The sequence below is a fragment of the Aegilops tauschii genome, chromosome 6 (genome assembly GCF_002575655.3).
Source record: "Aegilops tauschii subsp. strangulata cultivar AL8/78 chromosome 6, Aet v6.0, whole genome shotgun sequence".
In the NCBI taxonomy this organism is placed as follows: domain Eukaryota; kingdom Viridiplantae; phylum Streptophyta; class Magnoliopsida; order Poales; family Poaceae; genus Aegilops; species Aegilops tauschii.
The window spans coordinates 196,544,998-196,617,086 of NC_053040.3; positions in this window are offsets into that span (position 1 = coordinate 196,544,998).

Consider the following 72,089-nt stretch of genomic DNA (forward strand, 5'->3'; position numbering starts at 1 on the left):
ATCATTTTAAAAAATTCCAAAATGATTTCAAATTTATTTATCTCCAATTTTCTACTGTAGGGAATCATTTTACCCTAATTTCCATATATTTTATTTTTGGAGAAAAATAATTGGAATAAACTCAAATAACTCCAAATTGAAAATAATTTCCAAAAGGACTTTAAATTTAATTCTTTTAAACTTCCAACTCATATTTCATATAATTTGAAGAAGTCATTTTATCTTCTCTCGTGAAAATCATTGAGTTGCTTAAAGTTTCTGAATTTAAAATATTTCCAAATGAAATTCAAATCTTGTCAAAACCCTTTTAATTTAATTAAACGGAAGAAGTCATGTCATCTTCTCTCTAAGGTTTTGTATTTGAAAAGGATTTGAATTCACATAAATCATAAATGCAAAAAATGAAAGTTTGGGAAAGTACTTTTATTCCCTCTCATTTAACTTTCAAAAGTTTCAGAATTCACTCACTTCCAGTCAATCAATCACACAACAATCAAAACTATTTATTTAATATAACATTCCAAAATTTAGAATTTTGGGATGTTACAAACCTACCACCCTTAAAATGAATCTCGTCCTCGAGGTTCGGAGAGGCTAGCAAGAAATAGGTTAGGGTCGGGGTCTTCTCAAAATCCATTGATCATCTCAGGGGGTCTGGGGTGCTACCACCCTTAGAAGCATTGTTACGGTTCCATCAAAACTTCTATACTCCATCCTTATTGTTGACAGGGTCGGTCTTCTCAGATTCTCGGGAAAATTCCTTCTCTGGGCTCTTCAGGTAGTGGCACAACCTTTTCCGAAATTCTTCTGTCCTTTTTATCTTGGTATGGTCCTTCAGTGACTGGGTCTTCTTAGCTGACGGGTCTGGCGCCAATACTAAAAAACTATCGATGTCTCATGGTGGTAAACAATTTATGGTTTCTCCTGCAGGAAATGGGTCTGGGCTTCATTCTCACCATATATCCTACGATTGGCAACAACTGCCTTGTACAAGGGAAAAGTGCTATACCATTCTATGGTTTAAACAAGGTTTTGATCGTCGTCACTCTACTATAGGTAAGTCACTCAGATTTACCATCCCATATAGCAAGGCGGATAATAAGAGTAAGTCGGTATGGTGATCAATCCATCCCGCACCCAAATCATTACCTTGTATATGGTTTAGCGAATCTCGCATTCTAACACTCGGTCATCCTCACAAGCATTGTAGAATTTCTCTTGTCAACGAACTAAGTTCGAATAAATCCATTGATTCTGCAAGCCAAATAAACATCTATCGTTTCTTCAAAACTCTCGGGTTTTGCATAAACTCAGACGGTCAAGTCTTTGTGCTCAGTGTCATCCCTGGATCGGTAATGCTGACACACAAAGTACTTGAAGGATTTATAACAGAGTAGCAATCACACACTTATTACATCGAATGTCTCCAAAAAGAGAACTTATTACAATAAATATGGCTTAAGGCCATCTAAATACGATTACAGCAGAAGGCTTGGAAGATAAGGTGAATCCATCAACTCCAACGGCATAGCTGAGTGCATGACAAACGACCTATGGCACCTTACTCATCGTCTGAAAAGTCTGCAACATGAAATGTTGTAGCCTGAAAACGGGTCAACACATGGAATATGCTGGCAATATAACACAGTAGAGCAATGAACAGATAAATGCTATCACTACATGCATATATGGCTGGTGGAGGCTCTAAGGTTATATTGTTTTTGCGAAAAGCCAATTTTTCCCTACATCAAAGGAATAGATTTTATTTTAACTATCATGGTGGTTGAAACATCATTGAGAAGGTTCCTCCAACTCAATCCCAATTAAAGTAATCATTAACATCCCAAGAAAATTTTATTTAGAGTGATGAGAACAAATCAATAATTCAAGTACCAGATACTCAAGATGTCCATAACCGGGGACACGGCTAACCATGATTAGTTTATACACTTTGCAGAGGTTTGCGCACTTTTCCCCACAAGACTCGATCTCCTCCGTTGGATTTCTCGCACTACATGGTGTTTGAGAAACGGATGACCGAGACACAGTCTTTCAGAAGCACTCACTCTTTACTCTGGGTGGACAGTTACACCTACTTTCCCCTACATCTGCTAGCCCACCACTGAAAGAGGTCATGCAACATACTCAACTATGCTAGAGCCCATAATAGCTTGTGGCTGCACACGGAAGTTTCTAGCATGAATAATCTTATGATCCCTTTGAGCCTGGGTGGCATTCCATAGGGTGATCACAGGGGTCCTCCGGGATCCCCTTGGGCAAGCACTGGGTTCTCCAGGTGCGCGGGCAAACCACTAGGTGCTCCAGGGTGCCCCTACCATTCCACCCAGATGTTTATTAAAGTAGCCACCTTAAGTTAACCATTAATAATAACTCTCACATCTGTCATGAATCACTCAAACCAAACCACGTCTACGAGCATATCATAGCAATATAAGCATAACGTAGAAGTAACTCCCAAGGTTTGAATGCGGGACAACAGGTTCCTACCTCATCAACTACTTCCCAATACCCACATGTTATCAAATCCTAACCATGCAATGTTTGAGGGGTTGAAACTAATGCATAAAAACTGGGTATGAAAGGGATATGATCAAAGCGTGAACTTGCCTTGCTGATGATCTGCAAATCCTAGAGACTCGTAGTAGCACGCTTCGCACTCCGGGAATTCTATCGCAAACAAACAACAGCATACATAAGAAATCAAGAAAATATGCACGGGTAAATCTCAAATAAGAAGATCTAACCAGAAAGTTCAACTGAAGAACTCTGGTTTGCAAAAAGAATCAAATCAAACGGAGCAACGAAACTCAAACTGCGAACGAAACAAGATTCGATTACTAATCTGGGCTAAAGTCAAATTTTACAGTACCAAAATATTGTTCAAGTTGGTTAAACATAAAGAGGGCTCCGAGGCGAAGATCTAGGCGCTTGTTTCACCTGATTTGGATGAACGAGCGAAAAGTTATACTACATCGAAGATTAGGGCAGAAATCGCGATAGAAAATAATCGCGGAAAACCCTGGAAAAAGAAAAATTGATGAACACGCTAACGAACGAACGTTCTCTGTCTGCGGCTAACGGATGAACGGCGTTCGTTAAAACGAACGTACGGACGAACGTCCGCTATTTAACTCAACCGAGAAAAACTGGAACAAAACTGATCTTAAAAAACAAACTAGAGTTCCAAAAAAACCGAGTGGCTTTCTAACGAAAACCGGCGGCGGCGGGCGGCTACCTCGGCGAGGTCCGGCGGGGTCGGCGGCGGCGGCGGTGAGCGGATCCGGCGGCGGAGCGGCACGGAAATCGAGGCGGGGCGCGGCGGCTGGCTAGGGATTCGGCGGGGCTGGCGGGTCGGGTGGGCTGGCGGGGCGCCTTATAAAGGCCGGCCGGGTCGGAGTCCAGGTCGGACACGGCCCGGTTAGGTCGGTTTTTAAACCTGACGTGGAAAAACGACTCCAAAAATCTTGAAATAAATTTTCACGGTCCTCTTAATATTGCGGACAAAGTGAACATTTATTTGAATTTTTTGAAAAACGCATTATTTTTCCTAATTCAAATAAAATTGCGATAAAAATCCAATAAAAATTATTTATTGATTTTAATATTTTTCCTCCAATATTTCCTTATTTTTGAAGAAGTCATATTATCTCCTCTCATATATTTTAATACGAAATATTTTCGGAGAGAAAAATTATTGAAACCAAAATGATCCTTGTTCAATATTTGATAAAATTCAAATATGAAGAACGTGAAATCCCCAACTCTCTCCGTGGGTCCTTGAGTTGCTTAGAATTTCGAGGATCACAAAACGAAATGCAATAAATTATGATATGCATGAATGACCTATGTATAACATTCCAAATTGAAAATTTGGGATGTTACACGAACGACCCGTACCAGTGCGGGCGAGTGGCGAGGCGGCCGCGAACGGGAGCCGAGGCGCGGCCCACGAACACCCGCACCGCTCCGGCAGTCAAAGCCGGGCGAGCGGCGTCGTTCGTGCGCGGGACGATGGTCCGCACACCGCCAAATCCAAAGACGGAGCTGGGCCCCCGCAGGCGGCGCGGGGCTCTCCAAGGGAAACGCCGTGCCGCCCACGGGCGGCGCGGCGACTTCCAAGACGCCCACGCCGGCGCCCACGACGCGCTCTTCCCAGGTTGTGCGCGACAAGCAGCGTCGCTACGCTGGTGACCCAGGGCACCGCCGTGGAAATAGTCGTGTGCCTCATTCGCGGGACGTAGAAGACCAGCATGCACGCCGAGGCATCGACGAAAATGGCGCACAGCCGCAAGGCCGTGATAGAGCTCCTTCTAATATGGTTAGAAGTCAGAGCGCGTCACGGTCCACGCAGCTTTCGCCGCCACCCACGCCAGCAGAAGCCTTGGCGCGCGCAGTTGCTCCTCGGATTTTCCTCCAGCTGCGGAAGAGCTCGAAGAGTGGAGAGCCACCATTCGAAGGCTCGTCGGCGTGGCCAACAAAGATGAGCTGCGGCCAGCGGGGCCCTCGGGCCGGCGCTCCGTCGAGCCACCACATGCCAGTGGTGGAAAGACTGGAGGTGCTGCGGCCACGGTGCACTCTCCTCCCCCACGCCAGCCACTGCGGGTGTCGGTCCGTCGTGATGACGCTGGTGATAATATATCCATAGCGTCGTCCGACCCACGGACCCACCGCGATCAGCGCCAAGTTCTTCGGGAGCGAGCCCATGAAGACGCTCGAACCACCATCAAGCGCCGGCGCGATGCGCGCCACCAGTCAGATAGGCAGGCGGGGCCCACTATGGACAACCCAGCTCTAGGAAGCCCTGGCAGCCTACCTTACGAGGTGGGTTGCCCAGCCTTTACCCGTGAGTTGCGGTAGTTCCAGTGGCCCTCCCACCGCATGTTCAAGCCCGACGTCGGCGAGAAGTACAACGGCAAGACCCATCCGTCGGAGTTCCTCAGCATCTATACCATCGCCATGCAAGCTGCTGGGGCCCGCGATGACAAGGTGCTTGCCAATTACTTCCCGTTGGCACTTAAACCCAATGTTATGTCATGGTTGATGCACTTGCCGGCGAAGTCCATTTCTTCTTGGTCGGATCTGTGTCATGAATTCGTTGGTGCCTTCACTGGAGGCCACCAAGCTCATGACCAGGCAAGCGATTTGCATATCATTCCCCAGAAGGAAGGTGAAAACCTGCGCAAGTACATACAGAGATTCAGCCGGGTGCAGTACAATATCCCACATGTCCAACCCGCCGCCGTGATCAGCGCATTCCATCAGAATGTGCGCAACCGCAAGATGCGTGAAGAGCTGGCGATGAACAAGGTCAAGGATGTGGCCGAACTTTATGTTCTGGCCGATAGATGCGCTCGGGCTGAAGAGGGAAGGAAGTACCCCGGCGAGGATGCCGGCGCGAAAACCGACTCTAGAGACGAGACACCGCTGCCCCGACGAAGAAGGGCCGGCATCACAACAGGAAGCCAAGGGCAAGGCCGTGCTTGCCGTCGAGGTATCCGATGACACAGGCGCTGCCAAGAAGGCCAAGGCAGACGACCCCAGCAAGGAGATTGCCGGGTGAGCCGCTTGCCGGGCCTTGGCAGCTGCCGACAAGCCAGGAAACTCCGACAAGAAGTATTGCAAGATCCACCGCACCAAGGGACAAGACCTCCAGAACTGCCGACAAGTTGAGCTGCTTGTTGAAAAGCAAAAGGCCGAGTATGAGAGGCGGGACAAGGAGAAGGGTCAGGATGGTGCCGAAGGATCCGACAAGAAGCGTGGGGGCCAAGGAGGCCGCCACAACAAGGATAACAAGCAAGAGAGGCCCGCTCAGGGCTGCGACAAGAAGCAGGAAGACAATGATCATGACGAGGACGACGAGTCCGGCGAGCATGAGTTTCAGAAAGCTATGGAGGCCATGTGCGTCGACGGTGGCGCCTCGCTGCATACTTCTCACCGCCAGCTCAAGCAGTGGGCGCGTGAGATCACGGCAGCAGAACCATCGCTCGATGCTCAAAAGCCACTGAAGTGGTCCAGCACGCCCATCATTTTTTATGCCGAGGACCACCCTGGTCGCACAACTGCGGTCGGGTGTTTGCCGTTGTTGGTTTAACTAACGATACGCAACCTCAAGGTGACAAAGATGATAGTTGATGGCGGGGCCGATCTGAACTTGATCTCGCCCATTGTGATCGAAAGGCTGCAGATTCTTGATGGAGACCTCGAGGAGACGGGCACGTTTCAAGGGGTCAACCCGGGAAGTAGTCAGCCAAAGGGTAAAGTCACGCTGCCTATGACGTTCGGAGGCGAGTTGAACTACAGGACAGAGAGGATTGTCTTCGATGTAGCTGAGATCCCCTTGCCTTACAACGGGATCCTCGGCCGCCTGGCACTAGCCAAGTTCATGGCGGCGTCGCATTATGCTTACAACACGCTGAAGATGCCTGGGCCGATGACCATCATCACCGTCCCCTGCGACAAGAAGGATGCGCTGATCTGCGCCGACCAACTCTACCGGGAAGCAGTTGCAGCGACTGCCGCCAAGGCACTTGCTCCTACCGCTGAAGCTCTCGGAGGGAAGAAGACCGGCAAGGCCTCTCACGCCCACTCCGACAAGCGCACCTCTTCGGAGTGTTGTGCTCGCATCGAGGACGTGCCAGAGAGCTCCACCGGCAAGAGAAAGAAATCCAGAGCTGCACCACCAGAGACCAAGAAGGTGTCCGTCAAGGAGGATGGCACGGGAGGGGCCTTCACCATAAGCTCCACCCTCGACAGCAAATATGAAGGCGCGCTCGTCACCTTCCTGCGGGCGAATGTCGATGTGTTTGCATGGCAAGCATCCGACATCCCCGGCGTTCCCAGGGAGGTGATTGAGCACCATCTTGTTGTTTGTCCTCATGCGCGACCCGTCAAGCAGAAGGTCAGGAAGCAAGCTTTGGAAAGTGGAAAGGCAAGAGTTCATCACAGAGGAGATCAGGAAGTTGGAAGCGGCGGGCTTGGTGAGAGGAGTACTTCATCCGACGTGGTTGGCCAATCCGGTAGTGGTGCGCAATGCAAATGGGAAGTGGAGGCTGTGTACTGATTACACAGATATCAATAAGGCTTGTCCAAAGGACCCTTTCCCGTTGCCGCGCATCGACCAGATTGTTGACTCCATGGCCGGGTGTGATCTGTTATCATTCCATGACGCCTACTCGGGATACCACCAGATCTTCATGGCGAAATAAGATGAAGAGAAGACAGCATTCATCACCCCATGTGGTACGTATTGTTTCTTATGAATGCCTTTCGGGTTGAAGAGTGCTGGCTCAACGTTTGCAAAAGCAGTCCAAATTGGTTTTGAGCCCCAGCTACATAGAAATATGGAAGCTTATATGGATGACATAGTGGTCAAAACCAAGGACAGGGCAACACTCATACAAGACTTAGAAGAGACGTTTGCAAACCTGCACAAGATCAACCTCAAGTGGAACCCTGAGAAGTGTGTCTTCGGCGTTCCGTCCGGCAAACTTCTCGGATTCTTTGTGTCACAGCGTGGGATCGAGGCAAACCCAGACAAGATCAAGGCTAGCGAACAAATTGAGGTGCCCAAGCGGATCAAGGATGTGCTTCGGCTCACTGGCTGCGTTGCCGCCATGAGCAGATTCATCTCCAAGTCTGCCGAGCGCGCCCTCCCCCTTTTCAAAATCTTGAAAAAGGCGGGACCAATGGAATGGACCCCAGAGGCCGAAGCAGCGCTACATGATTTGATGAAATACCTCTCCTCTACGCCAATACTAGTTACGCCTAAACCACAAGAGCCATTGCTGCTATATCTAGCGGCAACGAATCAACTGGTCAGCACCGCGCTAGTGGCATAGAGGGAGGTCGAAGAAGAGGCGGTGGCGATGACAGGACTGGCGGATGGCGAGCCAGGACCCCCCGACAGGGCCTGGTGCCGGCAAGGCAAGGCCCCCGGCAGAGTTTGAGGCCATCGGGATGGGGCCCGTGCAACAAGACGAAGTGGTGCAGAAGAAGAAGATGATGCACCACCCGGTTTACTTTGTCAGCTCCCTCTTGCAGGGGGCTAGGTCAAGGTACTCCGGCATGCAGAAGTTTCTCTTCGGCCTCCTTATGGCCTCGAGGAAGCCGCGTCATTACTTCGAAGCCCACGAAATCACCGTCGTCACCCGCCTCCCGTTGCAACGGATACTGCATAACCCAGACGCGACCGGGAGGATCGTGCAGTGGGCCTTGGAACTGTCGAGCTTTGCTTTAAAGTTTGAAAGTACTTCGACAATCCAGAGTAGAGTCTTGGCAGAGTTCATTGCGGAGTGGACCTCAACGCCTGACGAAGAGATCCAGGAGACCACTCTCTCCGGCAAGGAAACAAGTCGCAACTGGATTATGTACTTTGACGGGGCTTTCTCGCTGCAAGGCGACGGTGCTGGTGTACTACTCGTCGCACCCACCGGAGAGCACCTCAAGTATGTAGTCTAGATGCACTTTCCCAGAGAGATGTCGACGAACAACACTGCTGAGTACGAGGGGTTGCTTGCCGGTCTCAGGATCGCGACAGACCTCAGAATCAAGAAGCTCATCGTCAGGGGTGATTCGCAGCTTGTCGTCAAGCAAGTTAACAAAGACTATCGAAGCCCGTTTATGGAGGCCTACGTGAATGAGGTGAGGAAGCTGGGGGAGCGTTTTGACAGTATACTAGCAGAGCATGTTCCCTGAGTGGAGAACGACACCGCCGATTACCTATCAAAGCGCGCTGCACTCAAACTACCTATGGAGCCAGGTACTTTTGTGCTTCAGTTAGCTCAACCATCCGTTGAACCATCAACGGAGTAGAATAAGCGAAGGAAATCAGGCCCTGGCAAGTACTTTCCCACCGAGCCCCCAAGGGCCGCCGGCAAGGATGTTGCCGTGGACCCTGAGCCTGCCGAGGGGCAACCGACTTCGGCAGGGCGTCAAGCCCTGGCCGTAGAGACGGCCGCCCCCATGGTAGAGGAAATGCCTTTATTCCTTGCCGCCGAGCCCCAGGCTCCGGCGTGCGCACAGCATACTGTCCGATTCCTCCAAACATGGGAACTCCCTGAGGAGTAGTAAGAAGCGGAGAAAGTAGCCCGTCGGTCTGCCATGTATCAGTTCGTCGACAACGTCCTATACAGGAAAAGACCGAACGGTGTGAAATTGAAGTGCATCCCCCGGGAGGAAGGACTGGAGCTGTTGGCAGAGGTACATGGAGGCATGTGTGGTTCCCACATAGGGTCGAGGGCCCTTGCCGGCAAGGCATTCCGGCAAGGTTTCTTCTGGCCCACTGCCCTCCAGGATGCAACGGCACTAGTAACTAAGTGTGAAGCGTGTCAGTTCCATTCGAAGAAGCTTCATCAACCAGCTCAAGCCCTTCAAACAATTCCTCTCTCCTGGCCATCTTCGGTCTGGGGGCTCGACATACTGGGCCTTTTCCACGCGCTGTTGGGGGCTTTGAGTACTTGTACGTCACAATCGACAAGTTCACAATGTGGCCGGAGGTGGAAGCGGTTAGGAAGGTGACCGCGCAGTCAGCCGTCAAGTTCTTCAAGGGGCTAGTCTGCCGTTTTGGTGTGCCAAATAGAGTCATCACCGACAATGGCACGCAGTTCACAAGCTACACCTTCATGCAATACATCCAAGATCTCGGCAGCAAGGTCTGTTTTGCTTCCGTGGCACACCCACGGAGCAACAGCCAGGCAGAGAGGGCAAATGCTAAAGTACTGCGAGGCCTAAGGACAAAGACTTTTGACAGACTACACAAGAGCGGAAGGCACTGGATTGATGAGTTTCCTGCGGTTCTTTGGTCAATCAGAATGACGCCAAATCGAGCCACCGGCCAGACACCCTTTGCCCTGGTATACGGGGCAGAAGCAGTTCTCCCCACGGAACTCACATACGGGTCACCTCGAGTGCTCGCTTATGACGAGCTTGAGCAAGAGCAATTGCGGCAAGATGACACAACGCTCCTTGAGGAAGATCGTCTTCGGGCGGCTGTGAGAGCAGCGCGCTACCAGCAAGCTTTGCGCCACTACCATAGCCGCAAGGTTCATGCCCGAAGCTTTGAGGAAGGCGACCTTGTTCTTCAGCATGTTCAATCGGCCAAGAATTCCAACAAGTTGACGCTGAAGTGGGAAGGCCCTTATTGGGTAATACGAGTCACCAGGCCTAGCGCAGTCCGCCTAGACAGCGAAGATGCTATTCCAGTGAGCAACTCCTGGAACATCGAACATCTTCGCAAGTTTTACCCATAAGGCGTGGTTGCCGGGCCCCCCGGCAAACCACCTATTGTACAAGCCTTGCCGGCGAGGCATCTAACCCTCTGTACAAAGCCAGGCGCAGACCCTGAGCATAAATAAATGAAGCACTGGCGCCCTAAGTTTTAGCATGCATGCTAGGTTAAGTCTCTCCCTCGGTTAGGGTTGATAGTGCTTAGCATAGAGGTCGAGTGTGCGTCTCTCTGTTCCTTCCCGTCCTCTTTGGTTCGCAGGGTGCATGGACGATTCTGCTGATCTGTTTGGAAGGAAGAGAACAGGTCGACATTCCGGTCCCGGCAAGCCAAGGTTGCCGGGGCTGCAGACGCAAGAATTCAACCACGGCAAGCCGAGGCTGCCGGGGGCTGCAGACCCAGATAGGTCTTTCATCCCCAATTGTGCACTTCCGTATGAAGTTGGGACATATGAAACCTCGTTTTATTCCTAGGCCGCCGTGCTCCCCCTTCTTTCTGTACCCAAGGACTATCCCCTGGGTCGGAACTGGGTCGTAGTCGCGGTGACAAGGAAATAAATGAAGGGCCCGACTCTACTTCGCCCTGCCTCTGCCAAGAGCGTGAGAATGGTCGAAATGAAGTAAGGGGACGGCAAGGCCTGTTGCCGGGCGGCGATGTTTATATTAAAAATAACAAGGATTCACTCCTTGGCATGGGCCTCGCTCACGCACAAAGAACCCGTCAAGCACCCTTTTTCATCAAAAACATCCCGTACAGGTATAGTTAATACGTAATGAAAAACATGAGCAAGGGGATTACAAGTTTTAAATCTAACAAGTGCCCGCAGGCTTACAAACTAAAAAGAGATAAGATGCCCATAATCCCTTTCTTTTCCCTCTCCTCAGAAGGTAGAACAAGATAGCAGGAGGGCAAAAAGAGCGCCTAGGTGAGGTACGAGCAGCAGAAGATGCCAGGAGAGCATCCCGGTGCCGGGAGAGGAGCCGGAAGATGAGGCAGCGGGCCGACAATACGCGATGAAGGCGTCAGTGCCCGCGTACTCCGACTTGACGGCCCACCTTCTTCGTCTTCTCCGGTCGTCCTACGCCAGCCGCCCAAGGAGGCGGTGGGGAACGCGCCAATGGAGAGCTTGACGGGGAAGGCCCTCGGCAGGGCGCGTGGCCGAGGGAGGGACGACGCGGTCAGTTGGAGTCGAGGTCGGCATCGCCCCGCTCGTCGCCCTCGTGTCGCTGTCGCTGTCCTCCTCGTCACTCCCGCTTGAGGAAGAGTCTTCATCATTGGAGGAGCTCTCCACGTAGCACTTCAGGCGAGATCCAAGGTCCCCGAGGACCTTGACGGAGAGCAGGCCGTTCTCCATTAATTTAAAGTAGAAAACGAGCCCTGCCGTCAAGCTGTGGACACGAGCAAAAGTCTTCCATCCACGACGAAGGTACATGACATGAGGAGCGGGAAAGTCGACGTCGACCCGTGTGCCGCCATTCCCGCAGCCCCTCATGTGCAACCTAAGGGTCTGTGGTGAGTCGAGCTCCATCTCCCGAGTAAATGGTGTGGGGAGATGAAGACGACGACGCGGTGGCTGGCGCAGCCTGATGAAGAACTCACGGGGCTGGTCCCCGACATGGCCCTCCATTGGGAGAGGCATCGACGGCGGAGGCAAGGCCGGTGCACCGGCCCGTCCCCCTCGTCCCCGAGCGCCACGGCGACCTCGGCCGCGCCCCCACCCCCTTCCTCTCATGGCCGGCTCCGCCGCCGCAAGCTCTTGGGAAGGAGGGATGCGCCGTCAAGCAGAGACCCTCGTCGCCACTGTCGAAGGGTCGGCGCCTCCTCTCGCCATTGCACATGGAAGGAAGGAGGCGAAGTGGAAGGAGATGGATGGTGAGAGAATGCGGGATGCTATTCCCCCCTTCTTATAAAGGGGCGGGGTCGGGGCTCGGCCGGCCCACTCATCCAATCCGACCGTCGGGGCCGCAGGGAATCGAGACCGACCCGCTGCCCCAATCAGCGACGGCCCGGTTTCCCGCCTCCACCGCCTGCCACCGTGGGGGCATGGGGAACACGTGGCGAGCAAGCAGAAATTGAGGGGACGGGTGAGGCGACCGTTCCCCACCCCGTGATCATGGGGCGCTGACACCTTGAAGACCGTGACCCGAGTCCGCTCAATAAATGAGCCGCGCCTCTGCATTTTCCCCTTTTTATGGGGAAGGCGCGAGCTGCCTCTTTACTGTGATGTGACGCATGCGTGCGGGAACCGCCCCACGCATGACCCCCACGTCACACACGACCCTCCACGACGCGCGTTCAATGCGGGTCATGGGGAAGCGCAAGCGAGCGAAAAAGTTACTGCAGTAAAAATCCGCCCCGCCTACCCGCGCACCGTTGTGGGCCTGGCCCAACAATGTGTCGCGCTTATGTGTGGCCCAGGCCCGGGGGCTCCTGTCGGTGTACAAAAGTAGGGGCACTCCTTTTTTACCCCTTTACTTGTGCACGGGCAGTCGGAGCCACGCCCACGGCCACACTAAGCAGGGCAGAAGAGGGAAGCTGGAGCACAAGGCGATCAGAGCAACGCCAAGACCTGAAACACAAAGAGCAAGAGGGCGAGGTGGACTCCCCCGGCAAGATCCTTGCCGGGGCAGCCTCCGCAGTCCCGGCAAGAGCCTTGCCGGGGCAACTTGCCCGACGCCAGCAAAGCGTGCCACCCTTGAGCCCACGGGTTCCAACACCACCAACCAACCACATTGGAACCAAGGCTTGGGAGGCACCTCTGTGGTGGCATGCAGATCTTCGTCAAGATCATAAACACACAAGATCAGTTGAGGACCAGAAGACGATGATCCTTGGCAAGATCCTTGCCGAGGAGATCCACGAGACCCCCGGCAAGACCCTTGCCGGGGACGACCACGATGCCGCAGCAAGACCCTTGCCAGGGCCCCAGCAAGGCCCTTGTTGAAGACACTTACGGGCCACAGTCAGGCCCACGTCTGCCAAGACTACGCCGCCGCTCCCATGCAGCTGCTGGCTCAACCAGCTGGGCAGGCACCTGCGTGGCAGCATGCGGCCTCTACGCCGACTCAGCTAGCACCTGCGTGGTGGCATGCAGATCTTCGTGAAGATTCTGCCACCAGGCCAGCCCAGTAGCCAGCCAACGTGGCGCTACAACGCCTCGTCAGCTCGGACGCACGTCGCAGCTAGGCGAGGTGGCGATAGCTGGTACGAGCTTCCTTGCCGTCCCCGATAAAGCAAGAGGGGCACGTCGGTAGCGCATTAAATGTGTTTGTCCGACGGTGGCATAGGATAGACTCATCCACTGTACACCTTTCCACCTCCTGTGTGCCACTGTGGCAACCCCTTTTGTCTATAAAAGGAGGCCCGAGGCGACCAGGAAAAGGATTCGGATCTTTTGGACTAGGGACACACCGTAGCTAGTTCAAGAACTCAAGAACACTCAAATACATACACCAAAGCAGGACTAGGGTTTTACACATCCTCGCGGCCCGAACCTGGGTAAACGATCCTTGTGCTGGCTCTTGGACCTGCTCTTTCCACAACCCCGCGCCCGCCAACCGTAGAAGGGATCCCAGTGATCCCATAGGTGTCGTTTCCACCGACAATCAGAGAAGTATTAATATGCATAAAGGATCTGAACATATGACCTTCCACCAAATAAACCAACTAGCACCAACTACAAGGAGTAATCAACACTACTAGCAACCCACAGGTACCAATCTGAGGTTTTGAGACAAAGATTGGATACAAGAGATGAACTAGGGTTTGAGAGGAGATGGTGCTGGTGAAGATGTTGATGGAGATTGACCCCCTCACGATGAGAGGATCGATGGTGATGACGATGGTGATGATTTCCCCCTCCTGGAGGGATGTTTCCCCGGCAGAACAGCTCTGCAGGAGCCCTAGATTGGTTTCGCCAGGTTTCGCCTCGAGACGGCGGCGCTTCGTCCCGAAAGGTTCCTTCTGATTTTTTCCAGGGAGAAAGACTTCATATAGAAAAAGATGGGCACCGGAGGCCTGCCAGGGGGCCCACAAGGCAGGGGGCGCGCCCCCACCCTCGTGGACAGGGTGTGGCCCCCCTATGGTGCTTTCTTCGCCCAATATTTTTAATATATTCCAAAACTGACTTTCGTGGAGTTTCATGACTTTTGGAGTTGTGCAGAATAGGTCTCTAATATTTGCTCCTTTTCCCGCCCAGAATTCTATCTGCCGGCGTTCTCCCTCTTCATGTAAACCTTGTAAAATAAGAGAGAATATGCATAAGTATTGTGACATAATGTGTAATAACCGATATAAAAGCATGGTGCAAAATGGATGAACTTTGCTGCATCACCCGTTCCATTCAAATCATGCAAGAAGAATTTTTTCTGGAGGAAGACGAAGTGAGTGGGTGCAGGAATAAGTTGAGGGGTTCTTTGTGGGGCCCACGAGGTAGGGGGCGTGCCCTGGACCCTCGTGGCCAGATGGTGGGTCCCCCTGGTGTGTTCTCAGTGCCAGATATTCTTAAATATTCTACAAAAAACTCATATTTCATTTCAGGACATTTGGAGAACTTTTATTTCCAGGGTATTTTTTTATTGCAAGGATAATTCAGAAAACAGATAGAAAATACTAATTTTGCTTTATTTAATCTAAATAACAGAAAGTAAAAGGAGGGTACAGAGAGTCATGTTTTCTAACTTCATCCATCTCATGCTCATCAAAAGGAATCCACTAACATGGTTGATGAAGTCTTGTTAACAAACTCTTTTCGAAACGCATGAAACCGGAGAATTTTCGAATAACACTAGGTTACCTCAACGGGGATATGCACGTTCCCAATAATAAGAATATCATATTTCTTCTTGACAGTAGGAAGAGGAATTCAAAACCTCCACTAGTAATCGTTGAAATTTTCCAATAGAATTGATACCGTGGACTTGAGATTGTTTCCTCGGAAAGTGTACCGTATGCTCATTACCATTAACATGAAAAGTGACATTGCCTTTGTTGCAATCAATAACAGCCCCTGCAGTATTCGAAAAGGGTCTACCAAGAATAATAGACATACTATCGTCCTCGGGAATATCAAGAATAACAAAGTCCGTTAAAATAGTAACGTTTGCAACCACAACAGGCACATCCTCACAAATATTGACAGGTATAGCAGTTGATTTATCGGCCATTTGCAGAGATATTTCAGTAGGTGTCAACTTATTCAAATCAAGTCTATGATATAAAGAGAGAGGCATAACACTAACACCGGCTCCAAGATCACATAAAGCAGTTTTAACATAGTTTCTTTTAATGGAGCATGGTATAGTTGGTACTCCTGGATCTCGTAGTTTCTTAGGTATTCCATCTTTAAGAGTATAATTGGCAAGCATGGTGGAAATTTTAGCTTCCGGTATCTTTCTTTTATTTGTAACAATACCTTTCATATACTTAGCATAAGGATTCATTTTAAGCATATCAGTCAAACGCATATGCAAAAAGATATGTCTAATCATTTCAGCAAAGCGCTCAAAATCCTCATCATCCTTTTTCTTGGATGATTTGGGAGGAAAAGGCATGGGTTTCTGAACCCATGGTTCACTTTCTTTACCGTGCTACCTAGCAACGAAGTCTCTCTTATCATAACGTTGATTCTTTGATTGTGGGTTATCAACATCAACAACATGTTCAATCTCTACATCATTGCTATTGCTAGGTTGAGCATCAACATGAACATCATCACTAGTATTATCACTAGGTTCATGTTCATTACCAGATTGTGTTTCAACATCAGAAATAGAAATATCATTGGGGTTCTCAGGTGTGTCAACAACAGGTTCACTAGAAGCATGCAAAGTCATATCATTTTTCTTTTTCTTCCTCTTAGAAGGACGAGGTGCATCAATATTAGTTCTCTGAGAATCTTGCTCAATTCTCCTAGGGTGGCCCTCAGGATACAAAGGTTCCTGATTCATTCTACCCCCTCTAATCACAACTCTAACAACATTATCATTTTTCTTATTATTTAATTCATTGAGCAAATCATTCTAAGCTTTAAGCACTTGTTCTACTTGAGTGGTAACCATAGAAGCATGTTTACTAATAAGTTTAAGTTCACCTTTAACTCTAGACATATAATCACTCAAGTGTTCAATCATATAAGCATTTCGTTTCAATTGTCTACCAACATAAGCATTGAAGTTTTCTTGTTTATCAATAAAATTATCAAACTCATCTAAGCATTGGCTAGCAGACTTATAACGAGGATTATCACCTTCATCAAATCTATAGAGGGAATTTACCTTTACTACCTGTGTCGGGTTATCAAGACCATGTATTTCTTCAATAGGTGGTAAATTCTTAACATCTTTAGCTTTAATACCCTTTTCTTTCATAGATTTCTTTGCCTCTTGCATATCTTCAAGACTGAGAAATAGAATACCCCTTTTCTTCGGAGTTGGCTCAGGAGTTGGTTCAGGAAGTGTCCAATCATAATCATTACGCAATATATTATTCAATAGCAATTCAGCTTGATCAACAGTTCTTTCCCTGAAAACACAACCAACACAACTATCCAGGTGGTCTCTGGAAGCATCAGTTAGTCCATTATAAAAAATATCAAGTATTTCATTTTTCTTGAGAGGATGATCAGGAAAAGCATTAAGTAACCGGAGAAACCTCCCCCAAGCTTGTGGGAGACTCTCTTCTTCAATTTGCACAAAATTATATATTCCCCTTAAGGCAGCTTGTTTCTTATGAGCGGGGAAATATTTAGCAGAGAAGTAATAAATCATATCTTGGGGCCTACGCACACAACCAGGAGTAAGAGAATTAAACCATGTTTTAGCATCACCCTTTAATGAGAACGGAAATAACTTAAGGATATAGTAGTAACGAATTTTTTCCTCATGAGTAAATAGGGTGGCTATATCATTTAATTTAGTAAGATGTGCCACAAAAGTTTCAGATTCATAGCCATAAAAGGATCAGATTAAACCAAAGTAATTAACTCAGGGTCGACAGACAAATCATAATCCTTATCAGAAATACAGATAGGTGAAGTAGCAAAAGCAGGGTCATGTTTCATTCTAGCATTCAAAGATTTTTCTTTCAGCTTAGCTAACAGATTCTTAGGATCATATCTATCTTAGCAAGCAAAAAAGTCTCTAGCAGTTTCTTCATCCCTAACATAACCCTCAGGTATATCAGGAAATAAATATCTAGGGGGAGAATCTTCATCATCACTTTCATCAATATTATCAGTTTCAATAATTTCATTCTCTCTTACCCTACCAAGTTGTTCATCAAGAAATTCACCTAATAGCACAGTATTATCAAGCATCGAAGTAGTCTCATCATAAGTATCATGCAAAGCAGAAGTGGCATCATCAATAACATGCGACATATCAGAATCAATAGCAGGAGTAGGTTTAGGTGTCGCAAATTTACTCAAAACAGAAGGTGAATCAAGTGCAGAGCTAACAGTTCCTTACCTCCCCTCGTAGTTAAGGGATAAATCTTGGTTTTTTCGTCTTTCAGGTTCCTCATAGTGATCAACAGATATAAATCCCAAGTGACTCAAAGAATAGCGCTATGCTCCCCGGCAACGGCGCCAGAAAAGAGTCTTGATAATCCACAAGTATAGGGGGTCGCAATAGTTTTCGAGGGTAGAGTATTCAACCCAAATTTATTGATTCGACACAAGGGGAGCCAAAGAATATTCTCAAGTATTAGCAGCTGAGTTGTCAATTCAACCACACCTGAAAGACTTAATATCTGTAGCAAAGTATTTAGTAGCAAACTAGTATGGAAGTAACGGTAGCAGTGGCAAAAGTAACAATAGCAGCTTTGTAGTAATTGTAATAGTGGGAACTGATATCTACTACACACCCTTCTTCTTGTAGACGTTATTGGACCTCTAAGTGCAGAGGTTTGTAGGATAGTAGCAAATTTCCCTCAATTGGATGACCTAAGGTTTATCAATCCGTGGGAGGTGTAGGATGAAGATGGTCTCTCTCAAGCAACCCTGCAACCAAATAACAAAGCATCTCTTGTGTCCCCAACACACCCAATACAATGGTAAATTGTATAGGTGCACTAGTTCGGCGAAGAGATGGTGATACAAGTGCAATATGGATGGTAGATATGGGTATTTGTAATCTGAAAATATAAAAACAGCAAGGTAGCAAGCGATAAAAGTGAGCATAAACGGTATTGCAATGCGTTGAAACAAGGCATAGGGTTCATACTCTCACTAGTGCAAGTTCTCTCAACAATAATAACATAATTGGATCATATAACTAACCCTCAACATGCAACAAAGAGTCACTCCAAAGTCACTAATAGCGGATAACGAATGAAGAGATTATTGTAGGGTACGCAACCACCTCAAAGTTATTCTTTCTGATCGATCTATTCAAGAGTCCGTAGTAAAATAACACGAAGCTATTCTTTCCGTTCGATCTATCTTAGGGTTTGTACTAGAATAATACCTTAGGATACAAATCAAACGAAACCCTAATGTCACCTACAGACTTCAATGTCACCTCAAGTATCCGCGGGTATAATTATACGATATACATCGCACAATCTCAGATTCATCTATTCAACCAACACAAAGAACTTCAAAGAGTGCCCCAAAGTTTCTACCGGAGAGTCAAGATGAAAAGGTGTGCCAACCCCTATGCATAGATTCCCAAGGTCATGGAACCCGCAAGTTGATCACCAAAACATAGATCAAGTGAATCAATAGAACACCCCATTGTCACCACGGGAATCCCATGCAAAACATACATCAAGTGTTCTCAAATCATTAAAGACTCAATCTGATAAGATAACTTCGAAGGGAAAACTCAATCCATTACAAGAGAGTAGAGGGGGAGAAGCATCATAAGATCCAACTATAATAGCAAAGCTCACGATACATCAAGATCGTGCCAAATCAAAAAAACGGGAAAGAGAGATCAAACACATAGCTACTGGTACGTACCCTCAGCCCCGAGGGTGAACTACTCCCTCCTCATCATGGAGAGTGCCGGGATGATGGAGATGGCCACCGGTGAGGGATTCACCCTCCGGCGGGGTGCCGGAACAGGGTCCCGATTGGTTTTTGGTGGCTACATAGGCTTGCGGCGGTGGAACTCCCGATCTAGGTTTCTTTTCGGGGATTTCTATATTTATAAGGATTTTTGGCATCGGGAACAAGTCAGGGGGGGTCTCCGAGGTAGCCACGAGGTAGGGGGCCGTGCCCAGGGGGTAGTGCGCGCCCCCACCCTCGTGGGTGCCTCGGGACTCTTCTTACCCATCTCCGATACTCCGTGGACTTCTTCCGGTCCAAAAATAATCTCCGTGAAATTTCAGGTCAATTGGACTCCGTTGGTATTCATTTTCTGCGATACTCAAAAACAAGGAAAAAATTGAAACTGACACTGGGCTCTGAGTTAATAGGTTAGTCCCAAAAATCATATAAAATAGCATATAAATGCATATAAAATATCCTAGATGGATAATATAATAGCATGGAACAATCAAAAATTATAGATACGTTGGAGACGTATCAGGCATACCCAAGCTTAATTCCTGCTCGTCCTCGAGTTAGTAAATGATAAAAACAGAATTTTTGATGTGGAATGCTACCTATCATAATTTTCAATGTAATTCTCTTTATTGTGGCATGAATTCTTAGATCCAAAAGATCCTAGACAAAAGTTTAATATTGACATAAAAATAATAATACTTCAAGCATGCTAACCAAGCAATTATGTCTTATCAAAATAACATAGCAAAAGAAAGCTTATCCCTACAAAATCATATAGTTTGGCCATGCTTCATTTTTGTCACACAAAATGCTCCCATCATGCACAACCCCGATGACAAGCCAAGCAATTGTTTCATACTTAGACTTTTCAAACTCTTTCAACTTTTACGCAATATATGAGCGCAAGCCATGGACATAGCACTATGGGTGGAATAGCATATGATGATGGGGGTTATGTGAGAAGACAAAAAAAGAGAAAGTCTCACATTGACGCGGCTAATCAACAGGCTGTGGAGATGCCCATCAATTGATGTCAATGCAAGGAGTAGGGACTACCATGCAACGGATGCACTAGAGCTATAAATATATGAAAGCTCATCAAAAGAAACTAAGTGGGTGTGCATCCAACTTGCTTGCTCACGAAGACCTAGGGCATTTTGAGGAAGCCCATCATTGGAATATACAAGCCAAGTTCTATAATGAAAAATTCCCACTAGTATATGAAAGTGACAAAATAAGAGACTCTCTATCATGAAGATCATGGTGCTACTTTGAAGCACAAGTGTGGAAAAAGGATATAGTAACATTGCCCCTTCTCTCTTTTTATCTCATTTTTTGGGCCTTATCTTTCGTGGCCTTTCTTCTCTATTTTTTTATTTTTATTTGGCTTTCTTTTTTTATTTGGCCGTTCTCTTTTTTTCCTCACACGGGACAATGCTCTAATAATGATGATCATCACACTTCTATTTATTTACAACTCAAGGATTACAACTCGATACTAGAACAAAATATGACTCTATATGAGTGCCTCCGGCGGTGTACCGGGATGGGCAATGAATCAAGTGTGACATGTATGAAAAATTATGCATGGTGGCCTTGCCACAAATGCGATGTCAACTACATGATCATGCAAGGCAATATGACAATGATGAAGCGTGTCATAATAAACGGAACGGTGGAAAGTTGCATGGCAATATTTCTCGGAATGGCTATGGAAATGCCATGATAGGTAGGTATGGTGGCTGTTTTGAGGAAGATATAAGAAGGCTTATGTGTGATAGAGCGTATCATATTACGGGGTTTGGATGCACCGGCGAAGTTGCACCAACTCTCGAGGTGAGAAAGGGCAATGCACGATACCGAAGAGTCTAGCAACGATGGAAGGGTGAGAGTGCGTATAATCCATGGACTCAACATTATTCATAAAGAACTCACATACTTATTGCAAAAATCTACAAGTCATCAAAACCAAGCACTACGCATGCTTCTAGGGGGATAGATTGGTAGGAAAAGACCATCGCTCGTCCCCGACCACCACTCATAAGGAAAGCAATCAAAGAACACCTCATGCTTCAAATTTGTCACACAACGTTTACCATACGTGCATGCTGCGGGACATGCAAACCTCAACACAAGTATTTCTCAATTCCACAATTACTCAACTAGCACGACTCTAATATTACCATCTTTATATCTCAAAACAACTATCAAGTATCAAACTTCTCATAGTATTTAATGCACTCTATATGAAAGTTTTTATTATACCCATCTTGGATGCCTATCATATTAGGACTAATTTCATAGCCAAAGAAAATTACCATACTGTTCTTAAAGACTCTCAAAATAATATAAGTGAAACATGAGAGATCAATAATTTCTATAAAATAAAACCACCACCGTGCTCTAAAAAGGTATAAGTGAAGCACTAGAGCAAAATTATCTAGCTCAAAAGATATAAGTGAAGCACATAGAGTATTCTAATAAATTCCGATTCATGTGTGTCTCTCCAAAAGGTGTGTACAGCAAGGATGATTGTGGTAAACTAAAAAGCAAAGACTCAAATCATACAATATGCTCCAAGCAAAATACATATCATGTGGTGAATAAAAATATAGCCTCAAGTAAAGTTACCGATAGACGAAGACGAAAGAGGGGATGCCTTCCGGGGGATCCCAAGCTTAGGCTCTTGGTTGTCCTTGAATATTACCTTGGGGTGCCTTGGGAATCCCCAAGATTAGGCTCTTTCCACTCCTTATTCCATAGTCCATCGAATCTTTACTCAAAACTTGAAAACCTCACAACACAAAACTCAACAGAAAACTCGTAATCTCCGTTAGTATAAGAAAATAAATCACCACTTAGGTACTGTTGTGAACTAATTATAATTTCATATTGGTGTAATATCTGCTGTATTCAAACTTATCTATGGTTCATACCCTCCGATACTACTCATAGATTCATCAAAATAAGCAAACAACACATAGAAAACAGAATCTGTCAAAAACAGAACAGTCTGTAGTAATCTGTATCATTCGAATACTTCTGTAACTCCAAAAATTCTGAAATAAATTGGGGGACCTTAGGAATTTGTCTATTAATCATATGCAAAACGAATCAACCTAAAATCACTCTCCAGTAAAAAAATGGCAGCTAATCTCGTGAGCGCGAAAGTTTCTGTTTTTTACAGCAAGATCGCAAAGACTTCACCCAAGTCTTCCCAAAGGTTCTACTTGGCACAAACACTAATTAAAAAAATAAAACCACATCTAAACAGAGGCTATATGAATTATTTATTACTAAACAGGAGAAAAAGGAAAAGAACAAAAATAAGTTTGTGTTGCCTCCCAACAAGCGCTAACGTTTAAGGCCCCTAGCCAGGCATGATGATTTCAATGATGCTCACATAAAAGATAAGAATTCAAACATAAAGAGAGCATCATGAAGAATATGACTAGCACATTTAAGTCTAACCCACTTCCTATGCATAGGGATTTTGTGAGAAAACAACTTATGGGAACAATAATCAACGAGCATAGGAAGGCAAAACAAGCATAACTTCAAAACTTTAAGCACATAGAGAGGAAACTTGATGTTATTGCAATTCCTACAAGCATATGTTCCTCCCTCATAATAATTTTCAGTAGAATCATGAATGAATTCAACAATATAACCATCACATAAGGCATTATTTTCATGATCTACAAGCATAGAAAATTTACTACTCTCTACATAAGCAAAATTCTTCTCAATCGGAATAGTGGGAGTATCATAAGAAACTCGAATACTATAAATTGTTTCCACATTAAAAGAGTAAGAGTAATGTTCATAAAAAGGTAATCATAATCATGACAAGTTTTGTAAATATAATCATCACTACTTTTTATAACATAAGTATCATCACAATAATCATCATAAGTAGCAACTTTGTTCTCATCATAATCAATTGCAACCTCTTCCAAGATAGTGGAATCATGACTAAATAAAGTCGTGACCTCTCCAAATCCACTTTCATAATTATCACAATAATATTCAACATACTCCAATATAGTGGGATCATTACTTCCTAAAGTTGACACTCTTCCAAAGCCACTTTCATCAATATAATCATCATAAATAGGAGGCATGCTATCATCATAATAAATTTGCTCATAAAAACTTGGGGGACAAAAAATATCATCTTCATCAAACATAGCATCCCCAAGCTTGTGGCTTTGCATATCATTAGCATCATGGTTATTCAAAGAATTCATAATAACAACATTGCAATCATGCTCGTCATTCAAAGATTTAGTGCCAAACATTTTAATGCATTCTTCTTGTAACACTTTGGCACAATTATCGGAATCCCCAATTTCACGAAAGACATTAAAAAGATGAAGCATATGAGGCAACCTTAATTCCATTTTTTCTAGTTTTCTTTTATAGACTAAACTAGTGATAAAAAAGAAACTAAAAGATTTGATTGCAAGGTCTAAAGATATACCTTCAAGCGCTAACCTCCCCGGCAACGGCGCCAGTAATTGTTTGATGTCTACTACACACCCTTCTTCTCTTAGACGTTGTTGGGCCTCCAAGTGCAGAGGTTTGTAGGACAGTAGCAAATTTCCCTCAACTGGATGACCTAAGGTTTATCAATCCGTGGGAGGCGTAGGATGAAGATGGTCTCTCTCAAGCAACCCTGCAACCAAATAACAAAGCATCTCTTGTGTCCCCAACACACCCAATACAATGGTAAATTGTATAAGTCCACTAGTTCGGCGAAGAGATGGTGATACAAGTGCAATATGGATGGTAGATATGGGTATTTGTAATCTGAAAATATAAAAACAGCAAGGTAGCAAGCGATAACAGTGAGCGTAAACGATATTGCAATGCGTTGAAACAAGGCCTAGGGTTCATACTCTCACTAGTGCAAGTTCTCTCAATAGTAATAACATAATTGGATCATATAACTATCCCTCAACATGCAACAAAGAGTCACTCCAAAGTCACTAATAGCGGAGAACAAACGAAGAGATTATTGTAGGGTACCAAACCACCTCAAAGTTATTCTTTCTGATCGATCTATTCAAGAGTCCGTAGTAAAATAACACGAAGCTATTCTTTCCGTTCGATCTATCCTAGAGTTCGTACTAGAATAACACCTTAAGATACAAATCAACCAAAACCCTAATGTCACCTACATACTTCAATGTCACCTCAATCTCAGATTCATCTATTCAACCAACACAAAGAACTTCAAGGAGTGCCCCAAAGTTTCTACTGGAGAGTCAAGACGAAAACGTGTGCCAACCCCTATCCATAGATTCCCAAGGTCACGGAACCCGCAAGTTGATCACCAAAACATACATCAAGTGAATCAATAGAATACCCCATTGTCACCACGGGTATCCCACGCAACACATACATCAAGTGTTCTCAAATCCTTAAAGACTCAATCCGATAAGATAACTTCGAAGGGAAAACTCAATCCATTACAAGAGAGTAGAGGGGGAGAAACATCATAAGATCCAACTATAATAGCAAAGCTCACGATACATCAAGATCGTGCCAAATCAAGAACACGGGAGAGAGAGAGATCAAACACATAGCTATTGGTACATACCCTCAGCCCCGAGGGTGAACTACTCCCTCCTTGTCATGGAGAGCGCTAGGATGATGAAGATGGCCACCGGTGAGGGATTCCCCCTCCGGCAGGGTGCCGGAACATGGTCCCGATTGGTTTTTGGTGGCTATAGAGGCTTGCGGCGGCGGAACTCCCGATCTAGGTTTCTTTTTGGGGATTTCTATATTTATAAGGATTTTTGGCATCGGGAACAAGTCAGGGGAGTCTCCGAGCTAGCCACGAGGTAGGGGGCGTGCCCCACCCTCGTGGGTGCCTCGAGACTCTTCTGCCCCATCTCCAATACTCCGTGGGCTTCTTCTGGTACAAAAATAATCTCCGTGAAATTTCAGGTCAATTGGACTCTGTTTGGTATTCCTTTTCTGCGATACTCAAAAACAAGGAAAAAACAGAAACTGGCACTGGGCTCTGAGTTAATAGGTTAGTCCCAAAAATCATATAAAATAGCATATAAGTGTATATAAAACATCCTAGATGGGTAATATAATAGCATGGAACAAACAAAAATTATAGATACGTTGGAGATGTATCAGGAACGGAAAAGTAACTAAGCAAAGATCAATATGTGAAAAGCTCGTTGGCAATGGATCAGTGATGGATAATTATGTCGGATGCGATTCCTCATGCAACAGTTATAACATAGGGTGACACTGAACTAGCTCCAGTTCATCAATGTAATGTAGGCATGTATTCCGAATATAGTCGTACGTGCTTATGGAAAAGAACTTGCATGACATCTTTTGTCCTACCCTCCCGTGGCAGCGGGGTCCTATTGGAAACTACGGGATATTAAGGCCTCCTTTTAATAGAGTACCGGACCAAAGCATTAACACTTAGTGAATACATGAACTCCTCAAACAACGGTCATCACCGGGAGTGGTCCCGATTATTGTCGCTTCGGGGTTACCAGATCATAACACATAGTAGGTGACTATTAACTTGCAAGATAGGATCAATAACTCACATATATTCATGAAAACATAATAGGTTCAGATCTGAAATCATGGCACTCGGGCCCTAGTGGCAAGCATTAAGCATAGCAAAGTCATAGCAACATCAATCTCAGTACATAATTGATACTAGGGATCAAACCCTAACAAAACTAACTCGATTACATGATAAATCTCATCCAACCCATCACCGTCCAGCAAGCCTACGATGGAATTACTCACGCACAGCGGTGAGCATCATGAAATTGGTGATGGAGGATGGTTGATGATGACGACGGCGACAGATTCCCCTCTCCGGAGCCCCGAACGGACTCTAGATCAGCCCTCCCGAGAGAGATTAGGGCTTGGCGGTGGCTCCGTATCATAAAACGCGATGAATCCTTCTCTCTGATTTTTTTCTCCCTGAACGTGAATATATAGAGTTGGAGTTGAGGTCGGTGGAGCTCAGGGGGCCCACGAGGCAGGGGGCGCGCCCAGTGGGGTGGGCGCCCCCTCCACCCTCGTGGACAGGGTGTGGCCCCCTGGTGTTGATTCTTTCGCCAGTATTTTTTATTTATTCCAAAAATATTCTCCGTGAAGTTTCAGGTCATTCTGAGAACTTCCATTTCTGCACAAAAATAACACCATGGCAATTCTGCTGAAAACAGCGTCAGTCCGGGTTAGTTCCATTCAAATCATGCAAGTTAGAGTCCAAAACAATGGCAAAAGTGTTTAGAAAAGTAGATACGTTGGAGCCGTATCAACTGGTGATGATTTCCCCCTCCCGGAGGGATGTTTCCCCGGCAGATCAGCTCCGCCGGAGCCCTAGATTGGTTTCGCCAGGTTCGGCCTCGAGACGGCGGCGCTTCGTCCCGAAAGCTTCCTTCTGATTTTTTCCAGGGCGAAAGACTTCATATAGCAAAAGATGGGCACCAGAGGCTTGCCAGGGGGCCCACGAGGCAGGGGGCGCGCCCAGGGGGGTAGGGCACGCCCACCCTCATGGACAGGTGTGGCCCCCTCTGGTGCTTTCTTCGCCCAATATTTTTAATATATTCCAAAATTGACTTTCGTCGAGTTTCAGGACTTTTGGAGTTGTGCGGAATAGGTCTATAATATTTGCTCCTTTTCCAGCCCAAAATTCAGCTGCCGGCATTCTCCCTCTTCGTGTAAACCTTGTAAAATAAGAGAGAATGGGCATAAGTATTGTGACATAATGTGTAATAACATCTCATAATGCAATAAATATCGATATAAAAGCATGATGCAAAATGGACGTATCAACTCCCCCAATCTTAGACCTTGCTTGTCCCCAAGCGGAAGCCGATAACGAAAAATATGTCCACATGTTTTGAGATAGAGGTGTCGATAAAATAAAATACGGACATGAGGGCATCATGATCATTCTTATAACAGCAACATATATATATATATATTGTCATATGATTTCTTATGCTAAAGTTACAATCTATTCACAATGTCAAGTATGAATCAGAAACTTCATTGAAAACTAACAAACTATGATCTCGGTCATTGAAGCAATTGCAATTTATCATAACATCGGAAAGAGTCAATATAAGAGCTTTTAAACAAGTCCACACACTCAACTATCATTTAGTCTTTCACAATTGCTAACACTCACGTAATACTTATGGGTATGAAGTCTTAATCGGACACAGAGAAAGGCAGGGGATTTTAGTGTTGCCTCCCAACCTTTTACCTCAAGGGTAATGTCAACAATAATAGTTTATGGTAACTTACATACAATTGGATATATATATATCAGGATCTTTCCGACACAATGTGCTTGCCAAAGGATAAAGTGTAAAAAGGAAAGGTGAAGATCACCATGACTCTTGTATAAGACACGAGACAAAAAATAAAAGGCAGGCCCTTCACAGAGGGAAGCAGAGGTTGTCATGTGCTTTTATAGTTGGATGCACAAAATCTTAATGCGAAAGAACGTCACTTTATATTGCCACTTGTGATAGGGACCTTTATTATGCAGTCCGTCGCTTTTATTGCTGCCATATCACAAGATCGTATAAAGCTTATTTTCTCCAACTAATAGATCATACATATTTAGAGAGCAATTTTTATTGCATGCAACAGTGACAACTTACTTGAAGGATCTTACTCAATCCATAGGTAGGTATGGTGGACACTCATGGCAAAACTGGGTTTATGGATATTCAGAAGCACAAGTAGTATCTCTACTTGGTGCAAGGAATTTGGCTAGCATGAGGAGGAAAGGCAAGCCCGACATGTTGGATGATCCATGACAATATACTTTATTTCAAATATAAGAAAACATAACCCATTACGTTGTCTTCCTTGTCCAACATCAACTATTTAGCATGTCATATTTTAATGAGTGCTCACAATCATAAAAGATGTCCAAGATAGTATATTTATATGTGAAAACCTCTCTTTCTTTATTACTTCCTATTAATTGCAACGATGACCAAAACTATGTTTGTCAACTCTCAACAACTTTTATTCATCATACTCTTTATATGTGAAGTCATTACTCTCCATAATTAAGATCAATATGATCTCTTTATTTCTTTTTACTCTTTCTCTTCTCTTTTATTTTTATTCCCTCAAGATCATAGCAAGATAATCAAGCCATTGAATCAAAACTAATCTTTATTATGTATAGCTCACGGACTCAATTACATAGAAGGATCATAAAGCATAACTCAAAACTAGATCATACTAAAAATTTATTCTACTAGATCAAGATATTACCAAAAGGACCGAACTAAGAAAAATGGTAAAGATAGAAGTGTGATGGTGATACGATCCCGGGCACCTCCCCCAAGCTTGGCAGTTGCCAAGGGGAGTGCCCATACCCATGTGCTTATGTCTCCTTCCTCGGAGGTGGTGATGATAGAGTTGTTGATGATGTAGGCTTGTCAACCAACATCGAGCGTAGGAGGTGCCGGAGCTTGATCCTCTATGGCTTCTTGATCCTATCATCCATGTTGATCTCCCTAGGTTCTTCTCTCTTCAGCTCTATCATCATCAGCCAAGCATCGTCGCCCTCATTATTGGAGGAGGGGGACGACATGATGCCTGGCCTTGACAACTTCTGGCAGAAAACAGCTCGAAACAAAAGCAGGAGATATTCGCGTGGTACGGTGATCAAAACCTTCGGGAGATTATATAATGAATTTTTACCGACCAAAAGAAGTATCGTCCAAGAAAACGGATTCCGGAGAGCACACGAGGTGCCCACACGGTAGGGGGTGCGCCCTCCACCCTCGTGGATGCCTCGTGTCCTTCCCGGACTACTTCTTATTTTCCTATTTTCTTAAATATTCCAAAACGGAGAAAATTTGCTATTAGAACTGTTTTGGAGTCGGTTTACTTCCGTACCACATACCTATTCCTTTTCGGAGTCTGAAACGTTCCGGAAAGTGTCCCTTATGTATTCCTGCGGGGTTACAGTTTCAATAACATTAGTTTCAACATTTATGGGATTACCTGAGATATAATGTTTGATTCTTTGACCGTTTACCACCTTCGGATTTGTCCCTTTGAAGTTGTTGATTTTTATGGCACCAGAACGATAGACCTCCTCGATAACGTAAGGACCTTCACATTTAGAGAGAAGTTTTCCTGCAAAAATCTTAAACGAGAGTTGTATAGCAGAACATAATCACCTACATTAAACTCATGCTTTTGTATCCTTTTGTCATGCCATCTTTTAACCTTTTCTTTAAACATTTTGGCATTCTCATAGGCCTGAGCTGTCCACTCATCAAGTGAGCTAATGTCAAATAGCCTCTTCTCACCGGCAAGTTTGGAATCATAACTGAGCTCTTTAATGGCCCAATATGCCTTATGTTCTAGTTCGAGAGGTAAGTGGCATGCTTTTCCATAAACCATTTTATACGGAGACATACCCATAGGATTTTTATATGCAGTTATATAGGACCATAATGCATCATCAAGTTTCTTGGACCAATTCTTTCTAGATCTATTAACAGTCTTTTGCAAAATTAATTTGATCTCTCTATTACTCAGTTCTACTTGACCACTAGACTGTGGGTGGTATGGAGATGCAATTCTATGATTAACATCATACTTAGCAAGCATTTTACGAAAAGCACCATGAATAAAATGTGAACCACCATCGTCATCACCATCGATCCTCTCATCGGGAGGGGATCAATCTCCATCAACATGTTCACCAGCACCATCTCCTCTCAAACCCTAGTTCATCTCTTGTATCCAATCTTTGTCTCAAAACCTCAGATTGGTACCTGTGGGTTGCTAGTAGTGTTGATTACTCCTTGTAGTTGATGCTAGTTGGTTTATTTGGTGGAAGATCATATGTTCAGATCCTTTATGCATATTAATACCCCTCTGATTATGAAAAAAATCTTGACTTGACTATACTTATGCCTATTTTTATGTATGTTCCTAAAAATAAGGGTGAATCTTCTAGTAAGGAGAATGAAGATCTCAAATCAGTAAGTGTTCACCCCAAATTTTTCGCTATCATTAAGGAACCTTTTGCTACAAATGAATTTCTTGATTTCTTACCTAGGAGTTTGATCATCAACAAAAAGAAAGAAACTCCTAAGGGTTATAAGTGTTCAATTGAAGAATTGCATACCAAAGATGGCAATACCTAGATCTATTCTTGTTTTATGCCTAGCTAGGGGCGTTAAACGATAGCGCTTGTTGGGAGGCAACCCAATTTTATTTTTGTTCCTTGCTTTTTGTTCCTGTTTAGTAATAAATAATTCATCTAGCCCCTGTTTAGATGTGGTTTTATGTTTTAATTAGTGTTTGTGCCAAGTAGAACCTTTGGGAAGACTTGGGTGAAGTCATTGCGATCTTGCTGTAAAAAATATAAACTTTTGCGCTCACGAGATTAGATGCCATTTATTTACTGGAGAGTGCATTTGGTTGATTCTTTTTGCAGATGATTAATAGACAAATTCCTCATGTCCACCAATTTATTTCAGAATTGTTGGAGTTCCAGAAGTATACGTTTGATACAGATTACTACAGACTGTTCTGTTTTTGACAGATTCTGTTTTTCGTGTGTTGTTTGCTTATTTTGATGAATCTATGGCTAGTATCGGGGGGTATTAACCATAGAGAAGTTGAAATAAAGTAGGTTTAACACCAATATAAATAAAGAATGAGTTCATTACAGTACCTTAAAGTGGTGGTTTGTTTTCTTACACTAACAGATTTTTGCAATAAGTATGTGAGTTCTTTATGACTAATGTTGAGTCCATGGATTATACGCACTCTCACCCTTCCACCATTGCTAGCCTCTCTAATACCGCGCACCTTTCGCCGGTATCATACACCCATCATATACCTTCCTCAAAACGGCCACCATACCTACTATTATGGCATTTCCATAGCCATTCCAAGGTATATTGCCATGCAACTTTCCACCGTTCCGTTTATTATGACATGCTCCATCATTGTCATATTGCTTTGCATGATCATGTAGTTGACATCGTATTTGTGGCAAAGCCACCATTCATAATTCTTTCATACATGTCACTCTTGATTCATTGCATATCCAGGTACACCGCCGGAGGCATTCACATAGAGTCATATTTGTTCTAAGTATCGAGTTGTAATTCTTGAGTTGTAAGTAAATAAAAGTGTGATGATCTTCATTATTAGAGCATTGTCCCATGTGAGGAAAGGATGATGGAGACTATGATTCCCCCATAAGTCGGGATGAGACTCCGGACAAAAAAAACAGGCCAAAGATGCCCACCAAAAAAATGATGATGAGAGAAAAAGAGAGAAGGGACAATGTTACTATCCTTTTTTCCACACTTGTGCTTCAAAGTAGCACCGTGATCTTCATGATAGAGAGTCTCTTATTTTGTCACTTTCATATACTAGTGGGAATTTTTCATTGTAGAACTTGGCTTGTATATTCCAATGATGGGCTTCCTCAAAATGCCCTAGGTCTTCGTGAGCAAGCGAGTTGGATGCACACCCACTTAGTTTCTTTTGTTGAGCTTTCATACACTTATAGCTCTAGTGCATCTGTTGCATGGCAATCCCTACTCACTCACATTGATATCTATTGATGGGCATCTCCATAGCCCGTTGATATGCCCGCAGGAGGGAGGAAGAGGAGGTGGACTCGGAGGCGACCCCCGAAGAAATGGGGGAGACCTCTCCCTTGAGCAAGGCCGACATCCTCCACGCCCTGCCAGACGACGCCGAGATCGACGCCCACCAGGGGGAGGGGGAGCTGCCTCTCATCCCGACACAGGGTAGGTCGTCGCTGGTCTCCCGAGATGCTGCCTCCGCCTTGACACCACCTGGAGCCGCCTCCAGCCCTTCTGCTGCACCGTCTTCTGCTCCCGGTGCCCATGCGCCTACTCCTCAGGCTCCTACGCTTTCATGTTTCAGGCTCCCCAAGCGGAAGGTGGACTATGTCGCGATGGATCGGTAAGTGCTTCGAGCTTCGTCTTGCTTCTGCTTATACTTGCTGTTCTCTGACGTTCACCCTTGATTGATCAGGCCGATGTCTTCAATGAAGAAAAGGAAGGAGGATGCCGCGGCCGTGCCCCCTTCTTCGGAGAAAAGGGGTGTCAACACTCGCGCCTCCCCGGCCCGGTCGCCCTTGTGAGGCCAAGAGGAGCATCGTCGGGAGGAGTCAGCCCCCGTTGCCCCGTTGGCTCTGGAAGTGCCGGCGCCTGGCCCGGCTGATGAGGTCCCAAAGGCTCTGGAGCCCTTGATCTCCCAGGCCCAGGTAACGATGCCGCCCCTCCTCCTGCCGCGCTCCTGGCCCCAGGTTCTTCTGCTTCCTCTATCGTCTTAGAGCGCGCCCTTTCAGAGATGGCCCAGCTGCGGGAAGATCTCCTGAGCGCAGACCCGCGCCTAGTGGCCGGGCGCTTGGAGCTGGCCTCCGGCTGGCTTCATTCTGATGCGGTGGTCCGAGCGTCGCTGAACTAGGCCACGGCAGCCTCCGAGAAGGAAAAGCAGGCCGCCGCCAAAGCTGCGGCTGATCGCGAGGCGGCGCTGAAGGACGCCAAGGCCGCTAGCGACCGCTGCCGGGTGCTGGAGGACAAGTTGAAGAGTCTGCGTGACTAGCACACCGAAGAAACCCGTGGCCGCCAGGCGAAGGAGGAGGAGATGAAGGCTCGGGAGGACGCCATCACGAGCCGCGACGCTGAGCTGGTGGAGCCGGCGAAGGCGCAGGCCACGGAGCGCAGCCGGCTAGAGGCGCTGGAGCAGAAGGCGAAGGCGAGGGAGGCCGATCTCGACGCCAAGGCGAAGGTCCTGACCGAAGACCGCGTGGCCTTCTCGCTCCTTGAGAAGAGGTCCAGCGTGGTGCTGAAGTCACTATACGAGAAGGGCTTGGAGAAGCCGCTGACCACCGACGAGGATGGCCCTGCTCAGCAGCTTCCCCACTTGGTGAAGGCGCTTGAGGAAGTCGTGGAGGGCATCGGTCCCATGGCTGAGGTTGAGGCTCGCGTCCTTTCCTCAGCTGTGCTGACGCGTGTCTTCAGTCATCTGTACCTTCGCGACCCCAATGCACGTCTCGACGAGCTGCTGGAGCCTCTAGCTTATGAGCACTGCGCGGCTGCCGCCGCAGCCGTGAAAGGTCAGGTGGAGGCCCGGCTGAAGAAGTTCCGTGGCTTCGTCCTCGTGCCCTCGACCGGCGATGCCACCGATCCTGTGGCTGGCGGTGCAGGTGAAGGCGATGCTACCAAGGGAGGAGCACCTTCTGCGGGCGATGGCGGTGTCCAGGAATGACCTGCGGATGCCTTCCTGTTTCGTTCCTGCAGCATGCATCAGGCCTCGTGGAGGCGTTAAACTTTCATTTGATATTGTGAGAACAATATGTCTTGTAATATTTGCTTCGAGATTTTGCGATCTTCTTCCTATCTACTTTGTGTTTTGCGTCGGCAGAGCCCGACCCCGTGCATACCTCCACTGCCGTTGGGCCGACCAGAGACTAGGACGGACCAAGGAGTGAGGGGCTACGTGACCAGTTAGGCTCCTGAGTCGCGATGCTCAGGAGTCCTCCTTGACGCTCAAACAGCTTATAGGGAGAGTACGCGAGGATAGGTTAATGTTCTACGTTGGCAAAGCCCGGCCCCGCGCATACCTCAACCGCCGTTGGGCCGACCGGAGACCAGGACGGACCAAGGAGTGAGGGGCTACGTGACCAGTTAGGCTCCTGAGTCACGATGCTCAGGAGTCCCCCTTGACGTGCAAACAATCTCCATAACTTTGCCCTCGCCGAGGCTCGGCTCGGGAGGGGCGTGCGACGACCAGGTCCGGGAGACCTGGTTGGGTGGCGTACGCTTGGGTGTGACCCGAGCGCAGCCCCCAGGTCCGGGAGACCTGGTTGGGTGGCGTACGCTTGGGCGTGACCCGAGCGCAGCCCCCGTGCGCAGCCCCCGTGCCCAGCCCCCTCGCGCTGCTCTCCCGAGGGGAGGCGTTGCGGTGAGGCCGGACGCTGAGCTCTTGGGCTCCCTGAGGTTGGTGCGACCGTGAAGCCGCCCTCGGTTGTTTATCACCAGCGCGGAGCATAGTGCTTCCGCTTGTGGACGGGCATAGCCGCTCCTCGGCAGTGTCGACGACCAGCGCGGAGCATGGTGCTTCCACTTGTGCGTGGGAGGGGGGCTCCCTCTGCGGAGAGCCCCCAAGGCGTGTACAGCCCTGCCCTGACACGTGGCTTGCACGACAGGGCTAGACTAGGTGTATCTGGGCACTCATGAGCCAGCGCGGGACTCACGAGGCCCTACCTCAAGGCGGGTTGCGCCTGGTCTTGGTTCTTGTTCGCTGTGCTGGTCCTGCGAGGTGGTCAGACAACCTGCGCTGAACGAATCTCTTGAGGTTATCGCGTGAGAAAGCCAAGCACCAACTGTTGGGGAACGTAGTAATTTCAAAAATTTCCTACGCACACGCAAGATCATGGTGATGCATAGCAACGAGAGGGGAGAGTGTTGTCCACGTACCCTCGTAGACCGACAGCGAAAGCGTTATCACAACGCAGTTGATGTAGTTGTACGTCTTCACGATCCGACCGATCAAGTACCGAATGCACGGCACCTCCAAGTTCTACACACGTTCAGCTCGATGACGTCCCTCGAACTCCGATCCAGCCGAGTGTTGAGGGAGAGTTTCGTCAGCACGACGGCGTGGTGACGATGATGATGTTCCACCGACGCAGGGCTTCGCCTAAGCTCCGCGACGGTATTATCGAGGTGTAATCTGGTGGAGGGGGGCACCGCACACGGCTAAAATATCGTATATCAAGTGTGTCCATGGGGTGCCCCCTGCCCCCGTATATAAAGGAGCAAGGGAGGAGGAGGCCGGCCCTAGGAGGGGCCGCACCAAGTGTGGAGTCCTACTAGGACTCCCTAGTCCTAGTAGGATTCCACCTCCCATAAGGAATAGGAAAAGAGGAAAGGAAAAAGAGAAGGAAGGAAGGGGGCGCCCCCCTTCCCTAGTCCAATTCGGACCAGACCAAGGGGAGGGGTGCGGCCACCCTTGAGGCCCTTTTCCTTCTTTCCCGTATGGCCCAATAAGGCCCAATACGTATTCCCGTAACTCTCCGGTACTCCGAAAAATACCCGAATCACTCGGAACCTTTCCGAAGTCCGAATATAGTCGTCCAATATATCGATCTTTACGTCTCGACCATTTCGAGACTCCTCGTCATGTCCCCGATCTCATCCGGGACTCCGAACTCCTTCGGTACATCATACATAAACTCATAATAAAACTGTCATCGTAACTTTAAGCGTGCGGACCCTTTGGGTTCGAGAACTATGTAGACATGACCGAGACACTTCTCCGGTCAATAACCAATAGCGGGACCTGGATGCCCATATTGGCTCCCACATATTCTACGAAGATCTTTATCGGTCAGACCGCATAACAACATACGTTGTTCCCTTTGTCATCGGTATGTTACTTGCCCGAGATTCGATCGTCGGTATCTCGATACCTAGTTCAATCTCGTTACCGGCAAGTCTCTTTACTCGTTCCGTAATACATCATCCCCTAACTAACTCATTAGTCACAATGCTTGCAAGGCTTATAGTGATGTGCATTACCGAGTGGGCCCAGAGATACCTCTCCGACAATCGGAGTGACAAATCCTAATCTCGAAATACGCCAACCCAACAAGTACCTTTGGAGACACCTGTAGAGCACCTTTATAATCACCCAGTTACGTTGTGACGTTTGGTAGCACACAAAGTGTTCCTCCGGTAAACGGGAGTTGCATAATCTCATAGTCATAGGAACATGTATAAGTCATGAAGAAAGCAATAACAACATACTAAACGATCGGGTGCTAAGCTAACGTAATGGGTCATGTCAATCACGTCATTCTCCTAATGAGGTGATCCCGTTAATCAAATGACAACTCATGTCTATGGCTAGGAAACATAATCATCTTTGATTAACGAGCTAGTCAAGTAGAGGCATACTACTGACACTCTGTTTGTCTATGTATTCACACATGTATTATGTTTCCGGTTAATACAATTCTAGCATGAATAATAAACATTTATCATGATATAAGGAAATATATAATACTTTATTATTGCCTCTAGGGCATATTTCCTTCAGTCTCCCACTTGCACTAGAGTCAATAATCTAGTTCACATCGCCATGTGATTTAACATCAATAATTCACATCACCATGTGATTAACACCCATAGTTCACATCTCTATGTGACTAACACTCAAAGGGTTTACTAGAGTCAATAATCTAGTTCACATCACTATGTGATTAACACCCAAAGAGTACTAAGGTGTGATCATGTTTTGATTGTGAGATGATTTTAGTCAACGGGTCTGTCACATTCAGATCCGTAAGTATTTTGCAAATCTCTATGTCTACAATGCTCTGCACGGAGCTACTCTAGCTAATTGCTCCCACTTTCAATATGTATCTAGACCGAGACTTTAGAGTCATCTAGATTAGTGTCAAAACATGCATCGACGTAACCCTTTACGACGAACCTTTTGTCACTTCCATAATCGAGAAACATTTCCTTATTCCACTAAGGATAATTTTGACCGCTGTCCAGTGATCTACTCCTAGATCACTATTGTACTCCCTTGCCAAAATCAGTGTAGGGTATACAATAGATTTGGTACACAGCATGGCATACTTTATAGAACCTATGGCCAAGGCATAGGGAATGACTTTCATTCTCTTTCTATCTTCTGCCGTGGTCGGGCTTTGAGTCTTACTCAATTTCATACCTTGTAACACAGGCAAGAACGCTTTTTTTGACTGTTGTATTTTGAACTACTTCAAAATCTTGTTAAGGTATGTACTCATTGAAAAAACTTATCAAGCGTCTTGATCTATCTCTATAGATCTTGATGCTCAATATGTAAGCAGCTTCACCGAGGTCTTTCTTTGAAAAACTCCTTTCAAACACTCCTTTATGCTTTGCAGAATAATTCTACATTATTTCTGATCAACAATATGTCATTCACATGTACTTATCAGAAATGCTGTAGTGCTCCCACTCACTTTCTTGTAAATACAGGCTTCACCGCAAGTCTGTATAACACTATATTCTTTGATAAACTTATCAAAGTGTATATTCCAACTCCGAGATGCTTGCACCAGTCCATAGATGGATCGGTGGAGCTTGCATATTTTGTTAGCACCTTTAGGATTGACAAAACCTTCTGGTTGCATCATATACAACTCTTCTTTAATAAATCCATTAAGGAATGTAGTTTTTTTTATCCATTTGCCATATTTCATAAAATGCGGCAATTGCTAACATGATTCAGACAGACTTAAGCATAGATACAAGTGAGAAACTCTCATCGTAGTCAACATCTTGAACTTGTCGAAAACCTTTTTGCGACAATTCTAGCTTTGTAGATAGTGACACTACTATCAACATCCGTCTTCCTCTTGAAGATCAATTTATTCTCAATGACTCGCCGATCATTGGGCAAGTCAATCAAAGTCCATACTTTGTTCTTATACATGGATCTCATCTCAGATTTCATGGCCTCAAGCCATTTTGCGGAATCTGGGCTCATCATCGCTTCCTCATAGTTCGTAGGTTCGACATGGTCTAGTAACATAACCTCCAGAAGAGGATTACTGTACCACTCTGGTGCGGATCTTACTCTGCTTTACCTACGAGGTTTGGTAGTAACTTGATCTGAAGTTACATGATCATCATCATTAACTTCCTCACTAATTGGTGTAGGAGTCACAGGAACAGATTTCTGTGATGAACTACTTTCCAATAAGGGAGCAGGTACAGTTACCTCATCAAGTTCTACTTTCCTCCCACTCACATCTTTCGAGAGAAACTTCTTCTCTAGAAAGGATCCATTCTTAGCAACAAATGTCTTGCCTTCGGATCTGTGATAGAAGGTGTACCCAACTGTCTCCTTTGGGTATCCTATGAAGACACATTTCTCCGATTTGGGTTTTGAGCTTATCAGGATGAAACTTTTTCACATAAGCATCGCAACTCCAAAATTTTAAGAAATGACAACTTTGGTTTCTTGCCAAACCACAGTTCATAAGGCGTCGTCTCAACGGATTTCGATGGTGCCCTATTTAACGTGAATGTAGCTGTCTCTAATGCATAACCCCAAAACGATAGTGGTAAATTGGTAAGAGAGATCATAGATTGCACTATATCCAATATAGTATCGGTTATGACGTTCGGACACACCATTATGCTGTGGTATTCACGTGTTTCCTTAGGATAGAGATGCATTATCTTAGACCTTGGAAGAATAGGCTGAGCACTTGGATTGTCATGTTTAATTCAGTCTTAGCAGCTTGTATGTCCTATATACCCATGGATTTCTACATGAGGATAACCGTACATATGAGTTTGGGAATAGTTGACATACGATTTTTGCTAGACCTCCTCTCGGGAGTCATGAGGATATGAAAAGCATGAGTGATGATTGGAGTTGGCCTATACGAGATGATGCTATCGGTGATATAAGGTTATTTGTTTGGGAGACTAGGTAGAACTATTGGCATCTCATAAATTGTGCTTAAGGATATGATGATAAACGTTCACTCGCACACTAGAATCCTTGAAACCCTTAAGCCCTACCAAGCCGCAACATGGTCGAATCATGACCTTGGGCTTTGGCTCTAGGTCGAGAAGACTTTGGCCATACTCCACCTGAACACCACCAATACCCCAACCTTCCTTATGTACCTCGTGAACAAAGTCTTCATGGAGTACTTGGACAAGTTGGTTGTCATATTTATTTGGCGACCTACTTGTCTACCCGAAGACGGAAGAAGAGCCGTTCAGCTGACCAGAAAACATCAGAAGACCTCCATGTCAAGAAGGAAGAACTATACCAACCACCATCGCCAAGAAGTAAACTTCCGCGGCGAAGACCATGTGTATCTGCAAGCCAGCCCTCTCAAAGGAATCAAGAATTTCCATGTCAAAGGGAAGCTCACATTAAGGTTATTGACCCACTTCGAGATCACTACAGGACGAAAAGAAGATGGTTACCGGCTGGAGTTGCCACCGAAGTTATCCTATGTGCACAACGTTTTCCACGCAACCCAATTCCAAAAGTGTTTCCAACTTCCTAACTAGCCCAAGGACATCGATCACCGAGCCATCGACCACCAGCCCAATCTGACCTACGCGAGATACCCCTTTTGCAACCTGGATCAAGCAAAACGTCATACATGAAGCTACAACACCAAGTACTTCAAGGTTCAATGGAGCACCACACGGAAGCAGAAGCAGCATGAGGACGTGAAGACTACCCCAGATCTAAGTTTTCGTATTCCTTTTCGCGCCTAGTTTGGGAATCTCAGGGACCAGATTCTTGTAAGGGGGTAGGTCCATCACACCCTTATTTTCATGCCACAATACTTAAGCTAATAAATCATGATAAAATGTGGTTTGACAATAACTTTTGAGTGTTTTGGACTTTGCTTTGATTGGATTTTGTCTGTTGTTTGCAAGTGCTCTGAAATTCAAATAAATCCTCCAATTCTTATACTCCCTCTCCTTGATCCAAAACTTTTCCCAATGATCATGACATGTGTATATGACAGCATAGTATTTTCTTTGAAAAATAATTTGGCAAAAAAGTATTTTCTAAATTAGGTTTTCCAAAACCCCCCTGAGTTAAGGCTTGAACTACAAGTACTTAATCTAGGATGTGAAAAATCTTTCAGAAATTATATTTGAATCCTATTAGATATAGGACTCCCAGAAACCACAAAAATGTTATTTTAAAAGTTATGTTGCTATTTTATTTAAAGGCTTTTTCTTTAGGCCAGAAATGGTCTTTAATAGGTAAAAATTATTTTTAAGTTTCAAAAATATTTGAGAAAATTTAGGGAAACTCAGTGGACATATATTTTCCATATATATGAGTTTCAACACATGCTTATGTTCAAAATATTGGACAAAACCCTCCAAAACCATTTCTCTATATTTCAAGCATTTGAAATATTTATGTATGAAATATTGTCAAATAAATCCAATACAATTCTAGCAAGTCACATATGCCTAATGTGATGATCTTGCCAAGTTTTATTCCAATCAAAATAGTTTTGGTTCACAAAAGTGCCCCAAAACCATCCGTGTCCAGATCCAAATTTGAGCAACTCTACATTGCCAATTGTCTCCTTTTGGTCTCAATTTTTGTGGACATTCTAAAATACTGAAATGGTGACACTACACCAAGTGGTGCATCAAGGAGAAATGATATGCAGGACTAAATCTTGGAAAAGCCATTTCTGTTGATTTCTAGGGTTTGCCAAAGTTACATTGGCAACTTTCTCCAAATAGACTAAAACTTGGTGATCCATCTCAAATCTATATTCCATTTGATTATGTTAATTTTCATGTAAATTGGAGTTCATTTGCTTGCTCAAAACTTTATCAAACACCTTCTGCCATTTTTTCGTAAATCGTCATTTTGACCCCTTCCACTATTCTCCTTGAGTTCATATTTTTAGGAGGGCTACTCCTAGTCCTACTCTAGCTCCAGTAACAATGGCAAGTTCATAGCTCCATTACTTGGGGGTGAAAACCTATCCCTCTCTCTCTCTGGACAGCCTCTTTCTCTCTCTCCCTCAACCTCTCTCCTCTCCTAGTGGCTCTCCAGAGCATCCAATGCCCCTCCCAACTTCTTTACTTCTCCCTAGCGCTACCAGACACGAGTGGGCACGCCCCTGCCCCTTAAACAATGCCAGGTCATGCCAAACGCATGCTCTAGAGCGCGCTATAGTGCGCCAAGCCACTGTAGCCGCCCTCTGCCCGACGCCTCCGACCACCTCTGCTCTCCCCCGCGCGCCAGCAGGACCACCTTGATGTCCGCAGCATGCAACACCCCTGTCCCCCTCTTCCTTCTCCCTCCTGCTGCCTCCCTCACACGTGCACCGGCCGCACGAAAGCTCCAATAGGCAGCCTCACATGCGCGACGCCTCTGACCCTTCCCCGCTCCCCCGTTCTCTTCCCCTTAGCCTAGACCGCATCGAGGAATGCCCTGGACATGGCCCCCGGTGCCAATTCAGCCTCTGGCATTGCCTTGGTCGTGGCCGTGGATCACACCCACGGTGCGCCATGGCTTTGCCATATAGAACCTCTCCAAGCCCCTCTCTAGACACCCTTCACTCTCTCTCCCTCTCCTACTTCTCCTGGACCATCCCACTCCACCTCCCGTGCCTCCCTTCTCCTCCTACCACGACACGACCGCCGCTTCGGCTCGCTCAAATTCGAGCAACGCCGAGCTCACCTCGCTCCCATTCCTCCACCAACAGGCTCCCCCTAGTCCGGAAATCCTCCCCACCTCCTCAAACCATCGCCAGGACGCCGAACGCCGGGAGCCACAGACGGCCGATTGCCTCCCCCGCCACCGTCAAAACCGTGGTCACCTAAGTCCCCTCCGGCGGACGTGACCTACCCCAGCGGATGCTTCGCTCCGTGCTGAGCTCGCCCATAGGCGAGCGCCGTAGGAGACGGGAGGAGGCGCCGGCTATCGCCGGACGAGCACCGGCGGTGCGCTCTACCTCTCGTCCTCTCCTTCGAGCGGGAGGTAGAGGACGACCAGCCCGCCAATTGGCAGGGGGCCCATCTGTAAGCGGCAGCGGCGGCTTGGCTGGCCCCTCTATCAGGTTAAGTGGAGACAGGCTCCCACCAAAACCGCCTTCACGAACTTGGGATGTACTTTGGGCATACGCCTTCGACGCCACCACTTCCCCTGCACAGCTGGGCCACTAGGCTGAGCGCAGTAGGCGCTATTTAGCTGGGCTTTGCCCTGAGCACGTAATAAGGGTGGCTCCTTATTCTTTTTCTTTTTCTAGGAATATTGTAAAATCTCTAAACAATTCGTTTGAACTCCAAATTTAGTGATTCAAAATCCTAGCGACTCTATAAATCATGATCTATCACATGGTGCTATTTTCACGTTTTTCCAGAAATATTTCCTTCACAAATATTTATGAAATCCCATTTTCCTATTTCTGTGATAAACTTTAGAAAATGACAGAGAGCCCATTTATGATCAAAATGACATGATACGACTTCCTAGATACTTAGTTTTGGAACATTTCTCCCAATACTTTCTATGCCTAATGAAATATTGGTCCATTTCTCCATATATTGCCAACTTTGCAAATTCATAGGAAAATCATTTGAACTCAAAATCTAGTGAAACCAACTCCTAGATGCTTCTAAAATCATTCCTTGTTAAATGGGTCCCTTTGCTCATTTTTCAAAATAATATTTCTGTATACTTCTTGCAACCATAAATCCCTTGAATCCTTCATATTGAGATGTTAAAAAATCCTCATTGATCCAAATACCATAAAACCACTTTGGTCATTTTTCATATGGCCAAAGGTATCCTAGAAAAGTCCAACTCACATTTTTAGAGAAATTTTAATTTTGCCTTGTTGTGTTGCTTATTGTGATTGTTTCTGACGTTAGTTGACGAAGTAAATGGAATACTCGGAGATGGACCAGAAGGATTGAAGATCTTGCGGAGCCAAACAAGCAGTCCTTTGACATGATACACCTCTCTTGTTCATTGATAAATTTTCCGCATGCATGATGACATTGTTGATTATGAGCCTCATATAACATTGCATTGATGCATGCCCGTTGTTATTTGCATGTTCGTAGCTCTACCTTGTGCTGTAAATGCAATGAAAAATACTAGGTATTGACGCATGATGTTGCATCTATGCCATGGTCATTTCTTGGTCACAATCCTTTGAAAACCCCATCGGGTGCCCCTAATGCCCGCGGGTAATGTTGAACTAGGTCACCACTTGATGAAGAAGTGGTGCACCGAAGCAAGTGAATATGTGTTGTTTATAGAGACGGATTAGATTTAAGACTTGTTGACCGTCCCAAGCAAACATGCGCAACCACTCTACCCTTATATGGGAAAGGGCATTATTGATTACCTAGTTCGTGCTAACATGGATGCCCGCATTACTAGTGACGGGAGTGGCGTGGTCACTCTCGGGATGGGGTCGTGCAAAGTAGGGCGGCCATGTTTGTTTTTACAGGGCACCGGACACACCGTTGGTACCCTGTGCTTCTTATATGTGATGAATATGGGAGCGTGGCTCCACAAAACATTTTATTATGTGACAATGTTTGGCACGGGAGCTGCTACCAATCGAGTGGACTCCTTGTTAGTCATGGCTAAGGAAAGGTAGTGATTGGGTGCTTACCCCGGGTACTTGAGGTATCACGGGTCATGGATGACACGGAAGTTCCCCGGATCTTGTGGGTAAAGTGTGCAACCTTTGCAGAGTGTCAAACTATTCGTTTAGCCGTGTCCACGTTCAAGGACATTTGGGTGCTGCTGCTTAGACTATGTCCATATGTTTCCGAAAAACAACACGGTTCGGTAGTATTGTTGATGTGATTCGTGAGGAAGTCACGACGAGCTTGAGCATGAGTTGTTCATACCTCTTCCTTAACGTTGATGTCTGTAACCTCTTGATACTTGTTGCAGACACATTCATGTCCTTGATAAATGTTGATCATACTTGCATCAGAAAAAACTATCTTACCACCAACATGCCAATGTAGTGATATTATCATGCATATGTCATTCTGTTACTATTCATGGGTTACTTGCGAGTACATTCAAAGTACTGATTGGCTTGCCACTGGTTATTTTATTGGCCAGGCATGAAAGAAAAGGATATCACTACTGGAATCAGGATCTTTGCCGTCAACCACCTCTTTGAAGCTCTTTGTCATCAGCTAAAGGAAAGCTTACGGCAAAAAAAGAGCTGACGGCAAAGATCATGTTTGCCGTCAGCCAGCTCTTTGCCGTGAGCTAGTGACGGCATAGAAGCTTTGGCGTCCACTAGCTGACGGCAAAGAGGGTGTGGTCCACTAGCGAGAACCACCTAACGGCCACTTTCTTTGCTGTCTGCTAGGTAATGGCAAAGAAAGTGGCCAACCTAACGTTCGTTAGTTAGGCTCCTTGCCGTCTGCTAGTAGACGACAAAGAGCTGTGACCTACCTAAAAAGCGGCCAGCGCCCCGCCCCACCCCTCTTTCTATCCGCTCTCTCTCTCCCCTGCCCAAGCCGACGCCGCCCCTCACCCCCGCCGCCGCCCCTAACCCGCGCCGCCACCCCCGTCGCCGGCCGCCCCGCCCCCGTGCCCGAGCCGCCGCCGCCCCACGCCACCCTCATCGCCGGCCGCCTCGTGCCACCCCCGTCGCCGGCCACCCCGTGCCGCCCCCGCCCCGAGCCGCCACCGCCCAACCGCGACACCCCGCCCGCCCGGCCCCGTCGCCCCCGTCCCGAGTCGCCGGCCGCCCCGCCCCCGTCCCGAGCCACCTTCGCCCTGCCGCACCGCACCGCCCCGCCCCGCCGCTGCCCGGCCACGCCACACCGCCCGGCCCCACCCTGCCCCGCCCCTCTTCGTGGTGGGATTTTTTTCTTCTGTTTTTTAGATTTAGTTTATGCATGTTTGTTTAGATTAGGTTAGGTTAGTTTTGTTTAGGTTAATTTAGTTTATTTTAGGTTACATTTAGTTTATAGTTTTTTTAGGTTTCTTTTCTGTTTTTTAAGAATAAACAAGAAGTATGAAAAAAAGTATGTAACGACCAAACCTCGAAGGATTTGAGTCTCTGTGCTTACTGTGCTAGTCCCTGGATCGAACTCGCTAGCACACACAGTATAGATGAATACTAGAATAGCAAGTGCATTGTTTATTACAACGTATGATCCAGAATGTATAAAATAAAACAATCTGCATAGCACTTGGCTAGCTTTATTCAATCAAACAGTGTAAAGTAGCAGAAAATAACGATGAGTCCCATCATAGCCCACTGGCGATGCTGAGTGCAGACTCGCGACCCTAACGGTACCTTACTCTTCTTCTGAATATCCTGCAACATGAGACGTTGCAGCCATATAGGTCAATACTTGGAACGTATTGGCAAGTTACATAGGAGTAATAATATAGCAGACCTACATGTATATGCATAATATAACAAAAGGAAGGCTTGAGGGTTTATTTTTGCAGAAAGCTGATTTTGTCCTCATAACTACCTAATAGTCAAATTTTTATTTAGTTCTTTTATTACTACAATTATATACGCAAGGTTGAGTTGGCAAAATCAACTCCAACCAACCCTTTAATAAGTTGCCCAACAAATTTATTAAGTGTCACATCTGTCAAGATCATCCAACAACTGTAATGGCATAGTCGCTCAAAATTACCCATAACCGGGGCATGGCTAATCATGATTAGTTTTAATACTCTGCAGAGTTTTGCACACTTTACCCACTAGACTCAACCCGAAGATTGAGACGAAGTCTTTCAGAAGTAGTCACCTCCACCCCCCGCAGCCGGTACACCTACTCATATCTACATCTGCTAGCTTACCTGGGCGAGGATCCCACAACCTACTCAACTAAGCCAGAGCCCATTTAGATAGTGGTTGTGCATGGAAGCTACTAGTCACTAAGTCTGTCTGATCTTTTTGACCCTGGGCGGCCGTCCACTTACATTCAGAGGGTATAAACCACGATGTTCTTGAAACCACCCTTTAATACCAATTCCGCCCAGAGGTGAATTAAGTCCTTAATTACTACTCAATTTGTTATATTTATAGTCCTCACATAAGCTCAATGAATACACGAACCACCCCCGTCGACAAAGCATAGCAAGCTACAACTATCACAATTTGCCAAACACGGGAAGATAGCTCAACAGCATAGCAAAATTTATATATTAATCCTATACATGCATATATGCATAGTGTGATATACCTACATGCATAGAAAACAATAGGTAAAGGATGATCAACATGTAACTTGCCTTGGTTCTGGTTCAGAAAGTCACACTCTTGACAATAGCTCGCGTCGCACTCCGGACAATCTACACGTTTCACATAATTCAACAAATCAATCATCGGAACACAAATAGAACCAAAATAAAACCAACAGCAAGAAAACCATTTTTAAAACTCAACAAAAGAAGCTTAACAGGACCTAAATTGCACTACGGTCACAATGCAAAAAGAAACACCTAAAACCGACAAACGGTTTGAAAGTTACGACCTCCAGAAGATTCAATTCAAATTCAAACGAATTCAAATTTGAACAGTGCAAACATGTGCAAAGTTGGTACTATGATGAAGGGATGATTTTTGTGAGTGCATAGGAAAAAGAATTACCTAAATTGGAGTTATAGAATAAAAGATATAGCTAGTTGAATTTTAGTTGGAAAACTGAAAAAATAGAGCAACAGAAAACGCCTGCGTGCTGTAGCGAACTCCTGTAGAAGCTCCTGTAGCGACTTGCCACATGGCGGTTCTTGATTGGCCGGGCGCGTGTGCTCACCCAAAATAGAGGAGAATGGCGGCGGCAGTCGGGCGTCGGCGGCGGCGCGTCTCCGGCGAAGGTGAAGTGGCGGATGGGTTCAACGACGAGTGGTGGAGGTGGTGGTGATGTTCAACGGCGACGGGGCTCCCTCGAGCGGCGATGGCGAGCTCCTGAACTCCGGCATGCTCTGGCGAAGTCAGGCGTCGGTGGCGGCGCGTCTCCGGCGGGTCTCCGGCGAAGGTAAGGGGACGGGCGGAGGCGGCTTCGAGTGGGGAATCCAAAAGAACGAACTGCGGCGGCAGGGCTTACTAACGGCGACGAAATCAACCGGCGAACGACGGCGAACTCCGAGCTCAACGGCGAGATCCGTTTTCGCCCTACAGCGCATGCGGCAACGAAGAGGATCGGGACAGGAGCTGCGGGGTCTCCCCTAGGGGTTTTGCACGCGTACGGCAGGTCAGGCGCGCTCGAGGTGGACCAGGGGCACTGAGCGATCCGGCTCGGCCTCGGCGTGCGTGCGCGCGGTGTCCGGCTCGGTGGAGGGGACGAGCAGGGCGCGGGACTCGCTGTCAGCGGCTGGAGGCGAAGGGTGGATCGGGCGTGGGACGGGTGCGAGCGAGCGGGTGTACCGCTTCGCTAGGTTTAGCGGGCTGCGCCTGTTGCGCACTGGGCCGCGGGCGGTGGGCCGGTTGGCTGGTTGGGCCGCTGGCTGGCCGGCTCGCTGCCTTTTTTTTGAACACAGCAGCAGAAAACAAAATAAATAAAATAAAATACACAATATAAATTCTAAATAAAAATACCTAGACACACAGTCAAAATAGCACTACGGCTATAAACTACAGGAACACTAGTTCCAACACTAATGCAGTTTTTGAAAATAGTTTTTATGCAATAGGCAACACATAACAACAACAAAACACTCAAATAAAATATTTTGAAGAGTGCAAAAATTACCAGAACATATTAGATGAACTGGAAATAATATTCTGCACATTATGAACATTTTTAAACAGGGGAGAAGTCACGTTATCTCCACTCTAATAAATTGCCTTTGTTGCATAATGATTTGAATATTCTGAAAAAGCGAATAATGCAATAAAAATATGATATGCATATGAATGATCTAATAACATCCTAATTTAGGAAAATTGGGATGTTACAAACCTACCCCCCTTAAGATGAATCTCGCCCTCGAGATTCGGGCTAGCTAGCAAATAGGTGTGGGTGATCCTGCCTGAGATCTTCCTCCCGTTCCCAAGTAGCTCCCTCCTCTGTGTGATGATCCCACTGAACCTTGCATAACTTAATTGTCTTGGTGCGAGTAACTCTCTCTGCTGTCTCCAGAATCTTAACAGGTTTCTCCTCATATGTCAAATCACTCTCCAACTGAATTGCCTCAAGTGGCACTATGTCCCTCAATGGAACATCCATCATCTCTGCATGGCACTTCTTCAACTGAGATACATGAAACACTTTATGAACTCCTGACAAGGATTCTAGCAACTCCAGCTGATAAGCTACCTCTCCTCTACGCTCCAAGATCTTGTAAGGCCCCACAAAACGTGGTGCTAACTTACCTTTGATTCCAAACCTCTTAATTCCACGAAGTGGTGAAACTCTAAGATATGCACGGTCTCCTACCTCATATGTCACCTCCTTACGTTTTGCATCCGCATAGCTCTTCTGCCTGGACTGTGCTATCTTCAGCCTGTCACGAATCAACTTGACATTCTCCTCGGCATCTCTGATCAAGTCTGGTCCAAAGAATTGAGGCTCTCCAACCTCATCCCACATCAGCGGTGTCTTGCACTTCCTACCATGTAATACCTCAAATGGTGCCATCTTCAGGCTAGCCTGATAACTGTTATTATATGAGAACTCTGCATAAGGTAAATTATCTTCCCAACTGGACCCATAGTCCAAAGCACAAGCTCTCAACATATCCTCCAAAATCTGATTTACCCTCTCTGTCTGCCCATCTGTCTGTGGATGGAAAGCCGTACTGAACTCCGGCCTGGTGCCCAAGGATTCATGCAACTGACGCCAAAATTTGGATGTGAACTGATTACCTCTATCAAACACTACCTTCCTTGGAACTCCATGCAGACAAACAATTTTAGACATATAAATCTTTGCTAGCTGAGCACTGGTATAAGTAGTCTTTACTGGGATGAAGTGAGCAAATTTAGTCAAACGATCAACAACTACCCAAATAGAATCATAACCTGATCGAGTCCTGGGTAGACCTGTAATGAAATCCATACCAATCTCATCCCACTTCCAATCAGGTATAGGCAATGGCTGTAACAAACCTGCTGGTCTCTGATGTTCCTCCTTAACTCTCTGGCACACATCACATGTTGCAATATACCCAGCAATCTCCCTCTTCAGGCTAGGCCACCAAAATCTTTCCCTCAAATCCAAATACATCTTAGTATTACCTGGGTGAATAGAATAAGGTGAATCATGCACCTCCTGAAGAATCAACTTCCTGATATCTGCATCTTGAGGTACACAAATACGCTTCTCAAACCATATGGCTCCATGTTCATCCTCATGGAAACCTTCTGCCTTACCTTTAACCATATTCTCTTTTATCTCAGGAATCTCCTTATCACCCTTTTGAGCTTCTCTGATCCTGTCAAGCAAAGTAGGCTTTACCTCCAGTGTTGCTAAATATCCCTTAGGAACCATCTCCAATCTAAGATTCCTGAACTGTTCACATAACTCGGGTGGCATATTATCAATATTAATTGCATTAGCATGGCTCCTACGACTCAATGCATCAGCAACAACATTAGCCTTACCAGGATGATACTGCACATTCAAATCATAATCTTTAATAAGCTCCAACCATCTCCTCTGCCTGAGGTTCAAATCCTTCTGAGTAAAAATAAACTTCAAGCTCTTATGATCAGTAAATATATCACAATGATTACCAATAAGATATGGCCTCCAAGTTTTCAATGCATGCACAACTGAGGCTAACTCCAAATCATGTGTAGGATAATTATGCTCATGATTCTTAAGCTGACGTGAAGCATAAGAAACAACTTTACCTTCCTGCATCAAAACACTCCCAAGTCCTTGACGAGAAGCATCACAATATACCAGGAAGTCCTTATGTATATCCGGCAGAGTTAAGACTGGTGCTGTAACCAAACATTGCTTCAATTCCTGAAAACTGGCTTCACATTCATCAGTCCAAACAAATTTCTTCTCTTTCTTCAGCAATTCAGTCATAGGCTTTGCGATCTTGTAAAAGTTCTCAATAAACCTCCTATAATAACCTGCAAGGCCCAAAAAGCTGCGAATCTCTCCAACTGTCGTGGGTGTCTCCCACTCTGTAAATGCAGCAAACTTAGATGGATCAACTGCAACTCCATTACCTAACACAACATGTCCAAGGAAAGCTACCTCATCCAGCCAAAACTCATATTTGCTGAACTTGGCATACAACTGATGTTCCCTCAGTTTCTCCAATACCAAACACAGATGCACCTCATGCTCTTGCTTATTCTGGGAGAATACCAATATATCATCAATGAAAACAACCACAAATTTATCCAAGAACTCCATAAACACATTGTTCATCATATTCATGAAGTATGCAGGAGCATTAGTCAATCCAAATGACATAACAGTATATTCATACAACCCATACCTCGTAGTAAAAGCAGTCTTTGGAATATCTTGCTCACGAATCTTCAATTGATGATAACCAGAACGGAGATCAATCTTAGAAAACACAGTAGCTCCCTCCAACTGGTCAAACAGATCATTTATCATAGGCAAAGGATACTTATTCTTAATGGTTACCTCATTCAGAGAACGATAATCAACACACATCCTCAAGGTCCCATCCTTCTTCTCCACAAACAAAACTGGAGCTCCCCAAGGTGATGAACTTGGGCGAATAAATCCTCGTGCCTGCAATTCTCTTATCTGCTTCTTCAATTCCTCCAACTCTTGAGGAGGCATTCTATACGGTCTCTTTGCAATAGGTCCAGTGCCCGGTATTAAATCAATAAGAAACTCAATATCTCTATCTGGTGGCATACCTGGCAACTCCTCTGGAAACACATCTGGATAATCCCTCATGACTGGCACCTCTTCCAGGCTACCCCCCTTAGGAGAGTTCACATGTACCTGCTTATGCTTATACTTACATACATATTTGATCCTCTTCCCTCCTGGTGCACTGAGAGTAATAGATCGACTGGCACAATCAATAAGACCCTCATACTTGATCATCCAGTCCATACCCAAAATAATATCCAGACCTTGTGACTTCAGTATAATCAAATCCGTAGGAAACTCATGCTTCCCAATAGATAAAGTCAACTGATGACAACCAACACCTGCTATCATCTCAGCTTCTTGGGAACTCACTCTAATAGGCATACTAAGGGTTTTGGTTGGCAAGAATAGATGAGTTATAGATATAATAGGGCCAAAAACTATGTATATATAAATATATTCTGCCCATATGCATAATATGATCAAGCCAACAAAACACAACAACGAATAACACCAACAAACAAACAAACAACAAACAACAAACAACAAACAATATGATAATATTATATATATAGTCAAATAATTTCGACACTAAGAAATTTAACAAACAACTACCAATCAAGCAAACAATCTAGTATCTTCATACCACAAAAGTGGGCATAATCAGATACGCTAACATGATAACGTTGCAATATAAAGCAAGCATGAATGGTGGTCTCAGCACTAGTTCCTACTTAACTGTTCAAGATACTTGAGGGGGTTAGCTAATAAACAGCAAGTATAGCTGGTTTATAAAACAATTTTCACTCCTATGGCTTTTCTAATCCATTTTCTAGGGTCACATCCTACAGTCAACACACTGCTCTGATACCATCTGTAACGACCAAACCTCGAAGGATTTGAGTCTCTATGCTTACTGTGCTAGTCCCTGCATCGAACTCGCTAGCACACACAGTATAGATGAATACCAGAATAGCAAGTGCATCATTTATTACAACGTGTGATCTAGAATGTATAAAATAAAACAATCTGCATAGCACTTGGCTAGCTTTATTCAATCAAACAGCGAAAAGTAGCAGAAAATAACGATGAGTCCCATCATAGCCCACTGGCAATGCTGAGTGCAGACTCGCGACCTTAATGGTACCTTACTCTTCGTCTGAATATCCTGCAAAATGAGACGTTGCAGCCATATAGGTCAATACTTGGAATGTATTGGCAAGTTACACAGGAGTAAGAATATAGCATACCTACATGTATATGCATAATATAACAAAAGGAAGGCTTGAGGGTTTATTTTTGCAGAAAGCTGATTTTGTCCTCATAACTACCTAATAGTCAATTTTTTATTTAGTTCTTTTATTACTACAATTATATACACAAGGTTGAGTTGGCAAAATTAACTCCAACCTACCCTTTAATAAGTTGCCCAACAAATTTATTAAGTGTCACATCTGTCAAGATCATGCAACAACTGTAATGGCATAGTGGCTCAAAATTACCCATAACCGGGGGCACGGCTAATCATGATTAGTTTTAATACTCTGCAGAGTTTTGCACACTTTACCCACTAGAGTCAACCCGAAGATTGAGACGAAGTCTTTCAGAAGCAGTCACCTCCACCCCCGGCAGCCGGTACACCTACTCATATCTACATCTGCTAGCTTACCTGGGCGAGGATCCCACAACCTACTCAACTAAGCCAGAGCCCATTTAGCTAGTGGTTGCTCATGGAAGCTACTAGTCACTAAGTCTGTCTGATCTTTTTGAGCCTGGGTGGCCGCCCACTTACATTCAGAGGGTATAAACCATGATGTTCTTGAAATCACCCTTCAATACCAATTCCGCCCAGAGGTGAATTAAGTCCTTAATTACTACTCAATTTGTTATATTTATAGTCCTCACATAAGCTCAATGAATACACGAACCACCCCCGTCTACAAAGCATAGCAAGCTACAACTACCACGATTTGCAAAACACGGGAAGATAGCTCAACAGCATAGCAAAATTTATATATTAATCCTATACATGCATATATTCATAGTGTGATATAACTACATTCATAGAAAACAATAGGTAAAGGATGATCAACATGTAACTTGCCTTGGTTCTGGTTCATAAAGGCAGACTCCTGACAATAGCTCGCGTCGCACTCCGGACAATCTACATGTTTCACATAATTCAAAAAATCAATCATCGGAACACAAATAGAACCAAAATAAAACCAACAGCAAGAAAACCATTTTTAAAACTCAACAAAAGAAGCTTAACAGTACCTAAATTGCACTACAGTCACAATGCAAAAAGAAACACCTAAAACCGACAAACGGTTTGAAAGTTACGGCCTCCGGAAGGTTCAATTCAAATTCAAACGAATTCAAATTTGAACAGTGCAAACATGTGCAAAGTTGGTACTGTGATGAAGGGCTGATTTTTGTGAGTACATAGGAAAAAGAATTACCTAAATTGGACTTATAGAATAAAAGATATAGCTAGTTGAATTTTAGTTGGAAAACTGAAAAAAAAGAGCAACAGAAAACGCCTGCACGCTGTAGCGAACTCCTGTAGAAGCTCCTGTAGCGACTTGCCACATGGCGGTTCTTGATTGGCCGGGCGCGTGTGCTCACCCAAAACAGAGGAGAACGGCGGCGGCGGTCGGGTGTCGGCGGCGGCGCGTCTCTGGCGGGTCTCCGGTGAAGGTGAAGTGGCGGATGGGTTCAGCGACGAGTGGCGGAGGTGGTGGTGATGTTCACAGGCGACGGGGCTCCCTCGAGCGACGATGGCGAGCTCCTGAACTCCGGCGTGCTCTGGCGAAGTCGGGCGTCAGTGGCGGCGCGTCTCCGGCGGGTCTCCGGCGAAGGTAAGGGGACGAGCGGAGGCGGCTTCGAGTGGGGAATCCAAAACAACGAACTGCGGCAGCAGGGCTTACTAACGGCGACGAAATCAACTGGCGAACGACGGCGAACTCCGAGCTCGACGGCGAGATCCGTTTTCACCCTATAGCGTGTGCGGCAACGAAGAGGATTGGGACAGGAGCTGCGGGGTCTCCCTAGGGGTTTTGCTCGTGTACGGCAGGTCAGGCGCGCTCGAGGTGGACCAGGGGCGCTGAGCGATCCGGCTCGGCCTCGGCGTGTGTGCACGCTGCGGCGCGTGGTGTCCGGCTTGGTGGAGGGGACGAGCAGGGCGCGGGACCCGCTATCAGCGGCTGGAGGCGAAGGGTGGATCGGGCGCGGGACGGGTGCGAGCGAGTGGGCGTACCGCTTCGCTAGGTTTAGCGGGCTGCGCCTGTTGCGCACTGGGCCGCGGGCGGTGGGCCGGTTGGCTGTCTGGGCCGCTGGCTGGCCGGCTCGCTGCCTTTTTTTTAAACACAGCAGTAGAAAACAAAATAAATAAAAGAAAATACACAATATAAATTCTAAATAAAAATACCTAGACACACAGTCAAAATAGCAGTACAGCTATAAACTACAGGAACACTAGTTCCAACACTAATGCAATTTTCGAAAATAGTTTTTATGCAATAGGCAACACATAACAGCAACAAAACACTCAAATAAAATATTTTGAAGATTGCAAAAATTACCAGAACATATTAGATGAACTGGAAATAATATTCTGCACATTATGAACATTTTTAAACTGGGGAGAAGTCACGTTATCTCCACTCCAATAAATTGCCTTGGTTGCATAATGATTTGAACATTCTGAAAAAGCAAATGATGCAATAAAAATATGATATGCATATGAATGATCTAATAACATCCTAATTTAGGAAAATTGGGATGTTACAAAGTAGTAAAAGAAGAAGAGGAAGAAAAAGAAGAAGAGGAAGAAGAAGAAAAAAAAGAACAATAAGTTGAATAAAAAGAAGGTTATAAAAAAATAAGTAGAAGTAGAAGATGAAAAAAAGAAGTAGGAAGAGGGTGTGCCCGGGGTCAAGCGGGTTATGGGGTTCCTCGGTGTCAATGGAACCCTAAATAGCAAGTATCATCGGTGCGAGATACATGTGGTTGTCGGTGTGAAACACTACATCCACGTCCCACAAGTGACTCCAGCGTCCGGCGTACCACAACAATAGTTCTCGGCGTCGACGGCAGTCGAACACCATTGCGAATTTGTCTTGCAGCCTCTGCGATGATGATTAAAAGCCAAGTGTTGAAACTTGAAACACCCAAACTGACTCAAGTCGGTTTGGTTGTTTGAACTTTCAAAACTTGGCTTTAATCCTCATTGCAAAGGCTGCCAGACAAATTCGCCAAGGTGTTCGACCGTCATCAGCCACCAGAACTATTGTTGCGGGATGCCGGGCGCTGGCTTCACTTGTGGGATGTCGATCTAGTGTTCAACGCCAAGCACCACATGTATCTCGCACCGATGATACTTGCTATTTAGGATTCCATCGACGCCGAGGAACCCCCTAACCCGCTCGTCCTGTTGTAAATATTTAGTTAGGTCGACGGAAAAACAAAATTGCTATGTTACTCATCTTTCGATTTAAATGTGCAGTTTTTTCGTCGCTGCGAGGGTCTAATGTTCGACGAGCTTCGCCCCTGCGTTCGTGGGTGAGCACAAATGACATCTCCTCCACCCCCCCTTCATTTGCTCTGTTCCGGTCTTCGTGCCGATGAAACTTGCTAGCTATAGGTGTCTTCAATCATCAGTATGCGTGACCACTATGCATCTCCCGTTTGAAAGGGTTACATCTATAAATATGCATGCATTTGCGTATTTATAACCATGATTCTTTTGAATTGTCCAACTTTATCCATGGATAGCATGAGTATGTGTAGATTGGGTTCGTTTTCCCATATGCTCTTCTCCGGATCGGATGCAAAATTTCGTCAGGGCCTCCCTGTTGTTCTCCGGGTACACATCCTCTTTGCTTATTGCCAAGACATGTATCAGGAGAACAGCGGGGAGGTGCTTCCGAAATTTTGCGTCGGATCTGGAGCAGAGCATGGGAAAACGAACCCAATCTACAATACTTGGGTGGGATTAGGACTTATCTTTACCTATTAGCGTCTAGGTTGCATGGACGTAATAAAAGTGACAAACTCCATTAACTGATGAATATATACATGCTGATTTATATATATCTTTCTTATGTGTCCAGTAGCTAGGCAAGATGACTGATCGTGCGTGGATGTACACTGGTCACACTAGTCAAAAAGACATGACCATTGAATGGTTAACAAAAACCAAGGGGTTTCTGAGAGCCGCATTTGCAAATGGCCAGAGGACAACATGGTGCCCCTGTGCCGGGTGCAACAATTGGCACAAGAGGACACATGATGAAATGGGCAAACATCTGCAGAAGTGGGGTTTTATGCCAGATTATACGGTGTGGACATTTCATGGCGAGTCTGCCCAACGTGCCAGAGCTGAGGTGCTTCATCATCGCACCGACAAGCATGGTACTGGGATGCAAGACATGGTGCAAGACTTTGATGATGCTCGGGACTCGGACGATGAGATGGAGGAATCTGCAAAGGCCTTCAATGAAATGTTGGAGTCTTCAAAATGTCCTCTCCACGAGAACACTGAGCTTTGTCAGCTGGATGCCATCTCACAAATAATTGCTCTGAAGGCTCAATTCAACTTGGGCAGAGAATGCTACGACGCAATGATGACAGTATTTGGACGTTTTCTACCCAAAGGCCATGTACTACCTGCAAACTTGTACCAGTCAGACAAAATCCTCTGTGCTCTTAAGATGCCCTATGAGAAGATACATGCCTATGAGAAAGGATGTGCCGTATTTAGGCTTCAATATGCGGACTTGAACTATTGTCCCATTTGCAAGTCATCCAGGTATGTTGTGGTAGACAACGGTATGGGTGAGAAGACGCAGACAAAAATCCCCATTAATGTTCTTCGGTATATATATGCCAATCGTACCAGGACTTCAATGTCTTTTCATGGTCGAAGAAACAGCCAGACAAATGACATGGCACAAAACGGGCAAAAGAACCGAACTAGATGCAGATGGGAAGCTGATGATGGTGCACACATCGGACGGTGAAGCATGGAAGAGCTTCGATGCATTACATGATGACAAAGCGGCAGATCCCAGGCATCCTCGAGTCAGCATCAGCACGGATGGGTTCAGTGTGTTTGGTCTGACAGCAGCCCAATACAGTTGTTGGCCCGTATTTGTCTTTCCACTCAATCTCCCCCCGGACAGATTATGCAAAGAAAGAACATTTTCCCGACGTTGATAATACCAGGGCCCAACTATCCGGGGAAGAATATGAATGTGTACATGCAGCCGCTGAAGGACGAATTGCAAGAGGCCTGGGATAATGGGTTCAAGACATACGACGCCTTTAGCAAACGGAACTTCATAATGCGTGTATGGTACATGTACTCGACGCATGACTTGCCGGCGTATGCGCTATTCGTTGGCTGGTGTGTGCATGGAAGGTTCCCGTTCCCCACATGCAAGGGAGCTCTTGAGTTTTGTTGGCTTCAGGCCGGTCGCAAGTTTTCTTGCTTTGACATGCATAGGCAGTTCCTGGATCCTCGCCATAAGTTCAGGAAAGACAATAAGAACTTCATTAGAGGTAGAGTTGTCAAAAACTCTACACCACCTGCGTTGACAGGCCAAGAGACCCTAGATCAGTTAGAAGCTCTCGAGCCAGATCCAGAGCATCCAGGGTATTTCAAGGGGTATAATTTGAAATACGCCTGGACTCACAAGACATGCTTGTGGGATCTGCCTTACTTCAAAGACCTCCTTTGCCTACAGAACATCGACGTGATGCACACTGAGAAGAATATCGCCGAGGCACTTTTTGGTACATTGTTCGGCATAGATGGGAAGTCAAAGGATAATACTAAGGCTAGAGTCGATCTGGAGGCGCTATGTGATAGGCCGTTATAAAACATGAAGAACCGAAAGGAATGCAGAACTAGACGAAGCCAAAGGCATGGTTCAATCTTGGAAGGCCAGCTATGAGGGAAATTATCTTGTGGGTGCAACAACAGTTGATGTTCCCCGATGGGTATGCAGCGAATCTAAAGAGGGGAGCGAGTCTTGATAAATTGAAGATATTTAGTCTCAAGAGTCATGATTGGCACATATGGATTGAGCGGGTAATGCCGGTGATGTTACGTGGCTTCATCCCTGAGGATGAATGGCTAGTACTGGCAGAGCTAAGCTATTTCTTCCGTGTTCTTTGTGCGAAACAACTATCGCCTGGCCTGCTAGAAGAAATGGAAGAGTTGGCATCAGAGTTGATCTGCAAGTTAGAGAAGATCTTTCTGCCGGGCTTCTTTAATCCAATGCAACACTTGATTTTGCCTCTCCCAACCGAGGCAAGATTGGGGGGAGCGTGCAAAATCATTGGTGCTACGCAACTGAGAGGATGCAGAAGACGCTACGAGAAAAATGTAAAAATAAATGTAGAATTGAAGCATCGATGGCTGAGGCATTCATTACTAAGGAGGTGGCAAACTTCGTGACATCACACTACGAAGCTAAAAATCGTCATTTGCATAATCCGAAGCATCGGTACAATGCTGACGACCCTAAAAAGGGTGGATCCAACCTCAGCCTACTTAAAGAGGATCTCGCACCAGCCGGTGCTTCTAATTCCTTAACGTTGGATTTCAAAGAATGGTAGATCATTTAGTTGTATATCTTCACCAACCTAACAGAAGTGCGGCCGTACATCGAGTAAGTTCTCGGTACATTATTTCGCAACTTCTAATTCCTTTGAACTGCTCTTATTCCCGGATAAATTTGATACAGTCGCCTTCCTTTGTCCAGCCGGGCTTTTGATGATCTGACTATTCTCCAGTCCATGTTGGGTGGCCTCAATAGAACACCTGGGTCCAAGGATATTTGGTTTTGGAAGGGCACTGCCAAGGGATACTCACCAAAGTTGTTTTACTCACATACTTTTGCATCACAATCCTTCAACCCTTTGACAGCTTGGATCTGGAAGTCCTCTTGTACAATGAAAATTAAAGTTTTTGCTTGGATGCTTATTATGGACAGGTTGAACACCAAGGACATGGTGGATAGGAGGCATTGGCATTTGGAGGATGGAGTAAACTGTGTCCTTTGTCCTTTGCAGACTAGGGAAACAAGGGATCATCTGTTCTTTAATTGCAACTTTAGTGTCAGAGTTTGGAACTATCTGCAAATTGATTGGTCATCTGGTGACTCCATGGCTCATTTGGTTATTAATGCTAGCAGGAGTTTTAGGAAGCCCTTCTTCACCGAAGTGGTGTTCATTGCTTGCTGGAATATCTGGATCATCAGGAACGCTAAGGTCTTCAGGCATGAGAGAGCTAGATTCAATAAATGGAGAAGTGCATTCATCCATGACATCAGCTTAATGCAATATAGAGTGAAAGCTGCCTACAAAGATGATCTCCTCCGCTGGATTTCATTTCTGCCACCTTGAGGCCAATAGTTTGTATCTCTTAACTTGTTAATTCTCCTTCTTCCCCTAGCTTACTTTGATTACCTCTTGTAATCCCCCATTGTACATGTACTGACTCTCTTTTTATCAATAAAGTTTTGATATGCTGTTGGGGTTTCCCTACAGTTCCCAGTCAAATTTTTTTTTGATACAGTCGATACGTCGCCAAATTTTCATATGGAGCGGTGATCCAAAAGGATTCCGTCGAAGAGTATGAGCTTCTGGCAAAGCATGGAGGCGGCTATCCTGGTTTCATCTCTTGGTTCAAACAAACGGTAATTTCCATTAGACCATTGCATTTCTTCGTCTAATTTGTGGCTAATGCAGCAATCCCTTTCGTGTAAAACTTGTAGGCTAATTCAGAGTTAATGGACGCCGAATTGAGACAAGTCGCTAATGGTTTTAACTTTAAGGTTCGTTCATTTGACAAATACTACATCAACGGGTGTCGCTTTCGTACCTATGGCAAAGAGCTATCTATGGCCGACCGAAAGTCTACAAATTGTTGTGTCTCTGCTATCAGCGAAGGAGATACCGAGTATTATGGAAGAGTTGACGCAATTTAGGAACTTCAATTCTATGGTGCAAACCCACCAAACGTCGTAGTCTTCAAATGTTATTTGTTCCAGCCGAAGGAGACTAGAAGGACTCATGAACACTTAGGGCTAGTGGAAATCAAACAAAGCACCCATTTGGATGTTCCTGATGTCTATATTATGGCTCAACAGGCAACCCAAGTTTTCTATCTACCGTGGGCCTATTAAATTGATCCAAATCTCAATGGTTGGGATGTCGCTTATGAAGTGCCACCACGTGTTAGACCACCTCCCCCCAATGAAGAGGATTATGAACCTCACATTAACCCAGACACATATGAAGGACAAATTCTTCCAAGAAACACGTGTTTCCAAAAAATGTTTCAAGAACCGCTGTACTTCACCCCAGAACATTGAAGTAGACAGCGACAGTGAACCCGACTTCACCCCTGAGCCGGAACAAGAAGAGCCTGGACTAGAAGAGGTTATAGTTGCGGATGACCTGTCAATGCTTGACCGATTACGTAAAGGTGGCCTTCCACATGATGATGCATTTATTAATGATGATGATGATGAGCACGTCATTACTGATAGTGATGATGATGATGCATTTATTGATCCCGGAGCATTTATTAAACCCGATAATCCAGATTATTATTAGGTATTCAATTTTTTATGTTGTACTTGATTTATATAGTTACTTGTATGATTGTATAATTTATATAGTTAATTGTATAATTTTCTTACTTTGTATGATTATTTCTTATACATAGTGCCATGGTCTTGATTTCCGTCCCCGTCGGCCCTTGCCCGCTTTATGATTCGGATGTGGTAAATACTATTTTATAACTATTTGTTGCATTTCACATTTATGACAATTATGGCCATCAAGTTGACATATTCTAATCTAGGACATATGTGAACCGGAATTTGAAACCGACCCTCTTGTCGAGAAGTTAAATTTAGTTGAAAAAGAAAATGAGTATTTGAAAGAAAAAATAAAAAGAATTGAAGAAGAGAAGATGACATTGGAGTTGTATGTTGCAGATGTCGTCGATGATCACAAGATGAAGATGAATGCAATGCGCTTGAAGATGGATGTAATGCGCCTGAAGCTTAAGAAGATTAGAAAATATGCCATTGATAATGAGGATTGGTATCATTATGTCATTGGATCCATTGTTACCTTTATTGCAATCTTCATCGCATTTGTTGTGATGAGGGTAAGTTTTCTCTAGTGTTTTGCTTAACAATTGCATACTTAGCTTATTTTCCTCCTAATGGCATAATTACCTAAGTTAGCTAAAAATGACATTAGTTAGAAGAAGAAGATGATAAAGAAGAGGACATGAGAAAAAGAAAGAGAAGAAAATTTCTTCTTCTTCTTCTTCTTGTTCTAATTCTTCTTCTAACTTTCTTCTTTCCCAATTTGCAGATTTTCTTGCGTTGATGGAGTCTACTCTTCTCCTCGTGCTTCCTTTTTGTATTGATTTTGTAGGATGAACAATCTGAAACTTGCTACCTATATATGTATGTATGGATGAAACCATTGTATGCTTGTTGTTGGATATGTTGCATATGGACTTTTCATTGGTATGTATATGTGTTGGATGATAATATCCATATGGCAGGGATATGATTTGGTATGTATATGTGTTGTTCTGCTTGTTGAAAGTATCTTCAAATGTGTATATATATATATATATCTCTGAAATTCTGTCAAATTGAATGAATTTAAGAAAAAACAGGGGCTGTACAAGCTCTTTGTCGTCCGCTGGTAGACGGCAAAGAGCTTTCCCATCAGCCAGCAGACGGCAAAGCTGCCACATGTTAGCTACCTGTGCAACCTAGGGGCACTGTGCTGGCCTATATGGTTGTTTTGCCGTCCCCTGGCGGACGGCAAAGACCTTTGCATCTTTGCTGTCCGCCAGCGGACGACATAGCATGCCATGTGTCAGCTACCTCAGTTGGCCTACATGGGCGCTTTGCCGTCTACTAGCAGACGACAAAGATGCAAAGATCTTTGCCATCCGCCAGCCGACGACAAAGCACGCCGTTAACTCCCTAACGGACCTAACGTGCCACGTGTGCTGTCCAGGCTCTTTGCCGTCCACTAGCAGAGGGCAAAGAACCCTTTGTCGTAGCTCGTTCAGCCGGACCTGTTGCCGTCTGCTGGTGGACGGCAAAGACCTTTGCCATCCACTAGGCATGCCTTTGCCGTCAGCCATGGCTAACGGCAAAGTGCCTGATTCCTATAGTGTATGATGAAGAATACTTTGGTGACAAACATGCGAGCTAGGATGCTTCCCAATTAGAATGCCTGTAGGGTTAGGGCAGATGGCTGGGTTCACGCTATCATTGAAGATTTCCGCTGCGATTTTATGAAGACTTGGCCATAAAGGTCATATTTGAGTAAAACGGTATGTACTGGGTGTAAGACTCTTGTTATTCAGGTTCTGTGTGTTCAGTGAGCATTGATCTCTGGGATCAGTATACACGGGCATTCGGTGATCACGACTTATGAGTCGGGGTCCCCACAAGGTGTCCGTGTTTTTCTGTGACAACTGCTCTGTTGTGATGGATGGTTCCGTCGTTGGAGCAGCTCCGGTGAGCCGTAAGACGTCGAGGCTGAAGCAGTACAAGACAGACATCATTAATCTCAAGTGGGATTCTAATAGCATCTCCAATAGATGATGTAAAATACATTACCAAAATTATGTAAAATTTACATCACCAAAAAACACCTGACTACAACAGATGAGGTAAAAACTGTTGACTCTGAACCTAACCGTCGAAACTGAAATTTACTATGGAATCTGAATGTTACTGTCGAAACTGAACTCACTAGTAGCAGAGAGGCACTTCACATGTAGTTTAGGCCGCTCGAGCACTAGTAGTAGAGAAACAGTGATCTAAATCAGTAGGTGATCAACGGGGAACACAGTAGTAGATAGCAGCCGGAGTAGCAGCGCCTGGAGGATCAGCGCGAACTAGAGCCAGACCAGCAACTCGTGTAGCTGCAGCAGCCCATGTACCAGCATCAGTAGCGCAAGTGAGAGCAAGAGCAGAGCAGTAGCACGAGCGGGGGAGAGAGCAGAGCAGCAGCGCGATCGAGCGAGAGACGGAGCAGCCGCAGCACAAGCGAGTGAGAGCCGGAGCAACAACAGCGCGATCGAGCGAGAGCCGGAGCAGCAGCAGATCCGGCTGGTATGGATGCCGCCGCCGAAGGGGCCTCGCACTGGAGGAGGGCCGCTGTGGAGATGTCGTCCGCGGCACTGGCTTCGAGACAGCCGAGCCATGGGGTGTGAGATTGAGCATTGTCGAAGCCGGGAGGTTGAGTTAAGGAGAAGGTGCGATGCGATGAGTGTACAACCTCTTTGGTGGCCCCGAGTAGGCCTCGGCTTCGTCCGAGGAGTCGGTGAGGATGCTGCGGTTCTGGTCGACCAGGTTAAGGCAGTGTTGTGGGGATGGATCAGCTGCGATAGACGAGGCAATCGTCGGAGCAGCTCCTTGGAGGTGGAGGATGGGGCGGCTAAACTAGCGGGATGACGAGATCGACGATAGATCCTCATCCGGGGAGGTGGATGAGGGACGTTGAGCTGTTGTGGTGGACGACGTCGTTGGGGAAGAGACTCCAGCTAGGCAGCAGTGGGGTGGCGGACGGAGGAGGGTGGGGTTTCACGATTGGAGCAGAGAGGTTATGGCGGCCTGGGATTTTGAACGGTGAAAAGGAGGTGATGGGAGGGGGGGACCATGACTTAGGGACGCGCTTGTCCAAAATGTAGGGTGTGTTACAAAAGTACCCCCACCGATTTGAACTAGCGGCCCTTTCGGCTCAGGGTTAGAAGGGATTTCGCGTGTTAGGATTTGGCAGCTGGAGGGAGTTTTCGCGCGCGTTGTAATTTCGGGATATCAAGGCGCGGGTTGTGAAGGCGCGAGTTCTGGGAGCACGATATCTGAATTTTCGAGATAACATGGCGCGGGTTGAATTTTAGGGACAACTCTAACGTGTAATTATGTACGTACCAAATCCATTCGCACTTCCCTCAACGAAAAAAAATTATTTGCACCACACAAAGAGAGAGACTTGTCCCGTTTTACTGTACACATGTTATTCAAAGCTATGAATCCATGTTATGTCCTATTAAATTTTTTGCTGGCTGTATAATGCATGCAACCTACTCATACCAACATTTTAGTGCATTCCAAATGTCTATACAACCGCTGCAATTCGAACTAAATTTGAATTTGTTTCTCTATTTGAATAAGAACCTACAATCATGATTGTTGCCAAGTTAAACCATCATTCATATATTATCTTAACAACACACCACATGATTACTATAGAGATATATATGGACTATGTGGACTATACAAACTCAAATTCAAAATTTTGAATACACTTGATGTTGATTCCAAATAATAGTACATTTGATGTACTAACTAGATATTCATAATCTAAACCATGTTCCATACGTACACTGTGTTTACCACACAAAGTATATTACCCCGCCCCCTACATTATGACAAGTATTTAGCCCTGAGCTGCAAAAGCCACACATTATCACAAATTATAATAAATGTTCTATATATTATATGTAGTATAACATGTTCATAACCACACCATGCATATCACCATTATATATATTCATTCATGCATGCATCGGTTTAAAACACTATGATATCTTCTTCAAATATCGGAATCCACTTTTATAATGAATTATGATCTCTATTCGTCTTTTACACCCACACAATCCTCTTATCTTTGTAGCTAGCGCTAACTTTCTCTCGTACATGCACACGCCCGCCTCCCTCTCACCCTCCCTCAACATTCTCTAGCTCCATCGCACACATTCGTCATTTCTCTTTAGGTCGTTCACCCACGGTGTGTGTAGGCCCACCGGCTCCTTCTTTCCGGCACACACCGATCGATATACCTCTCTAGCCAGGTGTGCCTACCACAAACACAAGCTTTCCCTCTTGTCTTCTCACCGTCCATGCCCCCTCTCTCTAATACGGTTCCACGCACGTGCACACTCCCGCCCCTCTTTTCATCAATCTCATACTCGCACACTCCTTCCCCCTCGATATAGTAGGCCTCTCGCGCCACCTCGTAGTTGCATCCCTCTCTCTCTATCTTTATCTCCGGGCCTTATTTGCTTCTAACACATGCATGCATGTATACCGATCGATCTCTCTACATATATACCTAGGTTGACTATAACTCTTTTTCCCCACGCATCGATCGACATACCTCACAAGTTATGTCTATCCCTTTCTCCGACAAAGGACGATTAATCTTCCTATGTAGTTATATCTGCTTACTACAGCCATATCGTCCCCCTCATCATTCGTGCATGCCTCCTGACCCGTCTCTCACATGCACGTGCACAGACAGGCAGGAATCCCCTCTCTTATTGATATTGCAGGTGTGCCCTCCGTTTGTCTAGTAGGCCTCTCCCACCATTTGTGAGAAGCAACTCCACCACCAACCCCTCCGACACTCTAGCTGTGTCTCTCTCCCGACCTTATTCCTCTCCTAAACATATGCATGGATGCTGATCGATCTCCCTCAATACATAAGGTAGGTATCTCTCCTCCTCCAAACATATACCAGCCATTCTACCTCTATAGTTAGGTCGCTGCCCCCCCACCCACACACACACACCGTGGTCGAACGCTGTAGGTAGGTATCCATGCCACTAAGACAAACTGCACCTCTGGCCTCTCACATTCCAGTAGGCCAGCCGCCCTATGTATTTGACGTGGGAAAACACAAATTCAATGGCAATCTTTATCGATCGCGCACCCACACACGTCATCCATGTTTTCGACTCTATCGATATCTTACGCCGATTGTCGGGGAAAATAAACTAGGGTGTATATTTCCCCTGACTTGTGCATGGACGATGAAGCCCGCAGGCATGGGAGCAAGGCCACAACACCAAGCTCAGATTGGGGCAGAAAGGATCGGTTCTTCGAAGGACCAACATGCAGCACAAGAAGACCAAGACTAGCGATAGAAGCAAGATACTGCTAAGGAAGAAACTTCTTTTGCTGGGCAGGCGAGCCTAGCGAGGATGGGGTTACCCCCGGAAGCAAACCTTCGGGTCGTCCCGGCAGTCCTGCCGGGGCTTACGGAGGTAGAACCACCTCACCGCACCACCTCATCGCAACACACGTCATCAATCGGTGCAGTGTCGAGATCCAAGGTGACTAAGTGGATGCCATTTGCCACATGGCAGCCACTTCCTAAAAGAAATACCACCAGACGACACCCGTCCTACGACGTGTTGAGCGAGCAGGCGCGAAGCTGGCAGAATTGCCCGGCAGGGTCTGCCGGGCAAGCTATGATGTGACGTTGAGCGGCGCATTTAATGCGCCCTGTCAGCCTGCAGAGTTAGGTATGATAGCAATGTTTGCTACCTAATCAGTGCATAATGACTAATTTGCCACTATGGTGACCCCTTTATCTATAAAAGGAGGCCCAAGGCAACCGTAGAAAGGGTTAGCGGATCCACCCCCTCAGTCATTCATACGCGCGTAGACGTTTCACTCAGGCCAACCCTGCCGGGCAAGCGTGTTCTGCCCACCACCACTTTTTCCACCATGAATCCATCAAAGTAGGAGCAGGGTTTTACGCCTCACGGCAGCCCGAACTTGGGTAAAGACTGCCTGTGTTGTCGGCGTCCTGGGAATGGGGGTCGCCAGATATGCCTGCCTACGGCCCACGGCGTGGCTCCACCAGCGGCCCCGTATGGCCCATCTTCACCAGCAAACACTCAAGACCCTCGCGAGGGGCCGAGCCTCGCGAGGCGGACGACACAAGACCTCCTCGGGGGCAGCCTCACCAGGCTGGCTCGCGAGGGGCGGAGAGATCAAGGCAAGGGACACCTCGCGAGGTTCCTGTGACGCAAGCTCTGACGACCGTGGCCAGGCGGGCGCCAACGCGCGCAGTGTCCTCGTTTCCTCTTTGGTGCTAAAGAGGCAAGCGCAGGCGAGGAGTCCCGAGGCATCAGGCAAAGGTTTACATATCGGTGCAATGAGACCAAGACCAGCAGGACGGCAGGACGGAGGTCACCGTGGAGCCCAAGACGGCGTCACCACCAGAGCCTTTGGCAGGCGAAGACCACCTTTAGTCAGGATAACTTGTACTAGTTGTCTCCCTTCAAATTTGGCCGTTGTTTGATCCCTTCCCGCTCAATATTTGGGGAGAGGACCAGGGCCTCTATAAATAGGGCTAGCCACCATCCTAGCAAAGGGGACAGAGGACGGATCATTCAGATCACCCTCAACCACACAAGCTCACCAAGCACAAGAGCACCTCTCCTCAAGAGGACGTTCTTCCCATGTAACTGTTCATCCTCAACCCAGGAGGCAATCCACCACACCACACTGGAGTAGGGTATTACACCACATCGGTGGCCCGAACCAGTATAAACTCTCGTGTCTCTCGTACTTGGGGTTCGTCGATCTAGGCCTTGCGATCATTGCGAGAGCGAGCAAGGGAGAGAGAGATCTTCGTGCGCACCCCAGTGTTCGAACCTCAAGGGTTTGCCGGACCCGTAATCCGACATTTGGCGCGCCAGGTAGGGGTGCGCTGAAGCTTTCCTTCCGCCAGTCCACGCCCCATTGCTTCATCGCATCCATGGCGGACGCTCGTCGAGCCCGCGCTGAGCTCCGGGCTGCCCTCCCTGCCCGCGTTGCTCAGACAGCTCCTGTCGGCGGGCCTCCCCGTTGTTCCCCATCACCCACCGCCAACGCCGCCACCGGCACGGCGGGAAACGAGCACCAAGCGTTCTCGCTGCATCCCTCGGTGCGCGGGACGGCCGCACCGCCACCCCGTCGCGGACTCTGGCCGGCTCGTCGTCCTACGCACATCGCGCACCTACGGACGCGTAGGCCGCGCTGCTCATGGCACGCCAGCTCCTGCGCTACCGCCAAGTCGACGACCTCTACGAGGACTCACTGAACCGCATTGCCAAGCTTGTCAGCACCGCAGGGGGCTCCCCGGCGCCATCCCTCTCGCTGCCTCGCCCTCCACCAGCTGCGGGCGACGTGGCTCACGGAGTGCCTCCACCGCCTCCGCATCAAGACGGCGCTCTAGCGCCAAGGCGCGCGGCCCCCCAACGCGACCCACCGCGTCGGGCGCCCGCGCGAGAAGAAGGAAGCTGCCAAGAAGTTCCCCGGCCGCAAGAGAATGCTCCCACGCTCCCAGCACCACCACGACAAGACCGCGTGCCGCCTGCAGTGGCGGTGCGCGGGCATCAAGGGCAGGCTCCGCATCAACAAAGGGCCCTGGTGGCCACAGCGGGCTGCTGCGCCTTCACTCCTGAGCTGCGTAGCGTCGCCTGGTCGGGCAAGTTCAAGCCGGACCTGCGTCCTCACTACGACGGCACCCCCGACCCTGCAGAGTTCCTGCAGCTCTACGAGCTGAGCATCGAGGCGGCCAACGGCGACTAGAAAGTCATGGCGAACTGGTTCCCCATGGCTCTCAAGGATGGTGCTCGCTCATGGCTCCTGAACCTGCCCCCGGGCTCGATCTCCTCCTGGGATGAGATGCGCGACCGCTTCGTCGCCAACTTCCAGGGCACTCGCGACCGCCCTCCGGCCGCGGGTGACCTACGCCGCATCAAGCAGCAACCGGGAGAGACCCTGCAGAAGTACATCCAGTGCTTCAACAACGTTCGCCTCAAGATCCCCAAGGTGACGGACGAGGCCATCATTTCGGCATTTTCTGATGGAGTCCGCGATGTCAAGATGAAGGAGGAGCTCGCCATCCACGAGGAGCTATGCACGGCTTTGAAGCTGTTCAACCTGGCGACCAAGTGCGCAAGAGCTGAGGAGGGGCGCCTTTCCCTCCTCGAGATCCCAGCTACCGACCCGGAGGAGAAGAAAGCCAAGGCCAAGGACGTGAAGCGCAAGGCAGTAGCCGTGCTCGCGGCGGAGCCGGATACGAAGCGCGGCCGGGACCATCCCGAGTCGTCCAAAAGCAGCCGACCGTTCTGCGCCTTCCACAATGTACATAGCCACAACACCACCAACTGTCAAGAGCTCAGGGCCATTCGAGATGGACGCTTCGGTCGATGCCCCGAGCGCAATGACCGGGGCTACGACCGAGGAGGAGGACGAGGCGGAGGACGCTGGGACGATCGCGGCCCCCGTTAGGAGTGGCGCGACCGGCCTCGCGAGGACCGCTGGCAGGACTAGCCTCGTGAGGGCGCCTGGAGGGATCCACCTCGCGAGGACCGCCCTCAGGGCAATGCTGCTCTTCCTCCGCAGCTGCCACCACCAAGAAGGAACAACGACCACCATCAGGATGAGGGGGATGGGGGCTTCCAGGAACCGCGTGCTATCGCTTGCATCTTGGGCGGAGCTCAGGCCCCAGCATCTCAGCGTATCTTCAAGCAGTTTGCTCGCGAGGTGAACGCAGGCCTTCCCAGGCTTGAGGCCACACACCTGCTCAGGTGGTTCAAGTGCACCATCACCTTCAGCTCGGCGGACCAGCTCAAGCTTACCCGTCATCAGCAACGTACAAGTCACCAAGACCCTCATTGACGGCGGTGCAAGGCTTTACGTCCTGTCTGTCGAGACATTCGACTTCCTTCAAGTGCCATACGATCAGCTTCAGCCCACCAAGCCCTTCTCAGGAGTGACTGACGGCTCCACCACCCCGATAGGGCAGGTCCGCCTCCCTGTCACCTTCGAACAGCGCGACAACTACCGCACCGAGCTCATTGACTTCGACGTCGCTCACATCCATCTGTCGTACATGCCATCCTCGGGTATCCGGCCCTGGCCAAGTTAATGGCAGTGACCCACCATGGCTACAACGTCCTCAAGATGCCAGGAAGCGGCGGGATCATCACAATCCCTGCGAAGAAAGAGATGCGGTGTGCTCCCTCGAGTGCGCCTTCCAAGCCGCAGCAATCGAAGACCCCGACGACAATGGTGCGCAGTACCCTCCTGAAGCCATCCCCAATAAGAAGAAGCAACTACTCCGCACAGGGCCTCAGGGGAGCGGTGCCTCTAGCGGAGCCACATCAGGATCAGCGCCTGCGCCTGGGGCGCCTCTCTCCCTCGCATAGGAAGGCACGCCCGGCGCCCTCCTCGGGCAAGGCTCGGGGGCTCTCTTCTGGAGGGCCTCAGACCTAGCCCACGTCACGAGGGAGGCGCTCGGGTGCCACGTGGAGGCGTGCTTTGCGGCACGTTTCCCTCAGGAGGACACCGGGCCAGGAGTGCCCGGCGCTCAGGAGTTCATCGCCAAGACCACTCAGGAGCTACAGGATGCAAGTGCCATGAACGGCGACCGCCGCCCACCTGGTGCAGCCCCCCATCTAGGCGAGGATGGCAGGCTGCGCGTCTGCATCGACATCCTAGGGCTCAACAAGGCCGCATCTCAGGAGCTCTTCTGGCCTTCGCCCGTGGGACGTTGCGAGGGCCTACCGCACAGCTATGTTCGCATGCCGTTCGGCCTGCCGAGCATGGCGGCCGCCTTCCAGCGCAACCTACGGAGCGTCCTGGCGGTTCAGGAGGCCAGGCATCACGTAGTCTTGGCGGAGATGGAGACGGTCCATGAGGAACCGCCTGGACCCCCAGAGCCTCCCGAGGCTCAGGGCCCCGGTGGCTCGTGAGGAGCAACCCCTTCGCCACGCATCCTCACCTACCCCAACATCCCTTCGACAACAGAACCAGGTGACATTTTCCAAGTTTATTTAGCTGGGAGCGCCCCCCGGGCTGCATCATTCCCAGGCCGCGTGGGCCTGTCCCTGCAGCATGTATCCTTTTACGTCTTTAGCTTACTCTGCTGGGGGCGCCCCTCGGGCTGCACCATCCCCAGGCCGCTCGGGTCCGACCCAGTGGCATGTATCGTTCTTGCATCTAACTAAGCTAGTTCGCTTTCCATGCATAATCTATCTATGGTTATCACCTGCTTGATTGTCACCCACCATGGGAGCCGCGCGCTGATCGTCTTTCTTCAGGATCCTTCGCATAAGAGGGCTAGGCACGGCGTCTGTGCTAGGGTCCGTCCCTGCAACGTCGATAAATCCAACGACTGAGCTCTGTCTGGCGGGCCGGTCCCGTTCACGTCACCTCCTGGGGCCGTTGGTGCTTGGCGTTCTCATGTGTAGCCTCAGGAGATTCATTTGGCGCAGGTTGCCTAACCATATCGCAGGACCACCGCGGTCAACAAGAACCAAGACCAGGCGCAACCCGCCTTGAGTAGGGCCTCGTGAGTCCCGCCCTAGCTCACGAGTGCCCAGACACACCTCGTCAAGCCCTGCCGTGCAAGCCACGTGTCAGGGCGGGGCTGTACATGCCCCAGGGGCTCCACTCAGAGGGAGCCCTCACCCACGCACCAGTGGAAGCACTATGCTCCACGCTAGAAGTGGACACGGCCGGGGAGCGGCTATGCCCGTGCAAGTGCCGAAGTGCTATGCTCCGCGCTGGTGAAAAACAACAGAGGGCGGCCCCATGGCCGTATCAACCTCAGGGAGCCCTTGAGCTTAGTGTCTGGCCTCATCGCAACACCTCCCATCGGGAGAGTCGCGAGAGGGGGCTGGGCACGGGGGTTGCGCTCGGGTCACGCCCAAGCGTACGCCACCCTGCCAGGTCCCCCGGACCTGGTCGTCGCGTGCCCCTGCCGAGCAGAGCCTCGGCGAGGGCAAAGGTATGAAGGTCGTTTGAGCGTCAAGGGGGACTCCTGAGCATTGCGACTCAGGAGCCTAACTGGCCATGTAGCCCCTCACACCTTGGTCTCGTTCTGGTGATCCAGACGACCCAACGGTGGTTGAGGTATGCGCGGGGTCGGGCCCTGCCAACGTAGAACACTAGACCTATTCCTGCATCTCCTTTCCGTAAGCTATTTGCGCGTCAAGGGGGACTCCTAAGCATCGCGACTCAGGAGCCTAACTGGCCACGTATCCCCTCACCCCTTGGTCTCGTCCTGGTGATCCGGACGACCCAACGGCGGCTGAGGTATGCGCGGGGTCGGGCCCTGCCGACGTAGAACGTAAAGCAAATGGGAAGGAAATCGCAAAATCTCAAGCAAATATTACAAGACATATTGTTCTCCCGATACCAAATGCAAGTCTAAATGCCTCCACGAGGCATGGTGCATTTTGCAGAAACTAAACAGGAAAGGAGCCGCCAGCAAGTCATCTCGTCATCCCCGGACGCCGCCGTCGCCCGCAAGGGATGCTTCTTCTCTAGCGGCGTTGGCCTCACCTACACCACTCGCCGGAGTTGCAGGTTTAGCAGCAGCACCAGTCAAGGGCGCGGGATCGAAGGCGCGGAACCTCTTCAGCAGGGCCTCCACCTGACCCTTCATGGCTTCAGCAGCAGCTGCGCTGTGCTCGGCGTCCACAGGCTCCAGCAGCTCGTCAAGGCGGGCGGCAGGATCGCGAAGATGGAGGTGGCTGAAGACGCGCGTCAACGCGGCTGAGGAAAGGATGTGGGCTTCTCCCTCTGCCAAA